General features: G+C 38.6%; 2 protein-coding genes and 1 long non-coding RNA gene across 7 annotated transcripts in view; 2 read left to right on the top strand and 1 right to left on the bottom strand.

Moving 5' to 3' along the window:
- LOC110916565 overlaps positions 1–4,808 on the top strand; it is a 10,590-nt gene extending 5,782 nt beyond the window's left edge. Inside the window, exon 2 of the mRNA XM_022161267.2 lies at positions 2,073–4,808. Within this exon, the coding sequence (XP_022016959.1) occupies positions 2,934–3,857 (924 nt within the window). The 5' untranslated portion in view covers positions 2,073–2,933 and the 3' untranslated portion in view covers positions 3,858–4,808. The remainder of the gene's footprint in view (positions 1–2,072) is intronic.
- Positions 4,809–21,271: 16,463 nt separating this feature from the next.
- On the bottom strand, positions 21,272–24,714 carry LOC110916568. The gene is made up of 3 exons (XR_002579849.2): positions 23,365–24,714; positions 22,915–23,031; positions 21,272–22,609 (listed from the first exon to the last, which is right to left on the bottom strand). It is a non-coding gene; the product is annotated as an uncharacterized LOC110916568 (long non-coding RNA).
- Positions 24,715–43,381: 18,667 nt separating this feature from the next.
- LOC110917022 lies at positions 43,382–49,843 on the top strand. 5 transcript variants are annotated; one of them, XR_002580241.2, is made up of 9 exons: positions 43,383–43,715; positions 43,913–44,280; positions 44,486–45,347; positions 45,653–45,715; positions 45,789–45,978; positions 46,068–46,197; positions 47,770–47,967; positions 48,230–48,424; positions 49,636–49,843. XR_002580241.2 is itself a non-coding variant. In XM_022161641.2 (4 exons), the coding sequence occupies exons 1-4, from the start codon at positions 47,682–47,684 to the stop codon at positions 49,669–49,671; spliced, it is 435 nt and encodes a 144-aa protein (XP_022017333.1). In that variant the 5' UTR covers positions 47,491–47,681; the 3' UTR covers positions 49,672–49,843. The 5 variants fall into 5 exon arrangements, 1 of the variants encoding a protein (XP_022017333.1); XR_002580240.2 differs by having other exon boundaries at positions 43,389–43,715; positions 44,486–44,627; positions 45,260–45,347; positions 45,789–46,197; XR_002580242.2 differs by having other exon boundaries at positions 43,389–43,715; positions 44,486–44,627; positions 45,260–45,347; positions 45,650–45,715; positions 45,789–46,197.
- Positions 49,844–72,089: the final 22,246 nt, after the last annotated feature.

Here is a 72,089-nt window from a genome sequence, read left to right as displayed (position 1 = left end):
ATCTTTTGAAACTAAATGGGATGAAGCTTTTGTCGTTATGGGGAGACACTATTGGCATTGATGCAAAATTCCAGTGAAGAGGACGTTGGGAAGCAATCTGCATTGGTTTGTCACATTTTTAAATGTTTTGGTCTTTAGGGGGAGAAAATGTTGTAGAAAATACAAAAACATTAAAAAATGTATAAATACAAAAACAGTAAAAAATGAAAAAAAAAATGTAAAAACATAGAAAAAGACAAAAAGATTTAGTGTAAAAAGAGGAAATGATAGTACATAAGCTTGACTGTCACGGTACGCTAAAGATTTGGAAAGTTAAAAGAGTTAAACGGTCTAACTAATGATGTGTCAGTAGCTTTTTATACATTTAGTAAACTGAATTTGGGATATAAACATAAAAACAATATCTTGCTTATCTCGTGGGGAACATCTCTCGGTTATATGGGTAACCCCCAAAATCTTGTTTGAAAGATTGCCTAATTCTGAGATACTAGGTTTTTATACTTAGTGATATCTGGGGTATTATACCTGGTCTTCTGATATTGCGGAAGCAATGGCCTATACCTCGTATAATACTTTACGTGCTTTAAATAAAGCTTTCCCTCAGCATAAAAATTGATAAAATATCGAAAGATACAAATCAAGTGCTGTTGTAAAGAAGATCCCTAAGTGGGACACACCTAAAGTCGAGCCATCATCTCTCTGACTGAACGGAAGTTCTAACCTGAGCTCTCATGGTCTCACACTACCCAGAGAACAGATATAATTATTGTATATTCACCTGTAAGACTGAATATGGGGAATCTGGATACGAGAGTATATTCTGAGATGGAACACGCGAATAAGTTAAGTGCTTAAAACATTAATCCCGTATCTTGAATCAGTTAAACTCTGTGTGAGAATTTAAGTGGATCAGTATACTGATAATCTAGGTGAATCGTTTAAAACTTAGTGTGTTATAAGCTCAACGGTGCTTGTGACCCGTCGGTAGCTGATATGATCCTCTAATACAACTCACAAAAATATGTTTGTAGCTAGTTTGTTATTCAGATTAAAACCCAAAAGTGTGTTTTAATATAAAGTTCTTAAAATACAAAAAGATTTTATTTCTGCGTTATTTTCGACAAACCGGTGTTGGAAAGCTGGTCTTTAGATTCTGAGATGCAGAGAGAGATTCTGAATAGACTGGATGGGAGCTAATATGGGAATGTTGGAAAATTGAAAAGCTGAACAAGTTTATTAACTTGAAACTTGTATTTTTGAAAAAGTTGAAAAATTTGATCAAAAATGTCAGATGGTTTGTAAATCGGGTCAACCAAGGTCATTAACTTGGACTTGGTCGACAAATCGAGTAACCAGCGTCATTAACTTGGACTTGGATACTTGAGTGGATGTGAAAATCTGATAAAATTTGAAAAAGTTTGATAAAAATTGAAAAGTTTTGAAATTGCAAAGTCCATCCGGACCAATGGACTTTGTCCATCCGGACGGATGGATAAAAAGTCCATCCGGAGAGTTTTTTCTCCATCCGGACGGATGGACTAGTGATATATATAGAGGCCATCCAGACAGGTTTGCTCATTTGAACCATTTTATCCATCCGGACAGACTCTTTTTCTCTTAAATTCTTTAGTCAATTTCTAGCCATTACGCTGCCGAAATTTCTTCATGAGGGTGTTGAATGCATTTTTAATGAAATTTATCTTGAAAATGTTAAAATCGGCACATTCTTTGAGAGAATACACCTTCAATTTCATGACATCTAACAAAAATTTGTTTGATTATGTTTGAATATTCATGTTAAGTTCATCCGGATGAAGCTCCGGATGAGCCCATCCGGACAGAAGTGGTGCTTTAATCTGAATAGTGACTTGTTTGTGTCCATCCGGATGGAATTTCCCATCTGGAGAATGTCCACCCGGACCATTTGTATTATGTGTTCATCCGGATCAAGTCTATCCGGATGGAATGAATGTTGTGATAAATTGAAATTTTTTCTAAGTGTTGTATAATGCTTTCAATGTACACTATTTGTCTCGATATACGTGCAATATCTGATGATGTTAGTTTTGCAGGCTAAGAGCTCGGATTTTCACAACAAGCACAATATCTGCTGCACGCTAGATAAAAAGTTGTCGAAGATGGGTCCGTTCGAAGAAATATTGAAGTTTATTGAAGATAGCAGAATTCATAAGGCATAGATGGATCAACATAAATGTTACGAATCGCATGTTAGAGCATTTTGGAGCAGTGCATACTACGAAGAAGATGATAAAGCTATTCACTCTGCAGTAAAGATGAAAGATGCGAACGGAAAAGACATTGATGTGGCGGTAAAATTCATAGTTGGCGATATTCGAAGAGTGTTGGATTAGAAAGATAAAGATGAAGATCCAATAATTGTCCCTGAAAGATTGTGCAAAGGTTTGTGGATGAGAATGGTTATACTGGATTTGTGAACGATCAAGCTTACACAAAGTCGAAGTTGTCGAAGCCTTATAAGTTTCTTATTCATTCAATTATACATGCACTAGGCCACAGGAAGGGTGCTTATGATGAATCTGTAGATTATATCATGAACATCGTCACGTGTTTAATTCTGAACAGGCCCTACAATATTTCACAAGTGATCTTCAATCACATGCACTAGGCCAAGGTTTGTGCAGATGTTATTAGACGATCAGATTCCAAACTTGCCGAAGGTTGATGGTGATGAGCTGAAGTTAATTCATATGGATAACGAGACCTTGAAGAGGTTAAATGTTTATAGAGGAGTTGAAAAGGGAAAGCAACCAAAGTTTAAAAAGAAGTTTGCCGCGATAGAGAAAGCAGATTATCAGGCCCCGGAAGATGACAAATGGAGGCACGATAACAGTGGTTCTGATGATGAAACAAAGAAGATGGAATAGTTTGTGCCTAAGAAGACTAGGTGGTGGATGAAGAAAGATGAGAAGCAGAAAAAGAAAACTACAACTCCACGTACACCAAAAGTTGCAACTCCTAAAGCTGCATCGAAAAGAGCTCCAAAAAAGCAGAAATCACCACCGCATTTGGTCGATGAACCAGATGATGATGTTACTCCTGAAAACATTGATATTACTATTGCAGGTGATCCAGTTGCAGATGAAATCACAGGTGATGATCATGAAATTTTCTCTGGTGAAATTGAAGCTATTATAGCTAATCAAGATGCTGCGAAAGCTGCTCAGAATGTTGAAGCTGCAGCTGGCGGTGAGAAAAGCGGCAAAAACATTAAGGCTATGAAAGAGACGTTAGTTGAAAGTGAGGTGCATTCAGATTCAAGTGAAACTGAAAGTGACATAGAGGTTACAAAGATGGCACCAACATCATATGTTAGCGGGAAATTCAGAATGAAAGGTCCTTCCAGAAAGAAGAAAGGTTCTGATAAAGAAGATGCTACTTACGAGCCTTCAGCTTCTGAGAAAGAAAAGTTAAAGAAGACTAAAGGTTTAAAGAAGCGTAAAGCTCAGCCAACAAGTGATGTTTCAAAAAAGCAGAAAGCCAGAAAGATTACAACTTCTATTCCTGAACAGATTCCGGAAGTTGAAACGGTTAAAAATGTTGAAGTGGAGATTCCTGTCAAAAGAGAATTCAGAATGGTTACACCTCCAGCTTCTCTAACACCTGAATCAATTCAAGTTCAAGAAGATGTTCATGTTACAACACCTGAGCAACCTGCAAAGATTGTTGAAGAACCAGGATCTACTATAAAGAAAATACCAACTCCCAGGAAAGAAGGTTCAAGTTCAGGTTTTCCTAAAGTTCCATCAAACCTTGATGCTGGTCCAACAGGTCTAGAAGATTTTAGAGACTTCTTTAATGATGCAAAAGTTAAATGAATTGTCAAAGAAAGTTGCAGTGTTGGAGAAATCAAAAGCATAAATTGAGGAGAAGTTGAAGCAGAAAATGTCGTTCTAAAGAATGAAATGATAGCTATGCAAGATCAGATTGAAGATGTCAAAGCAGGTAACAATGCATTGAATGAGGCAATTGATGAGCTGCTAGTTGAGAATTATGATTTGAATGAGGCAAACACGACAATAAGCAATGCTAATGAGATCTTGCAAAAGGAGATAGAAGATCTGAAAGTCAAAGATGAAAAGAAGTCGAAGCAGATAGAGATGTATACGTTGTGATAGAAGATCGACCTGGGATCAATGTTCAGGCGGCGTTCGATGAAATTGAAATCTGAAGAGCTAAGGCTCGGAGGATGGAGAAAGAACAGAAAAATGTTGAAGATGTCGCTGAAGCTTTAAAGGATAAAAGAAAGGGTGTTGTGGTTGATAATGAAGAAATTCGTGGATCATCCAGTCAACAAGAGCAGCAACAACCAGATGCTGAAGTTAATGTTGCAGATGCTGAAACTGAAAGAGCTATCGTTCTTGCACAACAGTTTATACGTGTAGGTGAGACGATAGATGTTCCTTACAGTGAAGAAGAGACAAAGAGGCGTGATGAGATAAAACGTCGAAAAGAAAAGAAAAATAATGTGAAAGTTGACAAAGAGGGTGAAGAAGATGATGAAAAGGATAAAGAGTTAGAAGATTGGTTTGATGATATTGATAATTATCATGGTGATGACGATAATGATGATGTTGATGATCTGGGAGGTAATGGAGGTGCACCGATTGTGAGACCACCTGGTGGGCATCAAGTTGATGATTACCTTGATGATACTCTAAACGAGGAAAGAGAGGAAGAACAGCCTCAGGGGGAGTCTACATCGGGCGCAAAGGAAGCTAATCTTCAAAAGGTATTCTCTAATACTCCAAAAGTTTTGTTGGATCTGAGTTTGTTTTTGATTGTATTTTATGTTTGAAACTAAGATGAAGATGGATGAGTGTGCAGCGGATATTATAATGAAAACAAACTTTGCATACAATCAAACGAGAGTAATACTTTCATCAAACATCTTTACACAAAGAACCGAAAGATTGAATTTATTTCAACTACGATTACAATGATTGATGTAAGAATGCAAACTCCCCCTCAGCCAAAGCTCAGTAGTTTGTTCGTGAAAAGAAGACGAATGATGCAAAGAGCTAATAGAACAGTACCAAGTACTGAACTATTTATAGGCACTTGCAAACTACTGAGCATCTTTGCTGACGTCACCATGAAAATGACATCTAACCTCCTAACAAACTCTAACCTCTGATCTATACAGACACTGCTTGTGTTAACTACTGCTAATACATTTTATTACAAAACAGACTTTAGAACAGTTGCTGCAACCTTCTACTGCTGTGAACCCAGCAGCACTTGTCCGGATCAGCAGTGCTTGACTCAAGGCAGTAGATTGAATCAGCAGGACTTTAGTCTTCTATCATATCTTTAGTTGAGCAGTAGTTATGGGTCAGCAGTTTAGCAAGATCAGCAGATAGGAGGTCATCAATAGTTGTAATCACTTTCAAGAGGAGAGATTTGTATATCAGCATCTGCTTATTCAGAATCCACTGCTCTGATCCAGTTTTGGCTTTAATTATCTGTTCCTCTGATAGGGTTCAATCCCAACAATTTCCCCCTGCAACAGATAATGCTAAAACCCTTCATTATTTGTGGACATTTTATTGCCTCATTAACAGCTCCCTTATCTGACCTTTAAATTGTAACTCAAAGTCAAGGGCATCTGTATCTTCATCATCCCTGCTAAGTGGAAGATCAAGGAGATCCTGCAAATCTTCAAGACTCAGGCCAAGAGCTTGCTCCCTTGATATTTTCTCCACTTCTCCACCAGACCTGAACAAAGTCAATACGCAGGTCTGTTTGTCAGTTGCCCACTTTTGTATTTTTGAGCCTGGTGGGTTTCTTGGGAGATGCTTATTTGCAGAAGTATTTGGTGAGGCTGGCCTGTTCATCACTGGCTGAGCAGTGGTAGCAGAGTTTTCCTGTTCAAGTTCTTCTTTTAACGTTCTTAACAAGCCTTCTTTTACAACAGCATTTCCAGTAAGAATTTCTTGAACAGTTTCAGCTCCTAACTGGCTTTGTTTCCTTCTTTTGTAGATGGCATTACCAGCTGGAGCAGTGGCTCTCCTGATGTGCAGCTTTGTTGGTCTTTTTGAAACTGCTGCTTCAGGATAGTCAGGTTTTTGAGGAATTTTTGGATCTTTCTTTCTTAATTCCTCCAACCTTTTGTAGGTTGACCTGACCACATCTTCTTTCCATCTAGCAATTTGTCTTTTTGTACCAAAATCAGCAACAACCAGTTCTTCTCTCATTCTCTTCAGTTCCATTTGCTTATCAGGTACATTCTTTCTGAACTTTGCCCAATCAGGAGGAGTGTGAGTGACTTTCCTTTCTATCATGTCTTGAATTCTTGCAGCTTCAACTTCAAGTTCAGGAACAGTCCACTCTTTGTACATGTGTCTCTCTCCTTTGTATCTTTTGTAAAACATAATGCTTTCAATGTAGTCTTTCTTCAAAGTTTAAGCTGCTCTTTCTGAAATTTGTTGACTGACATTCTTTGCAAAACGTTCTAGGGAACTGACTTGTGTGAGCAGATATTGGTAGTATCTTGATACTTCTTTGTCAGATTTCCCTTGTGTGTTTCTTTTCGAGATATCCTCTGCTTGCTTGGCCTTTATCTTCAAGTATTCTTCAATATTTTTGGGCCAGGGATATCCTTTGATTGAAGGCAAACTCCTTTTGGCAGGGTCATCCTCAGTATAAAAAGATTTTATTTCTTCTCTAACAGCTTCTAGTTCAAGAGGAAATTGAACACCTACAGGAGGTAAGGGCTTGTGCATTGGAACAGAAGAGAGTGGGACTGGTTTTGGTATATTGACAAGAGCTAAAGGTTTTGAAGATGTTTGGGATGGTGTAGTGACATCATCTTTAGGAATTAGCCTTCTCCTCTTTATTTGAGGAGGGACTGATGATGTTTTGGATGGAAGGGTGGTTGTAGTGGCAGTGGTTTGTGATAGACTAACAGCTGTTGAAACAACTGGTGTTCCAACCACTGTTGTCTTTACAGCAGAAGTTATAACAACTGCTGTCTTCTGCCTTTTGACAGGAGGTGATTTTGATTTTGGTGGTGATGGTGGTAAAGCAGTGGATGTGGTGTGTGTTGAAGTGGGAGCAGATGTTGAAACTACTGAAGTACCAGCAGCTGCTGATACAACAGGAGTTAAAACAGCTGTTTTAGGTGATGGTTTTTGAGCAGACTTTGAACGTCTGACCAGAATGGATTTGGGTAGCCTTACTTTTCTAGTAGGCTTCTTCTTTTCATCAATAAGATTTTCATCATCTCTTGACCCTGAAGTACCCTGATCCGGATAATCCACCATGGCTTTCTTTTTGGCCTCTCTATCCCTTTTCACACATGCAAGTGCTTCTGCAAGTGCATTTGTGGTCACATCAATTTTCTTACTCCCATCTGGCAAAGGAATCTTTTTGGTCATATTTGAATTTTCTGGTGCAAGGTAGAGACCATCTGTTATTCCTTTCCTTCTCCACTCCTGAATTTTCTCCCCCTTTTTGGCATTATCTTCAGGGAGTTGATCATTGAAGAATACTGGTGGAGGAGCAGTGCCAGAGTTGTGCAGGATCTGAGTTTTGAGAGCCTTTAGATCAGCCTGAGTGTCTTTGAACCTAGACTCCATAGCATTTCTCAGCTCTTGAACATGTTTTTCATGTTGCTGATCTGCTGCTTGTGCTTGATGATGGAGAAAAGGTTGAAAAAGATTCCAGAGCTCATTTGTAGCAGGTGCTTGAGGTGGAACAGCAGTGGATTGTACCTTTTGTACCTGTAACAACTGTTGGAGCATGTCTTTGAGCTCAGCAACAGAGTTATCAAGTTTTTCAACACGAGCCGTCAATTTCTGGTACTTTAAATCATCACCCAATTTATTGGGATCATCTGATTTCCCACTAACAGTGGTTTTATCAGTGGTTGAAGTAGGGAGTTTACTCCAAACATTAACCACTGATGCCCCTTTTTCTTGGTACTGAGGTCTTCTTCCTTCAACACTTGACAACCTTTTGATGTTGCCAGTAGGATAAATAAATCCACTGGTGGTTGGCAGAGGTGCTATAAAAGGAATTACCTCCAAGGAAGTCTTATTGATGTAACCACTGTCCAACTGTAACCAGTGGGTTCAACAGTTGTAGTGGCTGCTTCACTTGGATTACCACAAAGAGTTACTTGTAACTCAATGGGTGTAACCTCCTCTGGTTGTGTTGGTGGGTTAGCAAAGAATGATACAGCAGGCTCAGTCATTTGTTGAGGTATATTCTCATTGACAGGTGATTGAGAAGGACTGAGTAATGCCTGGTTCAATTCAATTGCATCCAACAGCAGTTGTGTTTTTGATGGAATTGAGGATGTGATGGTGGGTGTTGAAAGTGGATTTGCTCCGGGCATTGAGCTGTGGATGATGGAAACGAGTGTATCCAGAGCATCATAATGTGGTGGCCCTTTGTGTACAACCTGTTCTTTTTGTGAAGAAGCAGGAGGAGTTATGGTTATGGGTTGAGATATTTGTACCAACTGCTGTGAGGAAAAAGCAGCAGTGGTTTCGTGTGACATTTGTGTTGTCACAGGCATTAACTCTGGTATCTCATCCTCCAGAGTTGTCGTTTTGATTGGCTCGGGGGGTTTTTGATTTTTCTTTTTGTAAAGCTTTTTGGGTTTTGTAGGTGTAGGTTTCAAAACAGTTGGTCTGCTGCTTTGATCACCTAGAGCAGTAGGCTCAACAGCAGATACCTGAGGAGCAGTGGTAGCTGCTAAATTCTGCTCAGGTACCCCTGTTTGTGTTTTGCAAGGTGCTAACATTCGTGAAAAAGTTTCAGATGTTAGGCAGTTTATTACAGTTATTTCACCTTGGTTTATTAAAGCTAAATCATCCTTACAGAATTTCTTTTCAAAATAGTAACTTAAAAACCTTGGAAACAGTAAGAATGATTTGGTTTCAACATTATTAACCAAATCTTTAAAGATTTCCCGAAAATAGTTATAATTTTCTTCTTGAAGAATTGCATATCCCAGATTTTGAATCTTTATAGGGATCTCATTAAAAGAAGTGGTTTTGTTTGAAACACACAGTAGGAGGGTATGAAATAGGAATCTGGGTGCAGAAGGAAAATAACCCTTTTCTAAGGTTAGTTTCTTCATCATTGTGGCTTCATACCCTCGTTCAATGAAGTCAATGTGCAACTCGTTTTTAGTGAAGGAAGTTTTACCTGCCTGATCATCGAGTTGAAAGACTTCGGAGATGGATTGTGGCGAGATTTGGACAGTTTTACCCTTTATAGAAGAGTGAATGGTGGTTGCAATGTCTCCTTGTTTTTCAAGGGTTGCATTTTTCCAAAACTCCATTTGGGTCGCCAAATAGATTGGTGCATCGGCGGTGAGCAAAGTTTTGTACTTTGACTTTGCTATGATGGTAATAATGGAATCGAAAACATCTGTGGTTCCTAGTTTTATGAGAAGACCCAGGAGATTGTGAGATTTTTTGAATGGAATTTCAGTGGAGGTTGCCTTTTGAGAGGCTGTTTTCGATGATTTTGATGTGGGTTTTGCAGATGACTTCGATTTTGTCATTTTTGAAACGACCGATCGAAGGAATTTTGTGAGAGATAAGAAGAAAAACTGCTTTGAGAAGAGAATTTTTAAGAATTCAATTTGACAGTAAAACCCTGTTTTGGTGGTGAGTGGGGAATTTTATAGGAAAGAGAATGAATGCTGACGTGGCAACCGTTACAAAAGGTCTGACTGCTATGTACTGCCCACGTGACAACCACTGGTGAAAATGAAGGACAGTACTTTTGGTGAAAGCAACTGATGAAAGCAGTGGAAAGGGGGCAGTGGATGATTTTCACTATCAGTGGATAGCATATCAGTGGATAAGACACTGCTTTTGAACAACAGAGGTTATCAAGAAATGAGAGAATAGAGGTTGCCTTTCAGCAGTGGGAAGACTTTTTGAAGTAGAGCAGACATTTGAACAATCAGTGGTTATGGCAGACAATTAAGGATTTTAATGAAATTTCCATTTTTAGCTATTTTTAAGGATGGATTTTTGATTTTCTGAAAACATTTTGTTGCTTTTATTCATAGAAAAAACAAGATGTTGCTTGTTATTCCATGTTTAGCATCCCAATCCTAGAGACCAAGCTTTCAAAAGTGGCTGTATCAAGTGCTTTTGTGAGCACATCTTCCAGCTGATCTTTAGTTGGGACATGATGCAGAGAAATCAAACCTTTTTCAAAGCAATCCCTCACAAAGTGATGTCTGATGTCGATGTGCTTTGTGGTAGAGTGGGAAACTGGATTTTTTATGATATTTTCTGCTGCCTGGCTGTCCAACATGAGTGGTGTCTTTAAGGCAGTGATACCAAAATCCAGCAACTGATTTTGAAGCCACAGGAGTTGGGCTGTACAGCTTGCAGCAGCAATGTATTCAGCCTCAGCAGTGGATGTTGAAACTGCTGCTTGCTTTTTGCTTTGCCAAGAGACTAAGCAATCACCTAGAAACTGGCACCCTCCTGAAGTGGACTTCCTTGTGGTGTGACATCCAGCAAAGTCACTGTCTGAAAAACATGAAAGCTTGATATTCCCATTAGCTGGATACCAGATACCAAGTGTGGGAGCACCTTTTATGTATCTGAGAATCCTTTTTACAGCAATGAGATTTGATTTTCTGGGAGCTGATTGACTTCTTGCACAGACACATGTTGCAAACATGATGTCTGGTCTAGATGCAGTTAGGTACAATAAGGACCCAATCATGCTTCTATAAAGTGTTTGGTCAATCAGCTCATCCTTTTCATCAGACATGACCAGCTTATTTGTGGCCATGGGTGTGCTGCATGGTTTACAATCATTCATATCAAATTTGGTTAAAAGTTCTTTAGCATATTTGCTTTGATGAATGAAGGTTTCGTTTTGCAATTGCTGTGCTTGGAGACCAAGAAGGCATTGCAGCTCACCCATTGCACTCATTTCAAACTCATCTGTCATGAGTTCTCTAAACTCTTCACACATTTTGGTACATGTGCTTCCAAAAATAATGTCATCCACATAAATTTGGACAATCATTAAATCTTTCCCTCTCCATTTAAGAAACAGTGTTTTATCAATGGTACCTCTTTTGAAACCATTTGAGAGTAGAAAGTTGGAAAGAGTTTCATACCAGGCTCTTGGTGCTTGTTTCAGGCCATACAAGGCTTTCTTTAGCCTGTAGACATGATCAAGATAAAATGGATCCTCAAAGCCTGGAGGTTGACATACATACATACACCTCTTCTTGCAATGTACCATAGAGGAAAGCACTTTTGATATCCATCTGAAACACCTTCATGTTGTGGTTGACAGCAAAGGCCAGGAACAGTCTGATAGCTTCCAATCTTGCAACAGGGGCGAATGTTTCATCATAATCAATCCCCTCTTCCTGTCTATAACCTTGAACCACAAGTCTGGCTTTGTTCTTGACAACAATGCCCCTTTCATCTGTTTTGTTCTTGAAGACCCACTTTGTGCCAATGGGACTAACCTCTTTTGGAAGTGGTACAAGCCCCCATACTTATTGTCTTTTAAACTGTTGGAGCTCCTCTTGCATGGCTTCTACCCAGCTGTTGTCTTTTAGTGCCTCTTGGTACTTGACTGGCTGATGGAGTAATAGAAAGCCAGCAAAAAGACAAATGTTTTGGGTTTGGCTTCTTGTGAGCACCCCTTCATTGATGTTGCCAATGATTTGATCAGGTGGATGAGATCTCAAGAAGATTAAATCTCCTTGGTATGGTATGATGGCATTTGTTGGTGAAGGCTGCAAATGTGTATCATCTGAGCTAACCACTGCTGGTGACTTTGATGACCCAGCAGTGGCTTCAAAAGGTTGTGGAATGGGTGGTAATGGAGTGGACCACTGCTGACTTTTATCCACTGTTTGAGGACTTTTGTCAGCAGTGTTTGAGGATGTGGAAGCAGTGGTAGATGGGCTACTTTGGTCAACAACTGTTGAGGTAGCAGTGGTTGAGCTTTGGCAGCTGTTTTGAACAACTGATGCTTTTCCCTTTGTGGCAGACCTTTGAGGGATGATGATTTCATACCCATAGTCTGGTGATGTATCCTGTGATGGACCTGCACTGTTAGTCTTGATAGCAGTATTTTCAAAGGTGAATTTTTCAAGATCAAACAGATCAGCAGGATTTGCTGGGATTTTCATTGATGAAAGTTCATTGAACTTTACATCTAAAGTCTCCTCCACTACCTTGGTCCGTGCATTGAACACTTTGTAGGCCTTGGCTGTGGTTGAGTATCCCAGAAAACAACCACAATCAATTTTGGCTGCAAATTTTGAAATGGAATCTTTTAAGTTCAAAATAAAGCATGGGCAGCCAAACACTTTGAAGTATGAGATCAGTGGTTTGATTTTATACAGAATTTCATAGGCAGTCTTTTTGTGCCTGGGGTTTATTAAAACTCTGTTCTGGACATAGCAAGCAGTGTTTACTGCCTCTGCCCAGAAAGTTAATGGCAAACCTGAATCTGCAAGCATAGTTCTGGCAGCCTCAATCAAGGTTCTGTTCTTTCTTTCAACCACCCCATTTTGCTCTAGTGTTCTAGGGATGCTGTACTGCCTTACAATCCCTTTCTTCACACAGAAGGCATCCAACTCCTTATTTTTAAATTCTGTGCCATTGTCACTCCTAAAGCTTTTCACTGGAAGGTCAAATTGTAACCTGTGTCACAAAGTCTTGCAAAATGCCTGTAGTTTCATCTTTAGAGTGCAAAAAGAAAGTCCATGTAAACCTAGAAAAGTCATCAACTATAACCAAACAATATCTTTTCTTTTTGAGGCTCATGACTTGAACTGGGCCAAACAAATCCATGTGTAGCATTTGCAAACACTGGGTTGTTTTGGACTCTTCAATGGATTTGTAAGAACTTTTATGTTGTTTTCCTTTTAAACAGGAAATGCAATGTTCAGGACATGAAAACAATTTTTGTGGTAGGCCTCTCACCAAACCATTTTTTGAAATTTCAGTTATTGTCTTAAGATTTGTGTGCCCCAATCTTCTGTGCCAAAGTTCTGTCTCTTTGTTAGAGGCAGCTGAGAACAGACAGGCATCAGCTCTGGGAGACTGTTTTGACATGTCAACAACATAAACATTGCCACTTCTTTGAGCAACAAGTTTAGTTTGACCACTTTTGATTATTGCTTCAATCTTTTTGACCATTTCTGGTCCAACAATCCTACAACAATCTTTTGTGAAGAATGACCCAAACCCTTTGTCACTCATTTGAGATACACTCAGAAGGTTGAATTTCAGATTGTCTATTAGATTGACATTTTCAAATTTTACATTACCAGATTGCACTGTTCCAGACCCCAGAACTTTCCCTTTACTATTATTTCCAAAGGATATATCACCCCCTCCATGGATTTTAAAGTCTTTGAGGAGTGCTTTACATCCTGTCATGTGCCTGGAGCCTCCACTATCTACATACCACAGACTATCAAAGCATGCAGAAGCTCCCTGCACATGAAGTAAAAGGATTAGTTCATTAAGGACTCCAAAGCCAACAGGGCTTTGGATGGGGATTCAGCAGTGTCTGGTATGGATGCAGTGTGATGAGCAGTGGTTAAGTCAGGGGTTTGGAAAGTTTTAGTACTGTTTCTTGCTAACCACTGTTGAGGGTCTTGCCCAATCACCTGCTGATACCCAAAAGGATGCCTATTCACTCTGGGTTTTTAGGGCTTTTTGTAGACCTCATAAACGTGTGGAATCCTTTGGTAAGACTGTTTTTCCTTGCCTTTTCTGAACTGATTGGCAGGAGGTGCATCAGTAACCTGAACATCACTTTTGACAGATGTTTGGTTCAGCTGTTTTGTGACAGCTGTTTGAACTGGCACAAACAGTGGTTGTTTCTTTGTGAATTTGACCGATGGTGATGCTGATGGACTCAAGGATGTTTTAGCAAGGTACTCATTCTTTTTTATATCAAAGTTTTTGAGATACACACATGCTTGAGTTTTGTGGTTTGTTTTACCACAAACAATGCAGCTTTCAGCTGAAACTATGACACTTGTTTTGTTTATATCATAAGCTTTTAAGTGGAAACAATCTTTTGTTAGATGGTTCCTTTTCTCACAGAATTCACAAAACAAGTTATCATTTTTTTCTTTCTTCTTCCTCTTTTCAGACTCCTTTGCAGCAGAGGTTTTAACCACTGCTGGGATGTCCTTAAGAGGAATGACTTTAGCTTTTGGAGCTTTAACACCATCAGTTGATGTAAAGTTCATTGGCTTGAAATTTTCAAGAATATCACACTCATCAGACCATTTTGGTTTAAATTGATGATTTTCAATCTCCTCAAAAGCAGAGGGACCCATTGGTCTGTCAAGGGTGATTTTGTTACCAAGTTTGTCAGTGATTTTCACTTCTTGGCCATTCTTGTTTGTGGGGATGAACTCAGCAGTTACATCAGTGGTTGAAACAGATTTTTCAAAAGCAGTGTTTTCATCATCATATTTTCTATAACCAACCCCAAATTTCACATTGCTTTTTATCTGTTTCTCAAGCATAACTTCATACCCTTTGCATGATTCCACCCATCTCTCACATGTGATCTGGGTGGATTCTAACTCCTTTTTGCAACCTTGGTATTTTTCTACCAGGGTTTGAAGTTGGGTTTTGGTTATGCTTTGATCTTCTTTCATGCTGCAAATCTCTTTCTCTTTTTCAGCCAATTTGTTTTTAAGTTCTTTTAGAGACCTTTCAAATATGACTTCATCAGATAAGATTTTATCACGAAGGTTTTCATTCACCTCTTTGATGTTAGCAAAAGCAATAATGCAATTGTCAGAACACAGTTTTTCAAGAACTTGAGGTGATACCTTTGCAGCAGCCATCATTGCACAATCACATTTAGGATTTTCCTCATCTTCAGCTCTCTCTTCTGCCTCACCTGTCTTTTCTTCTTCGGACCATGGATCTGTCAGTGGTTCAATTAGAGTGTCTGAGCTTTCTTCCAACAGTACTTCATTTGCCACAGCAGTGACCACTTCTTCAATCACCTCATCCACTGTTTCAGAAGCCAGCTGTTCCTCTTCAGATTCAACCCCCTCCTGTATTGACTCTAATGCCATTAAACAAAATTCATCATGAGAAGAAACATTAGAAGCATAGAGTGCAAAATTTTCATCACTGAGGTCTTCAGGCATACTGCTCCAGTCAAAAAATTCTTGAGTAAAGAAACTTTGTTGATCTGGTTGTTTTGCTACTGGAGCAGTGGTTTGTGGTGCAGGTTGCACTTGTGCCTGGGGAGCAGGGGTTTGAACATATTGGATCTGTGGAGCAGCTGTTTGGACATAATGCACTGGCACAGGAGCAACAGCATAGTGAGCAGTGTTCACATGTGCTGCTGGGGCATATTGGTGCACAGTGTTTTGATTTTGAGGTCTAGGATTTGAACTAGGGTGAGTGATTATGGGACCAGTTGTTTGACTCCTACACTCTCTAGCAAAATGTCCTAACCTGTTACACTTATAACACTTGATTTTCGATTTATCCAACCCAACCCTTAGATTCCCATGCAACCCTGGGAATTTTCGCCCTGTTCTTTTATAAAACTTGCTAGTTCTAACACTTAGCAAGGCCAGTTGGTGCAGGATGTCCATTTCCTCTAGATCAGTGGGGTCGAAATGCTGTAGATCATTTAGTTCAAAGCTTAAATTGTCTGACATCTGGTTTTCATTTGCAGTGAATGCATAACCTGTAGAGTGAGGATCAGGGTTGTTTAAATTTGCACCAGCAGTTATGTCAATGAAGTGATCATAACCCTGATCCTTACCACTACCACCAGATTCTTCTTGACCCAGAAGAGCAGTGTTACCGAATGAATAATCATCAACGGTTTTCCCTGACTCTTGTAACTTCCTTTTCTGGTTCAACTCCCTTTCGTAGGTCAGGAGTCGACCATGGAGTTGGGTCAAGGTCAGATCCTTGAACTCAGGTGAATTTCGGGTGACAAAAGCTATTGTGTCCCATTTTTCTGGAAGTGACCTGAGGAACCTGCTGTTTTGAGTTGAGTTTGTAAAAGTGGTTTTAACAAGCCTCAGTTCACTGATGAGACAACTGAAACGCTCAAATTGTTGCGTCAGTGATTCACCTTTAACATGACAAAATGTTTCATACTGTTGGTTCAGGATTTCCCTATGTTTTCTATGACTTCTTCGGTACCTCCAAACTGTTCCTTAAGCGCGTCCCACAACTCTTTGGCATTGTCACAATGTAACAATCCAGCATATATTTCGTTGGGCAGCGCTGATGCTATGATACTAAACGCTTTAGCATCTAGTTCAAATTTTTGATAATCCGTTTTAGTATAATTTTCAACAGGTTTTGGAACTTGTTTTTTAGCATCTTCAGCGCTTGGCACTGTAGGAATATGAGGACCAAAGATGACAGACTTCCAACAACCTGTGCTTTGTTGAGCGAGGATGTGACCCATCCTCCTCTGCCAGATGTTGTACTCATTTCTTTTTAGCATAGGTGGTTTAAAAAGAGAACCAATGTTGTTTTTATCGTCCTGAGATTGTGACGTCATTCTTGTTGTTTTATAGGTACTGAGAAATCAACTTTAATGGTGATTAATCCTTACTCTGTTTTTCAACGACGAACAAACTATCAGTATCAACTGTTTTGAGCTGAACTATTTACGTCAAAATGATTGTTAAATCAAATTTGACTGTCCAAGCTCTGATACCAATTGTTGGATCTGAGTTTGTTTTTGATTGTATTTTATGTTTGAAACTAAGATGAAGATGGATGAGTGTGCAGCGGAAATTATAATGAAAACAAACTTTGCATACAATCAAATGAGAGTAATACTTTCATCAAACATCTTTACACAAAGAACCGAAAGATTGAATTTATTTCAACTACGATTACAATGATTGATGTAAGAATGCAAACTCCCCCTAAGCCAGAGCTCAGTAGTTTGTTCGTGCAAAGAAGACGAATGATGCAAAGAGCTAATAGAACAGTACCAAGTACTGAACTATTTGTAGGCACTTGCAAACTACTGAGCATCTTTGCTGACGTCACCATGAAAATGACATCTAACCTCCTAACAAACTCTAACCTATGATCTATACAGACACTGCTTGTGTTAACTACTGCTAATACATTTTATTACAAAACAGACTTTAGAACAGCTGCTGCAACCTTCTACTGCTGTGAACCCAGCAGGACTTGTCCGGATCAGCAGTGCTTGACTCAAGGCAGTAGATTGAATCAGCAGGACTTTAGTCTTCCATCAGATCTTTAGTTGAGCAGCAGTTATGGGTCAGCAGTTTAGCAAGATCAGCAGATAGGAGGTCATCAGTAGTTGTAATCACTTTCAAGGGGAGAGATTTGTATATCAGCATCTGCTTATTCAGAATCCACTGCTCTAATCCAGTTTTGGCTTTAATTATCTGTTCCTCTGATAGGGTTCAATCCCAACAAGTTTTTTATCTGATTCATGATGTTGAAGAAGGAGAACTTGTGGAGAATTGGACGAGGGAGTCTATGTTGGAGGCTTTGGGAATGAATGATGAAAACTTGAAGTTCGATATTGAAGAAGAGATTCCAACAGCTCCTGACAGTGAATATGTGTTCAAGTTTGTGGTGGATGCAGATGATTTTAATGATGTGGTTGTTGAAGATGATTCATCTGACTCTGATCAAGATGTTCCATTTCACTATGCCAATCAAGATGATAACTTTCGTACTTTTGTTGAGCTATTCCGTACTCATAATGAAGATGACCTAAGAAGGAAAGTTGCTGAAAAGATAAGCACAGAAGGTCCTCCAAAGTTGCTTACAAAAGAAGAACTTAGAAAAGAAAAGAAAAAGTGGTTTAGACAGCCAATGATCGAAGGAAGAAAGTTCAAGAGACCATTAAAGTTTTTCACTCGGCATCCAAACGAATCGCTTGGAGACATCTTCTCATGGGGTTATCTGGAAGACATGAAGGTATATGCCATTAAACGTGAATATGGTGTTCAATATTTCAAGTTCCTTAAAGATATATGAACACTACCTTGGTGGGATGTTGAAGATTTAGTGAAAACGAAGAATCTTCAACAATGTCTTCATGGTCCAGAGGTTAGATTTTACGAACAAAGATTGTGGAGATACATCAAGTACTAAGCTACATTGAACTTTCCAGATTGGAAGCCTCATAGACTGAAGAGCACAATTAAAGTTGATCCAGTTACAGGTGAGAAAGATATCACACTACATGTCAGATGACCACGTTGTATGAAAAACATGCCCTTAAAGGAGATGGAGCAAGATTTCTACAAAGATTTTAAAGGGTGGGTTTTCAATCCTAAGACATGTGAGGCGGTTATAACGTTGTTTGACGAAAAGACTTGGAGATACATTCACATTCTTGATCCTATGTGGCTTGTGAACTGCTCGAAGAAGGATATCGAATGCCTCTTCTTCAACAACATTCTGTACTAAGAAGCAGGTAAAGAGCAGGCATTAAGATATCAGAAGTTAGTGAAAGTTTGCTTTGAGAAAGATATCAATTCAGGGCTTTATTGGGAGTCAAAGTGGAGAGATCTAGAATTGGAAGAGTTTCTCAAGGAAGAGCACCATAATGAAAGAATGGAAAAGAAGATGGCTGAAGCAGCTAAGCGTGCTAGATGGAGACTAGGATTGGGGAGTTTTGAGACTGATCAAACTTCAGTAGAATCTGAAGAACGAAAAATTCCCAGATGGTCAAAGTCTATGGATGGAATCAAGGAAAAGCGTGAATGGTGGATAAATGAAGGGAGACACAAGAGAAAGAGAATGCTGGAAGAATGTGCAGAGGAGAGAATGAGAAAGTACAGGGAGCGAAGACGCAACAGGAAGGATTGATCAAGACTATACAGGAAGAAGACTACAGCTACATCCAAGGGGGAGTCTATGAATGCACTATGTTTGTAGCTTTCGTCTGTATCGAGTCTTTGTTTTACCTGTTTGATGTCTATGTAATGATTATAGTATGTTTAGTATGTATTCCGGGTCAAAACATAGGAATTATACATGTTGTAAGTCCATCCAGACGAATGGACACCCCTATCCGGACGGATGGGCAGTAGTAGTTGTTTCACCCGGATGGGCAGCCTCTATAAATAGAGGTGCTTGGGTCCTGATTTGAGACTGAACTCTTGGCACCCAAGGCGAAGCCCTGTCAAAATTCTCTCAGGCTATTATTATCAATGAGAATGATGTTAAACGTTGTCTACGGTGTTACTCTTACTCTTACTACTTTCTTGGATTCCGCACAAGTTTGTGGTTGTTAGATCCGGTCTGAGCGCGTTCGAAGACCCGAACTCACGGTTCTCACAGTTCCTTACTGGCTGGAACAACATTGTACTGTCAGATCCGGAGACTTAGGCGAGGGATACGAAAATATAAGAGGTTGTTGGAAAGGTAGAAGAGTTCTTTAAAAATGGAAAAATGAGATTTTTCCTTATTTACCTTTTCTGGGCTCTTGTTAAAGAAGGTGTGAGTCAATTCGCTCTTGTCCATGTTGTTGGTGTGATATTCACACTCGGTTAGGGGGCGTCATGGCTGAATCGATACAGGGACAACTATCGCTTTCATTTTCGCGGTCATCTATGATAGAGGTTTGGTTGACCTTGGTGTTGTCTTGTGTGCCTATGTTTCTCTCCATCGGTTCTCCATCGGATGGAATCTTTGATGAATCTCGCGCCTTCAAGTAAGATTCTATCTCTTGGATTTTTTGGATGATCCTTTTTTCTATTTCGCCTATAGGTTCTAGGTCGTCTAGAAAAGAGGATCGATGGGGTTCAGGCGTAGGGATTTCCTCGTTATTTCCACTCCCGCTTGTTTCGAGGGTTTCGTTACAAGAAAACTATGGGGCTAAATAGTGGGGAGTGAAGTTTAGAATGCCACATTCTGCTTCTTCATAATCCTCCCCACAAAAATCGCACCATAACCCGTAAGAGTGGCGGGGGTAGATATAATCAAAGAAATCCATATAAAAATTTTTTTACACCGTCGGGATCAGGCGGCCACTATTTTTCTTACAAACAGAGAGTTTGGCACGGCCCCGTGTCGGAGCAACATGGCCCCGTGCTGCATTCTGTATCTGGGAAAAAAAATAGTTTTAAGATCCTAGAGAGTTAACATGGCCTCGTGTTGGAGCAGCACGGCCCCATGTCAATTCTACAGAAAGAGGAAAAATAAAAGAAAACGAAGAAAAACCTAAAAAGAATAGGAAAAAAGATTAGGCCGTGAATTTTAAGCTTTCCTAAGATCCTTGTGTCCCCGGCAACGGCGCCAAAAACTTGACGTGCGTGCGGGTGTATATATTTTGTAGTTATATTTTTAGCTATTTTTAATCGCCGATTTCAAGTTTTAAATTTATAAAACACGATATTTTACTATCACTCTACACACACGCTAGGGAAAGTATACCCATCACGGACGTAGTATAATGATGGCAAGATACCGAGGTCGTCCAAGGACACAAGAGCTTTTAGTACCGGCTTATCGTTAACATATAATCGAACCAATTTTTTGAGAAAGGATTTTTAAGCAAATAAAAAGATAAAAACAGAAAATAAAAATAAAATAAAAATGATAGACAAGAAAGAATCACTTGGATCCAACTTATCTTTCATGTAACCTTCTAATGATTTCCGCACTTTGGGCATTTTAAGAGATTATCTTAGTTATAGTAGTAGGCCCCTCTTTTGGAGGCGACGTTACCCTCAACCTAGTGGTTTGAGTCAGCAAGGATACAATCCCACTAGGTCGGAATATTGAAAGATAATTAAGCTATTAATGCAAAATGTGGTGGACCCCTCGTAAAAAGCGGCGATCACCCTCAACCCGTTGGTCTGAGTCAGCAGGGATACAGTCCTCGCGGGGTTGGTTTAAAGTTTTAATAGTAGTTTAAGAATAGGGGATTCAAGCTTTTTGCACCTCTCCCGTGGTGGGTAATGCCCGCTCCGACTCGTGAGGTGTTACTAGGCTTGAACCAGGTTCTCGCAGGATCTATGCACTGAAGGAGACATAGAATTACCCAAACCATCCTTCTAATCTCCCTTTTGGGTTAACTAACATGCTTTATATAGACCGCAAAGACATGAACATGTTGAGTAAACGAACATATGAAGAGTATTTGGATAAATTCGCCTTCAATATAAAAAAACTAATTATTAAAGTCATTAATACATACCCAATTAAAAAGTAGCCAAAGATTGGAAATCATAAAAGAAATACATAAAAGAAAAGTCTTCACCAAGTGATGTAAGAATTTAGCCAAGCATGGCCTTTGTTTGACAAAGATTCTTATGATCAATCTTCGATCCCGAGTCTACACACACACTCTAAAGATGGAAAACGGATGATGGTGGTGGATGATGGTGTTGTAGTGGTGGTGGAGTGGTGGCAAGTGAGAGAGAAGTGGTTTGCCAAGGGATGAGTTGAAGTGGAACCAAGCACTTCTATATATAGCTGTAAACAGAAGCTTCAACACGACCCGTGCCCATCTTGCTCTCTCTCTCTCTCTCTCTCTCTCTCTCTCTCTTTCTTCCTCATTAATTGCTTGTCAGATGTTGTACTAACACGGCCCCGTGTGTCAACGGCATGGCCTGTGGCCAAAGTACTTGCTGTACTATCGTAGATTCTGCAAATCTTCGAGTTGACCACGCCCCGTGTTGGCCTAGCACGGCCCCGTGTTGGCTACCATTTTTGTCTTTTGCAGTTGTCTTTTTCTTCTGCCCAGTATCCATCCTTGGACACAGCCCGTGTCAGGTGGACACGGCCCCGTGTCAGCCTTCTGTTCTTGTTATTTTAAGGTTTGGATGTGAATCGGGGCTTGGCGAGCTGCAACAATTCCTTCTTCTTTACATTTATGTTGGATTTTGCTGTCTTTTTGCTCATTTTGCCAACTTAAGCTCTTTTATCCCTGAAAATATAAAAGGAACGAAAACACGAGCTTTTTCCAACCTTAGTACTAAAAAAGGGTTGCTTTTACGTCGTATTTGACATAATTTATATGTTGTATTTTAATCACATCAGTTTGTAAGTCTATTAAAGGAATCAGAATGTAGTGACAATGGTGGTAGAGGTGGTGGTCATGGAAGTATATGAAATGAGGTGTGGTTGTGGTTGTGGTGGTCGTTGTAAAAGTGGTGGTGACAGTAATATTGGTGGGGATAGTGAAGGATGGTGATAATTTATATTCTTTTGGTTAGCTGAGAGTAGTAATATTATATTGTATTGATTGTGTTGTTATTTTACGGTTACATGAGGTTTTGTATATAAAGGACAATATAGCAGTCTAACATTCTGATTATATTAAACTAGAAAAGCACCCGTCGCGTTGCGGGCGGGTACACAGTATTTTTAGGTAAGTTCTTTTTTCCTACAGTCACATCTACAAATCACATATTTAAAAAGCCCTAAATTTGACATATGAGCATTTAATCTCCGCTGCTACATAAAATACTTACTTACTCTTGAACTTCTTTTGTGATTCCAACTTCTTTATACACAAATTTATCCAAAACCTCACTCAACTTTTCATACACACCATGAAATCTACACATCAGTGCATCAGGTTCCTATGCCTGAAACAGAATCAACAAAAATAAAACATTTTATTGAAATCACAAAAATACCCTTTCAAGATCTTAAAATAAAACTAATAACCAACAACTCAAACATGAAGCAACTGACCAAAAAGATCTCGCTTCCAACTGACCAGAAACAAAATTAATAGTTGGTTTACCACCCGCGCGTTGCGGCATGGATCCGCATGTGCAAGACACGTGACGTCAACGATAGTTGATGGATTTAATTAATTAGGATTGAGATGAGCCCGCGCTTATGTAGATTAAAAAACACTCAACTAAAATAAACAAATTGATCTTACTTTTTGCAGCAAAGCCTATGTCGCACTCAGATCATCTTCCTCGTCACTACTCCGTTGCGCGTTGTCTCTTTGCGCCTATGTCAAGTCCTCGCTTGCGCCCTTCAGTGTCAAACAGAACTTGACAGTATGCAAAACTCAATCAACTCGGCTAGTGATCTTATTAAAATAAAAAATATAAAAAAGTGCAGTACGGTGCCGGTATTTAGAGGTAAAACACCAGTACGAACCGATATATTTGGTACCGGTACCGGTTCGGTACCAACGGGTACCATGCTCATCCCTACTTGGGTATTACAACCCAAAGTTACAGGTTGTCTAAAAACTATTATTTATTCCTTGGGTTAACTATATAGATATGAAAATTATATATATAGTTTTTTACTATTTACTTACAACTAAATTGATAATCTACACTAATGCAAGCATTTCAGATATGAAATTGTGGGTTACCTTCAATTTGAAGTAATCCATTCAGCAAACGGATACCAAAGTCGCAATCGGCCCTAGAATACCCTAAAATTAAAAGCAGAAGAGACTAAGTTAATATGTATCATCATTCAAATTGTGGTTTTTTTTTAGATTGTTTGAAATGTAACTACATCTTGCATCAGCACAATCAATGTGTTAACAACTGAAAACGTTTATCAAAAACAAAACTACCAATTTATATGATACGTGATAACAACTTGCAAACACCCACCAACCTAAGTTATCATCATCTCCCAACAACAATGCTGCAAAAACATACAAAATCTCAATAATAAGGCAAGCCAATGAAAATGTAATCTCACAAATACACTATAACACTATAACCATCTGTTTCCATGACATAACAATTCGCGATAACTTGAATATGACATTATGAATGCTATTTTCTATTGGCTCTGCTCATGTCCACTATCTGTTAGGCGAGTCAGCCAAGCAAAAGAACCCTTGCCATTTTACCAAACGCCATACACGTACTATTTCTACAATAAATGACTTTTACAATATAGGGGGCTTGGGTAACCATCACAACCCCTAAATCTCTGGCAACGGCTACCTCATAGAAATATGTCAGCACCAAACAATTTCAAAATTAACACAGTATGTGCCAAGTCTTAAATTTTCACGATAAGGTGGCTCAGATTTCTCATCATAGCCTTTGAATCTCGGATACCTCATGGCATTCAATGGAACAATTCCCAGGCCTCAAATCAACTAAAAAACGCTACAAACAACAATCGGTTCTCGCAACCCCTAAAATGAGGGTTTAAAACAACAACGGCGTAATCATCGAGAACAGAGTCTGCATAAGAAATAACAACTTTGATTCATCCCTAATCTCGTACAGATAGGCTCAGAGTTTGCGAAATTGGGAAACCACCATGGCTGCAGGGGAGGTTGCAGGTGTTCACCTACCATCCTGCAACCCTGCCACGCCATGGTGGGATCTTCAGTAATCTTTTCTCAGACCCTCAAACTCATAACAGCCCTTTCGTGGACCCTAATCGAGCAAAAGGGTTGCCATAGAAAAAAAAATTAGAGAAGTCAGGCACTAACAATCACACAGTAATCGACTGTAAGATGTATTTACCTACAGAACCGGATCGGTGACTGGAGAAGTCGCCTGAGCTTCACTAGTAATCGACTATAATCGAATGAGGGGGCGCTGCAACAACTCCGCCATGACTCCACCACAGCTCCGTCGTGACTCCACCACATCTCTGCCGTGACTCCATTACCGCTCTGTCGTGGCTCCACCACCGGAGAAGGTGGGCTAGCCACGCTGCCTCTCGGTTTCTACCATTTTCTCTCTCTACATGTGTGTGTTTGGCTTGGAATAAATGGTTATGTAAATGGATAATAGTTACAACAAAATTAGCATATCATACAACACCAAACTGCAGAGAACACAGTTTAAACTTAAAGTACAACCGCATATAGCCTAACTATGTTGTAAATTATACTATTATATAATATATCAAGTAAATTGCCAAAATCGTCCATGAGGTTTGGGCATTTTTATCATTTTCATCCAAAACAACTTTTTTGTACCATATAGTCCTTTACTTTTGGGATTTTTTACCATTTTCATCCAAATATCTAATTTGCTTTATTTTTTCTATCAAACATTTGGATGAAAATGGTAAAAAATCCCAAATCTCAGGGATGATTTTGGCAAAAAAAAATCGAACGTTTGGATGAAAATGGCAAAAAATCCCAAAAGTGAAGGACTATATGATACAAAAAAGTTGTTTTGGATGAAAATGACAAACATGCCCAAATCTTAAGAACGATTTTGATAATTTACTCTAATATATAATTATATAATTCTATTCTATTATTATATAAATATAAAAGGAACGTTGCACTTGTTTACTTGGGGTAACTATGAGAGATTTGTTCTTATTTAAAAAATTAGTTTACTTAGATTTGTTCTTATTATTAAAATTTGTTTATTCTTCGAACAAAGATGTGTTCTTATTTGAATTTTACTTTCTGATTTCAATAAACTAGTTGATTTTTCGCCCTCGCATTGCGGCGGGGACCCAATGAATGCAAAACGCGTCCTAAAAAAAAGCGTGAAAAGGATAGTCACTCCGTCCTAAAAAAAAGCGATTTTAAATAACCTAATATATAATAATAGGACCCACACGTCCTACACGTTGGAAATTCGGTTGTTTTCAGTTCAGTTATTACGGTGCTAACACGTTAAAATATGGATAAGCTCGGTACCGATAACGGCACCAAAAGTACCGATCTAGAAAACCATCGAAATTAGGTACCGGCACCAAAAATGCTCGGTACAATACGGTATGGTATTTGAAGGTAAAAATCAATAAATACAGGTATGGTGCTAGACCGGTGTCGAACCGAAAGTAACGATTCTGAAAATGCCAAAAGGTGGGTACCAAATTGGTACCGAAAATGATTGGGTATAGTAAATTTGGTACCGATACGATACCAGTTTGATTACAGGATTTGATACGATTTGCTCATCAATAATCTAAATATCCAATTTAATTTTACATGCTACAATTCATTCATTACAGAAAACGACAAAAAATAAAGCAAAATAAGTTGTTGTGTATATAAAACTTCATTCAAGCGAAATACAGTTTACTTACTGTGTGTATGAAAAGTAGTCTAAACGGTGCAATTACTTGCATTGCTACGTTGCTACAGGATTTGATGAGCTCGGTAACAACCAGTACCGAAAATACCGTTACCGAAATCCCCAAAAGTAGGTACCGGTACCGAATATACCAGGTACGGTACCGGTCATTACTGATACGGCACTGGTATTTGAGGGTAAAAAACGATGAATACCGGTACCAAACCAGTACTAAAAATACACGCAGTTTGGTAAATTTAATATCGGTACCGGTACCTGATACCATTCATGCAATTCTATTTTTATTACTATTCATTCCATTCTATTTTTAATATATAGGTAAATTGTAATCCAAACTTAAATTAAGATTTTAATAATGATTACATAAAAAAAAGAACTTTGGCATGCTAGGAAGGTAAGATTATATATTTCATAAACTTGTACAAATGATTATTTTACTCGTATAAATTATATTACTATATGGATATTCTATTGGCACATCGGCTTTGTCTATTCGCACATTTTACTTTTTCAATACGCATCGTATAGGCCTATACGTTGCGTATTGAATAAAGTAAAAGACATGGCAAACTGGCAGGTGCATGTGTTGTCTGATGGCTGACCTAATACGCATCGTATAGGCTTATACGATGCGTATTAAGGCACTGAATTTTTGAAGTTTATTTTTTGGTGTGTTGTATTTGGCCTAATACGCATCGTATAGGCCTATACGATGCATATTAAGGCACTGAATTTTTGAAGTTTATTTTTTGGTGTGTTATTTTTGGTGTTTTGGGTTTGTTATTATTGTTTATTATTGGTTATTTTTGCTTAATGAGTTTTAAAATCTTTATTATTTTTTTATCGTTAAATATCGTATTATAGCATATCGTCGTGTATCGTATTATTTTTAAAATTTTTGAAGTTTATTTTTTGGTGTATTGCGTCCAATGCAGGGATCTTCGAATGCGAGCCCGAGAAACGAAAGGGATTTCGAGCAGTTGGTCGATGACATGATAGATAAAGATCTTGCAATGAAAGCCAGTCAAAAAATGCGGAAATGTTGCAAAATTCATTTAGTTTCTATTCGGTCATCTTTCCAAACTGCAACACACGAATGTGTGGTTTCAATGAATTGGTGTGATTCGGTAGTTATATAACGATAAGTTTAAACTTTATATTAAATACAGGCCCGCAAAGCCCATCAACGACTGCGTGTCGTGGGCATTGAGACAACAACAGATAATGAACGAATTGTTGGACTTCTTGTTCCAAATGCAGTTGTAGGATCCGTACTTAAAGGTCTCTCTCTAAAAGATGCAACTTTACAGCACGCTTACCTTAATCACATCTTCCATGGAGTTACATATCCGACAATAGGGCCCACGGATCTTATGCCCACTCGAGACCGACCTCTGGATTACACGTTCTCTGAAATCCGTTTGGGTCACGTGTTGAATGATAATATTAAAAACCAACCATCTTTCACCAAGAAGGATAACGCAAACATGTTCACCACAGTTTGTCCAAATGAAATCCTGAAATCCACATCATCAATAATCGAGAGAAACTTCTTCGAGCTAACTGCCGATATCTCATCCTTCTTATCAATTCCGCCATTGTCAGTGTTCAGTGTTCTAATGAGCGCAAGGTAGAATTTGCTTCGAGTGTTTTCCAAAAGAGAGCACTTACGTGGTGGAATGGGATTATGAGAGATAGAGGTGTAGATGTTGTTATGGCACAAACGTGGGAAGAACTTAGAGCTCTAATGATGAAAGAATTCTACCCACAAAATGAATTAAGGGCAATCGAGAACGAATTCCACGATCTTAAGCAAGATAGTGGGGAACATCGTGCGTATAACCGACTGTTATGAAGAGTTAAGCTTACTCTGTCCCACCATGGTCATGCCTTTGGATAAGGCCACTGAGAAATACATTGATGGTCTACTTGATCCTGTTCAAGATATAGTCACTGGTAGCAAACCAGCTGTCACACCCCAATTTCCACGTGTATCACTGGTGGGCCCGGTGGGGGATTACCGTGACGTAGTTGGCAACAATATAGTCAAACCACACAATATATAAATGCACAGCGGAAGCATAAAGATAAATATATTTCAACTATTGAATGTAATATCCAAGTATCACAATCGTCGAAATATAATCCACAGGGGATCAAAATAAGATAGAAAAATAATTGTTCAACAGATATTGGCATCCCAAGCTTGCGAGACTCTAACGATGCTAAGGAGTGGCCAGCCTATTACGTCTAGAACCTGCATTAATCTTTTTGGGGAAAATACGTCAGTTTACACTGGTAAATACATTCAACCGACACTTTTCTAAAATGTTTAATAAAATTGATTTGAATGCACAAGGCACAAACTCTTTATAACTTGGGATAATTTATAAATTAAATCTTGTAAAAGAATTACATGTTCACTATGCGTTCGGTCGCCCGGGTCGTGCCGGGTTGAAGGTTAATAGACACACCACATAGCATAAAACCGCGGCGGGAAAACCAACGGCTATACCTTTATAATTATGGACACATTAACGGGTGTACGCCTACACCCGCGTGTCTAGGTCGTGGCCATTTCGTAAAATGCTGCCAGGGATATCCGGGACATGGTCATTAAGCTCCCAAAGGCGTAAAGCCAACAAAACGAATTTTTAAACGGGTCACATTGAAAACACCCAACTACTAATGAGTTGGGGTCAATTGCCCGACCAAACGGTATTTTAAATACCGTAACCCAAGCCCGTATAACGGAAAATAAGTTAAAAGTATTTACCTGAGCAAGTAATAATCCTTAATAAACAAATGCAAGTTTCTTTTACTGATCTCCTATTCTGGAACGAAGGTTTAAAATAACCTATTAGAATCCTAACGGGTCTTTAATTTAGCCTTAGCTTAGACCGGTCAGTTTCAAAGGATAATTACGGTTTAATCACGTGAAAGGCGAAAACCGGGAATGGAATATGGTTTGGACCCAACAAGTTTGAAGACTTGTTTTATATGGTTAATATAACCACACTCTGGATTTTGAGGTCAAAACAATAAGGTTTGACCCGTTTTGGCTAGTTTATGTGAACTAGTTACATAAACCGGACCGTGCGCGCAAAAGGCGTAACGGGTAACCGTAAGAGTTCTACACAAGTTTCCTAAGTCAATATGCTTTAAAGAGGTTGTGGTATCAGAAGGATACCTTCCATAATGCCCGTAACGAGTTTAAATCCATTATATGCCCCATAGGGGTATTTCGGTCATTTTAAAGATTATAAAAGGGGTTTCTGAGTTCTACAGGAAATCTGAGTTTTCCGAACAGTTTATAAAGTCCAAAATACTCTATTTATTATTTAAAATCAGTAGCAACTGGAATCGGGTCAAAATACCTTGTAGAACTCAAGTTATGTCCAAAAAGGGTATATTCGGTAATTACCGAACCGATGCCATAACCGCAGGTTATGAGCAGGTTAAAAATAGTTAAAAATCTTTAAAAATCTCAAAATATTATTTTACATCAATGTGTAAAAGGTTTGGTGTCGAAATTTGGGTTTAGATAGGCTTTATGCTAATTGCGCCGTTTAATTACTAAAGTTTCCGTAATTGCGCTATTTAGCATAACTCCCATTCTAGACCTCGGATTGATGTGAAATTTTAGGGACATGCTTAGAAATCAGTAACTAAGGTTATTGTCCTTTCACGTGTCCAAAATTCTCGTTTTAAAGTTAAAAGGGCGTTATGGTCAACTTTTAAGCATTTAACGGAAATGTGCTAAAGACTCGGACAAACAACGAACCGGTCACAAAGGGTTATACCATCTTGTAACCTGTTCCTAAGAGAGTCCTAAGGCATATCTAACTCATACCAAAACGGGTCAGAACTGAAGTCAAAACAAAAGTCAAAGTTTTGCGACTTTCGGTTCCGAACCGGGTCAAAACAGTAAATGGTCGGATCAAACAAGCTTAGACTAGTTAATATACTTATTATCATGTTATATGAGTGTTATAACAGGTTACACGCCTACTACATTACTGATTATGCATAAAATCGCAAAATAGCATTCTGTTGACTTTTTCTAAGCAAGTTTGACTCGACATTCGGACTAGTTAGAGTGGGAATCAGAGGGTGCCCTTTCAGGGGTTTAAAGCCCACATGATTACCAACATATAACTACCTTTGATTCGACAAACCACTGGACCATTTGTGATTTATCGTAAAGTCAATCGTTAATTACGACGGATTGACTTTTAAGCTAAAACTATGTAAAAACTAAACCACAAAGGGTTAGGCATACTTACAGAAGCTTGGTACACGACTAGAGATGATAGAAGAGTGTTCTTGAGCTCCAGAAGTGATCAAGAAAGCAGGTTTGAGGTGTGTTTACTAAGTGCACAACTCATGGCTTTTTATAGTGAAAATGGAAGCACAAGATCATCACAACTAAGGATATAAGGGTTCCTTGATCATCAACATGTGTCCCTGGGTGCTAGGGGTCGTTTAGGGGGCACCCATGCTCTCATAATGGCATTCTAAGGCGGTTAAAATAGCAAACAGTGAACCTGTCCCCGTATTCTGCATCTGGCAGTCTGACGCGGCCCGCGTTAAGGATCAGGCTACGCTTACGTGGGTCGCCTGAATCCTAATGTCAGGAACCGGATCTGCACTGCCCGCGCGGCCCGCGTAAGCTTCTTGGTTTCTTCGACGCGGCCCGCCTGAGGTCTTATTTTCAAGATTTTCAAATCTTTTGTAATCATTGACCTGGCCTTTCGGTTTCGAAGGGGTAACTTTGCGATTTGGGCCTCGATTATTTGCGTATAAGGGCCTCAGAACTTCTATCCAACATATTAACCCTTGGTTAATTTATTATTACCCGAAAAGTCTTATCTTTCAATGTTTGACGCTTTTAGCCCTTCTTAACGAATTCGATCATAACTTTCTCGATTTGAATCGGAACTTCGCGAAATTTATATCGCGCATTCTAGTGAGTATAATTTACCATTACAGAGCCTCGAGTATGCCCAAAGGTCACTCAGAGGTATAACTTAAACATGTTGACACATTTGGCCCTTGTAGTTTGTAATTCCTCACTTTCTTCCACAATTCGTTCCGTACGATCCATGATTCATTCGTTTGAAGGTACGATCATCATTTAGGGCTACTGTACAGTATATTTATCCCTCGTTGACATTTTTAACCCTCGAATTTACATACTTTCAATGTTTGTCAACTTTAGTCCTTTATTTAGTATTTAATACCACGTGTAAACTTATGACACGTGTCGATACATTATTGGACGCAAAATTTCTAGGTGTTACATCCTCACCCCCTTAAAAGAAATCTCGACCTCGAGATTTATTGGAATAAATGAGGGTACTTCTCCTTCATGGTGGACTCTACCTCCCACGTGTACTCGGGACCTCTACGGGCATCCCATTTCACCTTCACAATCGGTATGTACTTCCTGCGAAGTTTCTTAACCTGTCGATCCTCGATCGACACATGTTTCTCAACGAACTTTAAGCTCTCGTCGATATGTACATCTGTATGCGGTATAACTAGTGATTCATTAGCGAAATACTTCTTCAAGTTACAGATGTGAAACACATTGTGGATACCACTGAGCTCTTCCGGTAAGTTTAGTTTGTAGGCAACCGATCCGACACGTTCGATTACTTCGAAGGGTCCAATATATCTCGGGCTTAACTTGCCTTTCTTACCGAATCACATCACCCCCTTCCAGGGTGATACCTTAAGCAAAACCTTGTCGCCTACTTCGAAATTGAAAGGCTTACGCTTCAAATCTGCGTAGCTCTTCTGCCTGTCTCGGGCAGCTTTCAGTCGATCGCGAATTTGGACAATCTTGTCCGTTGTTTCGAATATTATATCAGGTCCTGTCATCTGGACATCTCCAACTTCTGCCCAACAAACGGGCGTTCTACATTTTCTACCATATAGAGCTTCAAAAGGTGCAGCCTTAATGCTCGTATGGTAGCTGTTGTTATAGGAGAACTCGACTAATGGTAGATGGTTATCCCAACTGCCACCTAAGTCGATCGCACATGCACGAAGCATGTCTTCCAACGTTTGAATTGTACGCTCACTCTGTCCATCTGTCTGAGGGTGGTAAGCCGTACTAAAGTTCAAACGTGTACCCAAAGATTGTTGGAAGCTTTTCCAAAAGTGTGACGTGTATCTGGTATCTCTATCAAAGATGATAGATACAGGCACGCCATGAAGGGCTACAATCTTATATACAAACAACTGGGCTAATATATCGGAGCTATGAGTCTCCTTTAGGGTAGGAAATGTGCTAACTTAGTCAGTCTATCGACTATTACCCATATTGTATCGTTTCCCTTCTTTGTCTTTGGCAACTTGGTGATGAAATCCATCGTCACCATTTCCCATTTCCACTCGGGAAGTTCAGGCTATTGTAGCAAGCCTGACGGCTTTTGATGCTCAGCTTTCACTTGCGCACAAGTCAAGCACTTTGCTACGTAGGTGGCTATAGATTTCTTCAAGCCTATCCACCAAAAGTTTGCCTTCAAATCCTGGTACATTTTGTCGGCGCCAGGATGAACTGAATATCGGGAACTGTGGGCTTCCTGAAGGATAACGTTACGAAGACCTCCATACACAGGAACCCATATCCTTCCTTTCAATCTCAGAATTCCGTCTTTGCCATAAGATAACTGCTCTTCAGTTACCCCTAACTTTTCGTTTGGATAGTTAGCTTCCAACACAACTTCTTTCTGTGCAGCTAACAATCGTTCATTCAGACTGTTCTTTATTTCAATGCTCTTGGCATTGATCCTTATTGGCTTCACTATTTCTTTCCTGCTCAAGGCATCTGCGACTACATTGGCCTTGCCTAGATGGTATCTTATTTCACAGTCATAGTCGTTCAGAGTTTCCATCCAACGTCGCTGCCTCATATTCAGATCTTTCTAATTGAACAGATGCTGAAGGCTTTTGTGATCAGAATAGATCACAAATTTAATGCCATACAAGTAATGCCTCCAAAGCTTTAGTGCAAATACAACGGCACCCAACTCCAAGTCATGGGTGGTGTAATTCTTTTCATGCACTTTCAATTATCGCGAAGCATAGGCAATCACCTTGCCCCTCTGCATAAGTACACAGCCCATACCGGTGTGCGATGCATCACAATATACGACAAATTCTTCCATTCCGTCCGGCGATGTCAACACTGGAGCATTGCTCAGCTTTTGTTTGAGGATATCAAAAGCTTCTTGCTGCCTAGGGCCCCAATTGAACTTTATACTCTTCCTAGTTAAGGAAGTTAGGGGTGCAGCAATTCTTGAGAAATTTTCGATGAAGCGTCTGTAGTATCCTGCTAGACCTAGGAAACTACGAATCTCCGTAGGTGTCTTCGGCTCCTGCCAATTCATGACGGCTTCAACTTTAGCGGGATCCACCTGGATACCGCGCTCGCTGACTACATGTCCAAGGAACTGGACTTCTCGTAGCCAAAAGTCACATTCAGAGAACTTGGCATAAAGCTTTTCTTGATGAAGCAGTTTAAGAATACATCGAAGATGCTTTTCGTGGTCAGCTTGACTCTTCGAGTAGATAAGGATGTCATCGATGAAGACAATGACAAATTTATCCAAATAAGGCTTGCAAACGCGATTCATGAGATCCATGAATGCGGCAGGTGCATTAGTGAGCTCGAAAGGCATCACTAGGAACTCGAAATGACCATAGCGAGTCCTAAACGCAGTTTTGTGCACATCCTCATCCTTGACCTTCAATTGATGGTACCCTGACCTCAGGTCAATCTTGGAAAAGTAGCTCGCTCCTTGCAACTGATCGAACAGATCGTCGATCCTGGGCAAAGGATACCTATTCTTGATTGTAACTTTATTTAGCTCACGGTAATCAATGCATAGACGCATCAAACCATCTTTCTTCTTGACGAACAGGATTGGTGCTCCCCAAGGAGATGAACTTGGTCTAACAAAACCTTTGGCTAGCAGATCGTCTAGCTGCGTCCTCAATTCTTTCATTTCCGTGGGTGCCAATCTATAAGGTGCTCTCGCAATAGTTGCGGCTCCTGGAATGATGTCGATACCGAATTCCACTTGCCTGTCTGGTGGCTGACCAGGCAGTTCTTCGGGGAAAACTTCAGGATAGTCGGAGATGACTGGAATGTCTTCAATCTTGGGTTTCTCCTCCCCAATGGTCACCTGTGCCATATAAATGACACATCCTTTCTTCAAACATCTGGATGCCTTTAGCATAGATACATGTGCAGGCAATCCATGTCGGGTATCTCCTTGGATGGTAAGTGGTTCTCCAAACGGAGTCTTGATTACCACTTGCTTCTGGTTGCACACGATTTGGGCTTGGTTATGCGATAACCAATCCATACCCAACACTACGTCGAAACCAGCGAGTTTAAAGGGTAACAGGGATAAAGGAAATGAGTGATTCCTAATGGATATAACACATCCATCTAAAACAGTTGAAACTGTCCCCATAGTCCCATCAGCTAGTTCTACTTCATACTTCACATTCAAGGCTTTAACAGGCAATTTTAATAACTCTCAGAACTTATCATCCACAAACGATTTATCTGCTCCAGAATCAAATAAGACTCTTGCGAATACATCATTGATAAGGAACGTACCGGTTATGACGTTGTCGTTCTGGATAGCCTCTTTAACATCCATCTGAAAGACCCTCGCATTGGTCTTTTTCCCTTCATCAGTCTTCTTCGCTATCTTCGGGCAGTTAGTCTTGATGTGCCCTTTCTCATTACAACTATAACAAGTTGCATCCTTGAGTTTCTTGCACTCAAGAGTCCTATGCTCTGAGGACTTGCATATCCCACAGGCCTTCGGCTGGGATTTCTGCTCATATCTGCACTTTCCGAAGTGGTGCTTCTTGCAAACATTGCACTTGGGCCTATCGCCCGACTGTCGGTCATTCTTCTTGTTCTCTGACCCCTTCTTGTGGTCACGATTGCCCCGATGCTTCTTGTTAGATCTACGTGAATCATCATCTTCACGTTTCCTCTTTTCGCTATCAGCATTTCTCAACGATCTCTGCCTCATTGCATCCAGCGTGAGAGACAGAGATATATCTGCCACGGATCTGAAGGTAGCAGGCCTAGAAGCCTTCACGCTAGCTTTTATTTCTGGGGCCAAACCCCCAATGAAGCGCGCGATCCGTTTGGGTTCCGGTGTAACAAGGTACGGAACCAATCTCGACAGAGTGTTGAAAGTCGTGAGATAAGCCTGGCAATCCAGGTTCTTCATGACCAGCGATAGGAAGTCAGATACGATATTTTCAACCTCGTGCTGAGGGCAGTAATTTTCCTTGATGAGAGCAATAAATTCCTCCCATGTCATGCTATACAAAACAGCCTTCCCAGAGGCTTGAACCAGAGATCTCCACCACGCTAGGGCTTCACCCTTAAACGACTCGGATACAAACTTCACCACGTCTCTCTCAGCACAACCACTGATGTCCACAACAGTGTCCATTTCGTCTAACCAGGTCATATAATCCACCGTGCCCTTCTCCCCAGTAAAATCTCTGGGCTTGCAGGAGACAAAGTACTTATACGTGCAACCCTTGGCGCGAGGTGGGTCATCGACCACTTTCTTCTTAGGGTGGACGCTATTCTCATTGGATGAGTGCCTATCGTCGTCCTTCTTAGGCTTAGACGGAGTCGAGGGTGGTTTGCTTTGAGATTTAGAGTGGGTTTTTGGCTTTGCGTGTGGTGTAGATAAGGTCCTGCTTCGAGATTCGCTGTACTCTTCATATTGACGATCTAAGGCCGTCTTCACAGCGTTGTCTACCAAAGCTTTTAATTCAGCGCCCGTTATATGAATCTGGGCGTTATAATTGTCATCCTCCTTTGATTGACTATTAACTCCACTTGGGTCAGCCATCGAGATCTTGATCTGCTACAGAAGATAATGACAATGTTTTATTTAGGAGTTTATTATAGAATTGTCTTTTATGGCAATTCATTAACCATGGTAAAAATAGACCATATTTGGTTAATTTGTTACTCACTTTTATTTAGGATTTGAATATAACTTATCCTAATTACAAATAATATTGTTAGTGGCACAAAAGCCTAGTCACAAGGACGTTTTATATTTTATAAGCCGGGATTTCAGAGAATCAAGGCATGAAGGTTTGAACTGTAGTCCTTTTACCTTTTCTGACAGGGAGTCATAGACTACAACCGCCTTTTGTCTTATATGACAATAAGTATGGCCCGTAGGCACTTCATCGCTAATGGATGTTTTAACCCAATGATTTATGAATCACTAATTTAGGTCTTGGAACCCTTTGCAAGATTCTTATAAAAATGACGCGTGTGATTTTAACGAATCACATCTGTTAACATGTTTACAGAGATTAACTGGAATCTGAATCCTTTAATTAAGTCTTACCATCTTGGCCAGGTCTTATAATGACACCAGGCTAGGTTTCACTATTAAGATTCTTTATTTAGGCAGATTAATTTAAAAAGGAATGATTTTTTATTCATTTTATATAACCATGTATATAATAAAAATGAAATTTATAACATATATTCCATTAATCATAATAACGATTACACACTGCCCTAAATGGGACTTTTAAATAAATAAATACCTACGCAGAGGTTTACAGAAAACAAGTCCACGCGGGGACCAAATACAAAGATAGATGTCTACACAGGGGCTAAAAGATAAGTCCACGCAGGGACTGAAATGCAATTGTCCACGCAGGGACTAAACACGATAAATGTCCACGCAGGGACTAAAATACTCAAAACAAATGTCCTCGCAGGGACTTGATTGTAATAGTAAATACTATAGTACATAAAGAGACTAATGATCTCGTTTCTTCCTTCCTTTTAGTAGGTTTGCTAGGCCTTTAAGGAATCCACGATTACTTTTACGTTCTTGCTCAAAGTCTCGTTCCACTCGGTTTAGACGGTGGAGGATTTCTTCTTGCTCCGGTGGAGAAAAACGTGGCTGCTGCGACGACTGCTGAACCGGAGGTCTAGGAGGTGTTGGATACCCATGAGCTGAGTAATCTAGTCCCCAAAGGTTTCCATAAGGTCTGTCGGGATGGAGGGCATTGTAATTAGCTGCTACCACGTATGGGTCGGCATCATAATTATAGTTGTAGTGCGTGTGAGCCGGCTGCTCAAATGGGTTGTACGCGGTGGAACCGGCGTACGCTGGTATAGGATTGTCATAGCCGAATGGTGGCGGAGGTGGTGCAACTGGTGCAGAATTCACCTCTGCAGGGTGACCCGAAGGTTCCCCTAACTGTGGTTCTTCAGGCACTGGCGGAAAGTGACTTGCACTCGAGTGGCGAGGGGTGCTAAAGTGGAATTCCCCTCCTCGAGTAGACATCCGCGCGCCTGATCCTACGCCTTGGCGGATCAGTAGGTGCTTACTGAACTGGTGGCGGAGGAGGTGGTGGCGTAACTGCCACGAAACGCGAATCCTCGGAAGGATCCTGCTACTGTTGCTGCTCATGAGGCGAGAAGTGGTGAGAAGGTGTGAAGTACCAATCACACTGGTTAAACCTCGCCTGGTAACTGTCGGGACCTTGATAGGGTGTTCCATGAAAGGATGGCCCATCAGAGATCTCGATAGGATGGTTGGGAGTACCTCTTGCCGGTTCTATGGGATCCGTGTCTTCATCCATATCAACCGCGTTATCTTCAAAGAAATGGTCTTCGGGTCCTAAAGGGTAATACCCTATTGGTTCTTGGACATAATCGGCCAGGTTGAACTGGCCCTGAAAGAAAGGAGTAGGATCTCCATAGGAACGGTGCGAAACAGAACGCTGGAGAGGTATAAACGAAGGTTGAGGGTTACTGGGATCGTTCTCCGAATTTAGCCCAAAAGAGTGACGGTATGAAGGTGTCGAACTGTGTGAGGTAGACCGTCTTGCGGGCTCAAAGAGGTTTCTTCTACGTCTCTGAGGTTCTTCGCTCCTCGTGCTGGAAGGAGCTTGCATGTTCGAAGGTCCGGCCTCGTGATCATTATGAGTAGTGATCGGCCCTTTGCCTCTTCCTCCTCTTCTAATTGCTGGTGGCATAATTCCTGCTTAACAGATCTTTAAATCACAATAAACAATAAAAGACAACTGGAATAACAATTCGAATTTGTCCTATGTTCTTGTCTAGACTCAAGTATGTGCAATTGTGTCATTGAGATTAAACACATAAGGATAGTGTTTAATTCACTCAACGTTGGCTCTGATACCAACCTGTCACACCCCAATTTCCACGTGTATCACCGGTGGGCCCGGTGGGGATTACCGTGACGTAGTTGGCAACAATATAGTCAAACCACACAATATATAAATGCACAGCGGAAGCATAAAGATAAATATATTTCAACTATTGAATGTAATATCCAAGTATCACAATCGTCGAAATATAATCCACAGGGGATCAAAATAAGATAGAAAAATAATTGTTCAACAAATATTGGCATCCCAAGCTTGTAAGACTCTAACGATGCTAAGGAGTGGCCAGCCTATAACGTGTAGAACCTGCATTAATCTTTTTGGGGAAAATACGTCAGTTTACAATGGTAAATACATTCAACCGACACTTTTGTAAAATGTTTAATAAAATTGATTTGAATGCACAAGGCACAAACTCTTTATAACTTGGGATAATTTATAAATTAAATCTTGTAAAAGAATTACATGTTCACTACGCGTTCGGTCACCCGGGTCGTGCCGGGTTTAAGGTTAATAGACACACCACATAGCATAAAACCGCGGCGGGAAAACCAACGGCTATACCTTTATAATTATGGACACATTAACGGATGTACGCCTACACCCGCGTGTCTAGGTCGTGGCCATTTCGTAAAATGCTGCCAGGGATATCCGGGACATGGTTATTAAGCTCCCAAAGGCGTAAAGCCAACAAAACCAATTTATAAACGGGTCACATTGAAAACACCCAACTACTAATGAGTTGGGGTCAATTGTCCGACCAAGCGGTATTTTAAATACCGTAACCCAAGCCCGTATAACGGAAAATAAGTTAAAAGTATTTACCTGAGCAAGTAATAATCCTTAATAAACAAATGCAAGTTTCTTTTACTGATCTCCTATTCTGGAACGAAGGTTTAAAATAACCTATTAGAATCCTAACAGGTCTTTAATTTAGCCTTAGCTTAGACCGGTCAGTTTCAAAGGATAATTACGGTCTAATCGCGTGAAAGGCGAAAACCGGGAATGGAATGTGGTTTGGATCCAACAAGTTTGAAGACTTGTTTTAGATGGGTAATATAACCACACTCTGGATTTTGAGGTCAAAACAATAAGGTTTGACCCGTTTTGGCTAGTTTATGTGAATTAGTTACATAAACCGGACCGTGCGTGCAAAAGGCGTAACGGGTAACCGTAAGAGTTCTACACAAGTTTCCTAAGTCAATATGCTTTAAAGAGGTTGTGGTATCAGTAGGATACCTTACATAATGCCCGTAACGAGTTTAAATCCATTATATGCCCCATAGGGGTATTTCGGCCATTTTAAAGATTATAAAAGGGGTTTCTAAGTTCTACAGGAAATCTGAGTTTTCTGAAAAGTTTATAAAGTCCAAAATACTCTATTTGTTATTTAAAATCAGTAGCAACTGGAATCGGGTCAAAATACCTTGTAGAACTCAAGTTATGTCCAAAAAGGGTATATTCGGTAATTACCGAACCGATGCCATAACCGCAGGTTATGAGTAGGTTAAAAATAGTTAAAAATCTTTAAAAATCTCAAAATATTATTTTACATCAATGTGTAAAAGGTTTGGTGTCGAAATTTGGGTTTAGATAGGCTTTATGCTAATTGCGCCGTTTAATTACTAAACTTTCCGTAATTGCGCTATTTAGCATAACTCCCATTCTAGACCTCGGATTGACGTGAAATTTTAGGGACATGCTTAGAAATCAGTAAATAAGGTTCTGAACCGGGTCAAAACAGTAAATGGTTGGATCAAACAAGCTTAGACTAGTTAATATACTTATTATCATGTTATATGAGTGTTAAAACAGGTTACACGCCTACTACATTACTGATTATGCATAAAATCGCAAAATAGCATTCTGTTGACTTTTTCTAAGCAAGTTTGACTCGACATTCGGACTAGTTAGAGTGGGAATAAGAGGGTGCCCTTTCAGGGGTTTAAAGCCCACATGATTACCAACATATAACTACCTTTGATTCGACAAACCACTGGACCATTTGTGATTTATCGTAAAGTCAATCGTTAATTACGACGGATTGACTTTTAAGCTAAAACTATGTAAAAACTAAACCACAAAGGGTTAGGCATACTTACAGAAGCTTGGTACACGACTAGAGATGATAGAAGAGTGTTCTTGAGCTCCAGAAGTGATCAAGAAAGCAGGTTTGAGGTGTGTTTACTAAGTGCACAACTCATGGCCTTTTATAGTGAAAATGGAAGCACAAGATCATCACAACTAAGGCTATAAGGGTTCCTTGATCATCAACATGTGTCCCTGGGTGCTAGGGGTCGTTTAGGGGGCACCCATGCTCTCATAATGGCATTCTAAGGCGGTTAAAATAGCAAACAGTGAACCTGTCCCCGTATTCTGCATCTGGCGGTCTGACGCGGCCCGCGTTAAGGATCAGGCTACCCTTACGTGGGTCGCCTGAATCCAAATGTCAGGAACTGGATCTGCACTACCCGCGCGGCCCGCGTAAGCTTCTTGTTTTCTTCGACGCGGCCCGCCTGAGGTCTTATTTTCAAGATTTTCAAATCTTTTGTAATCATTGACCTGGCCTTTCGGTTTCGAAGTGGTAACTTTGCGATTTGGGCCTCGATTATTTGCGTATAAGGGCCTCGGAACTTCTACCCAACATATTAACCCTTGGTTAATTTATTATTACCCGAAAAGTCTTATCTTTCAATGTTTGACGCTTTTAACCCTTCTTAACGAATTCGATCATAACTTTCTCGTTTTGAATCGGAACTTCGCGAAATTTATATCGCGCATTCTAGTGAGTATAATTTACCATTACAGAGCCTCAGGTATGCCCAAAGGTCAATCAGAGGTATAACTTAAACATGTTGACACATTTGGCCCCTGTAGTTTGTAATTCCTCACTTTCTTCCACAATTCGTTCCGTACGATCCATGATTCATTCGTTTGAAGGTACGAGCATCATTTAGGGCTACTGTACAGTATATTTATCCCTCGTTGACATTTTTAACCCTCGAATTTACATACTTTCAATGTTTGTCAACTTTAGTCCTTTATTTAGTATTTAATACCACGTGTAAACTTATGACACGTGTCGATACATTATTGGACGCAAAATTTCGAGGTGTTACATCCTCACCCCCTTAAAAGAAATCTCGACCTCGAGATTTATTGGAATAGATGAGGGTACTTCTCCTTCATCGTGGACTCTACCTCCCACGTGTACTCGGGACCTCTACGGGCATCCCATTTCACCTTCACAACCGGTATGTACTTCCTGCGAAGTTTCTTAACCTGTCGATCCTCAATCGACACAGGTTTCTCAACGAACTTTAAGCTCTCGTCGATATGTACATCTGTATGCGGTATAACTAGTGATTCATTAGCGAAACACTTCTTCAAGTTACAGATGTGAAACACATTGTGGATACCACTGAGCTCTTCCGGTAAGTTTAGTTTGTAGGCAACATATCCGACACGTTCGATTACTTCGAAGGGTCCAATATATCTCGGGCTTAACTTGCCTGTCTTACCGAATCGCATCACCCCCTTCCAGGGTGATACCTTAAGCAAAACCTTGTCGCCTACTTCGAAATTGAAAGGCTTACGCTTCAAATCTGCGTAGCTCTTCTGCCTGTCTCGGGCAGCTTTCAGTCGATCGCGAATTTGGACAAACTTGTCCGTTGTTTCGAATATTATATCAGGTCCTGTCATCTGGACATCTCCAACTTCTGCCCAACAAACGGGCGTTCTACATTTTCTACCATATAGAGCTTCAAAAGGTGCAGCCTTAATGCTCGTATGGTAGCTGTTGTTATAGGAGAACTCGACTAATGGTAGATGGTTATCCCAACTGCCACCTAAGTCGATCGCACATGCACGAAGCATGTCTTCCAACGTTTGAATTGTACGCTCACTCTGTCCATCTGTCTGAGGGTGGTAAGCCGTACTAAAGTTCAAACGTGTACCCAAAGATTGTTGGAAGCTTTTCCAAAAGTGTGACGTGTATCTGGTATCTCTATCAGAGATGATAGACACAGGCACGCCATGAAGGGCTACAATCTTATCTACAAACAACTGGGCTAATATATCGGAGCTATGAGTCTCCTTTATGGGTAGGAAATGTGCTGACTTAGTCAGTCTATCGACTATTACCCATATTGTATCGTTTCCCTTCTTTGTCTTTGGCAACTTGATGATGAAATCCATCGTCACCATTTCCCATTTCCACTCGGGAAGTTCAGGCTGTTGTAGCAAGCCTGACGGCTTTTGATGCTCAGCTTTCACTTGCGCACAAGTCAAGCACTTTGCTACGTAGGTGGCTATAGATTTCTTCAAGCCTATCCACCAAAAGTTTGCCTTCAAATCCTGGTACATTTTGTCGGCACCAGGATGAACGGAATATCGGGAACTGTGGGCTTCCTGAAGGATAACGTTACGAAGACCTCCATACACAGGAACCCATATCCTTCCTTTCAATCTCAGAATTCCGTCTTTGCCATAAGATAACTGCTCTTCAGTTACCCCTAGCTTTTCGTTTGGATAGTTAGCTTCCAACACAGCTTCTTTCTATGCAGCTAACAATCGTTCATTCAGACTGTTCTTTATTTCAATGCTCTTGGCATTGATCCTTATTGGCTTCACTCTTTCTTTCCTGCTCAAAGGAAACCAAAACTGAACCCTCCAAAAATTCAAGGAAGCGTAAGGTTTCCAAGAATTTTGCAGTTGTTACCCCAGCTCCCGTCAATCAAATTGCTCACAACCAACCAACTCAACTTCATGCTAAGAAACCCTATGCTGGCACTGCACCATTATGCAATCGTTGCAACCGTCACCACCTTCGTGCTAAGTAAATATCGACCGCACCCTTTGAATTTTTTTTTTAAATACAACCTAATTAACATTTCCACTTAACTGATTAAGTTTTACTTAACCCAATTATCTTTCTCTTAACCTTTAGCCTAATAAACACTCCATAACCCAAGCACAACCTAATTATCTAATATAACATTTTGGGTCGACTCTTAAGAACAGTTCCAGTTTTCCAGGTTCCTTGACCTACATCTGTCGGTCATATCTTTTTGGCATTCTCACATTTTTTTGAGAGAAGTGAGATGCCATAGTACAGAAAGCCGATGGTAGAGAGAAGCGAGAGGCTAGAAGGAGAGAGAGAGAGAGAGAGAGAGAGAGAGAGAGAGAGAGAGAGCAGACAACCGTTGTCGCCGGCGGTCTGTTGGTTTATGGCTAGAGAGCCGCCGTCACCGGCGGTGTTCGTCGGTCCAAGAGTGCCTATGGCTTTCATCTGAACCCACGATTGTGGCATCGCATCTGGATTTTGATGCAACGCCGTTCGTCGGAACCCTAAATAACACAGGCTTAATACTGGTCCATGTTTTTTCTGCCACTAAACCTCACTCCGCTCCTGCCGTCTAGCCCTTCATGCCGCTTCAACCTCTGCTTCACCAGGGTAAGACAAGAACTTTTAAGCCTCTCTTGCCACGTTCTCTCTTCCTTTACGCCAATTTTATAACTTGCAAATTTTACCTGTACTAAATTTTCCCCAATTTCATTGTTATATTATTATTGAATGGTTAATTATCAACTTCGATTTAGGGATTTAGAGTGAAATTGGTGATTGATTTTGATATTTTTGTTGATTTATAGGAGCATCATGCGTTGATGGTGGTCTTACAATAGCAACTACCGGTTTTCTTTGATCTCAATTACTTATTATTGTGAATGGGTCCTCTTTGAACCTCTTGAATACTTATTTGATGCTAACGAGTGGCGATTGAACATAGGCTTAAGTTACATTGAAGGCGGAAAAAGTGGATAAGTCTATTGAAAAAAAGTTAAGCAATGTTTGTAAAGGGACAAAACATTGTATGTGGTAGCACGTTTAAGGGATAGGTGCATGCGTCTCTGAGGCACATGTTAGCACAGCATCAAACTGGCACATGTTACCATAACATCACCAATGGTATCCCCTAAAGCCTAGGATGGTGGGCAAAGTGGCTATAGGAATTTGCATCGTGAGTAATCCCATTTCAAATACCAATTGCTCATATTCTTAGTCACATAAGTTGTAAATTCAGCACTGTAATTAGCTATTAAGGCCAGTCTTTTGCACAGCTAATATATGTTGCTATAACCAAAAGAAGTAGCCAGGCCAAGCAGCCGCATAGTCGCTATAATTAGGAATGGTAATCTTGAGTTTTTTTTTTATTGCTTTTGCAGCTAAAGATGGGATACTGGATGGCAATGGTGCTGCCACGGTTGCGATGGTGGATGGCAGCGGTGCTGCAAGCAGCCTCATAGTCAATAAGAAGTTTTTTTATTGCTTTTGAGACAAACTTAAAAAACCATTGCAAATCAAATGGTAATGTTGAATTTTTTTAAAGCTTTTGTAGATTACAAGAAGATAATCAGACTTTATTTTTCTTCTAGCACATCTCCTTTGTCCGATCGATGCTATCGTCTTTAACAATGCAAAATTCACATTAACCAAACTTTAAATAAACTAAAGAGGAGGTTTTAGTAGCTCTGAAATTATAAATTTTAGGTTTACATACTACTCCTATGAAGCATAACTCCCATGAGCAATGTTAAAATGTATTACATGAACTTAACATTCTATGCTTTGCTCACTCTTTGGATATATTTTGTTAACTGGTATATGTAATTTGGTTGCCTTCTTGCAACGGTGGTTTTCCACCAGCATGAATTAATGGAGTGAAAAACGAAATGATCTCAGCAAGATCCTTTTCTTTTAAAAATGTGAAGTGGGGATCCATAAGAAAATCAAGATCTTTCTCCCTCTCTCATGGTCAAAATATTATAGTAGCAGTTACACTATGAAGATTTGAGAATTTCTTCAATATGCTAAGTAGTATATAGTTTCCAATGTTGAACATTGAGTTACTTGCTTCATATTAGTAAACCTTATATGGATCTATTTATACCAAATATTTTGAGCTCTTGGTGTCTAAATAATAATCTACTAGAATGCAGGAGACTAACGACATTTAATTCGAGCGACTTGACAAAGAGATCTGTGAAAGATTTGTTTAGGATGTTGAACGGATTCATTGCTAATCTGGTATGATATTCTCAAATTCTAATTAATAATTCTGATACATATTTTGTATGGAAGATACATGTTTGCATGACGGGTCAAAACTTCACATCCAGACTGTTTTCTTGCTGAATTGTCGAAACAAATATTTGCAAAATCACAGGTCTTTTTGCAAACAAGTATCAAGTGATTTTGACATCATCTTTGCTAAAATAATAGGTTTCGAACCTTTTGAACATGTCTCCTTAGAAGGATGATTCTGTCACTATACTTTGCCTACATGTTATTTCATTCCTCTTTTATCTTGTATTTGTTTTCCTTTCTAGAAGAATCCTTGCAAGAGTGCCAATGCATTGCAGTCACTTCCTAAAATGCTAACTTTATTGATAGAGGTGGCACATCTTTTTATCTTCCTTTATGTCTTGCTACAAATGTGATTTATATCTAACCTATATCCTTTGATAGATGGCTGAATGCATAATATCTATATGTGGAAGAAACCAAAGCGACTGGGAAAATTTGGCGAGTTGGATCATGAATCATAATTGCAGGTGGTGGGATTGGATTTGGTGGATGATGAAAGCAAGCCAGAACCAACAACTACCCAATGGACAAATATAAAGTCCCACGCCGCAACGCGGCGGGGTTCCATCTAGTTAATAATATAATTTGAACTAAAATATAATAAACCAACCCACCGCCCTTTCCCCTTCTCTCATCCTGCTCTTTGTTTTGTGATCCCAGAGCCACGACACCAACAACAACGCACAACAGGTCTTCATCAGGTAGCAGCAACAGCTTCGGATTCCGCCGAAGAATAGTAAATTATGGCCACCAAACTCACGCAAAACAACATCTTCATCACTCCTTCCGGGTATGGTTCGATTATTTTGTGGTTTTCTTGTTTTATTTGGATTTTTAGGATAAATAAAATTGTTAAAAACGTTTGAAATTTTAGTTGTTTTGTTGTTTTTTGAAACTTTAGTTGGCTGATTTTGTTGTTTTAGTTAAAGTTTAGTGTGTTTAAATGGTTAGTTACAACTTACAAGGAATCAACAATTCAAACTAGGGCTTGATTTTAAAGTTAAAAATTATGAAGTATGTTGATGATTGTTTAAGTGTTTAGTGTTAAAAAATAATTGTATATGTTATATAGAGAAAAACTTGCTTAGAAAAGTAGCTCTAAATGATGTTTGTGTAGATTTTAAAAAATAAAAAACCGTAGGGCGACATTTTAAATATGTTTGTAACGACGTTTGACGTGTTTTAGATGATTATATAAATTTTAGCTTGATATTATTTTGTTTTACATGACCCGATCCGAACCGACACGGTCCGATATGAACCGAAATTTTTTTCACATACCTAAGAGCCTGGAATCTTTAAAAATATTCCACACTCCCATAAAAAAAACCCTAAGTCAATTCCTAAAATTTTAAATCAATATACAAGTATCAAACTTTGTTAAAAGAAAGGTTTGAAATCCGTCTTGGAACCAGATGCAGGTATGGTAAATGACATTTTACATATTTTGTTTTCTTCCTTTTTTCTAATTGTAAAGTTATAATGGGATGCAGGGATGGTATGAAAGTTCTTCAACTATTTAATTTGTGCATTTAAAGGTTGGAATTAGATTAATCAACTTCTAAGTATCTGTGTTGGGCTTTAGTTTATCCTTCGAATACATTTGTATTATCTAAATATATGACTATGAATTTGATATTCTTTATTTATTTTTATGGAAGTTAGTCAACATTTTTTATTTATTTAGATAAACAATTAAAATAAATAAATACACCCAAATCACACTATAAAAACTGACCCCACAATCAATTCTAGCAGCTTTAAAGAGCACCAATACATGAAATCATTAATACAATACTTTTTTTAAACAGTAAATTTGAATCAATAACAAAATATTAGAGTATTATCGTGTTACTAGCGGTGACCACCCAATTAAATCTATCTCTATCTCTAATAGGTTATAATGTGTATATGCCCAAATATATAATTTTTACAAAATAGAAACTAATATGTAATATTATAAAAACTAAACTCAATTTAAAGTTACCAGTACATACTATTTTTTTACAACTCATTACATTTTGCACAATTAAACACCAGAAAACCGTGTCATGTATATTAATTGTTTATAACCTCGATACAATGTGGATCTGTGTTGGTTATGTGAAGAAGACAATGTGTATGATTCAAGTCAAATATACCACATTATATACTAAAGTCTCCTGTCCCCACTGGATCTTCATCTGTATCTCAATCACTGTATATAGTTCGTTTCTCCATTAAAATCACAACCCCACTACACATCTTGCTCCCTGCCCACTTCTTCAATTCTCCATGAATGTAACCTCCTAATTTGTTCTTCCCAATATTAATTAGTTACTTGAGTTGATCTATTTAATTATGTTAATTGTTTGATCTGCAGCATTACAGAAGAAACCATATTCCTGCCTTTGGTAGCTGGGATTGCAACGATGATCTACCCTTCACACAATGCTTCGAATCTGCCCGACAAGCCGGTTTGATCCGATACTCCGGGGGAGATCGTGATCTGTATGTTGCCGGAGATTTGTACGAGAATAACATCGTTACTCCCGCCATTATCGTCGCTCCTCGCCGGAGAGTACGTATTCATATTCGTTTTTTTTACCGTCGGATTCATGGTTAACAAAAAAGATACGGAAAAAAATGTGAAATGACTTTTCACTTACTTTGGACACAAATAATTATATTTCATGTTATTAATATAATTTTTAATTTATTGTTTTGCGTGCTACTATGTATAAGGTTGAAAACAAATCAAAACAGAGCTAAAAGATGCTCGAACTTTTGTGTTTTTTTATTTATGTACAAAGTAGTAAAAACTCATTTTCTATGTACGACAGGGGTATCCGAAGAAACCCAAAAAGGAGGTGTGGGTGGAGTATGACGACTGTGAGACGAAGGAACCACCGAGTCCTGTCAGTGTAGCCCCGGAACAACCGTCGTCACCACCAGCTGTCAAGCGTGTTAAGCCGAAACCGGTGGATGAGGATCTGTACAAGATCTCACCGGAGCTCCTCCGTGAGAAGCCCAAAAGAGTAAGTTATTTTCCTGAAATCATGGTGAACAAAATGATCACAATTCACGAGCCCACATAGCACTTGATCCCATGCTAAAGTCAACACTCTTACTTATTGTCACCTAATGATTTTTTACTTTTTAGAGTAACGTTTTTCCAACACGTATAAAAAGCTTTTTTTTTTTTATTTTAAATTTATTTTTCATTTAGTAAAAGAATATGAAGTGTAAAACTAAATTTTTTTATTACTTTTCTGAATGTTTTACAAAATCATTTTGTGTTTATGGTTACCAGAAAATAAGAATCAATTTTATAAAACAAGTGTATTTTATAAAACTATTTTGATTTGTGATAAAGAAAACATAGAATTAAATAGAGTTAAATGTCATTTTAGTCCATGTGGTTTAGACCATTTTACCAGTTTAGTCCAAATGTTTCATTTTTCGTCTATGGATCCAAAAAGGTTTTAGTGTTGTCATTTTAGTTCACTGGGTTAACTTCATCCATTTTTTTCTATTAACGAGAAAGACAATTTGGTCATTTTATATGTAATTCTCTTAACTAGAATGGCAATTCGTCCATATAAAATGACCAAATTGCCCTTCTCGTTAACAGAAAAAATAGATGAAGTTAACCAGTAGACTAAAATGGCAATGGTGAAACCTTTTCGGACCCTCCAGGTGAAAAATGAAACATTTGCACTAAAATGATAAAATGACCCAAACCACAATGACTAAAATAACATTTAACTCAATTAAAAAAGAAAATATTTTTTAAAAAACATAAGAGACAGAAAATGGGCCTGGGCCCAGCAGGTAGTATGACTGTGGGCTGTGGCTTTGGCCAGGTACGGATTTACGATCAGCCATTTTGTCGGATAAATAATATTACCGAACCAACTTTTTAATTTAAACTTTTGTATAAAATTTAAAGCATTTAGAGAAAAAAAAAACATTATTTTATAAAAGAGAACAACGTTTATTAGTGAACAAAGTTTAGTAAAAACAATTAATAATAAACCCCATACATATAATAAAATGAAACTAACACAGTAAAACATAATCATCATACTTTGTCTCATGGTAAAACCTTTTCCAAAGTTGAAAGAAAATCATTTTTTCATATTATTACCATATTTTGTCTCATTTAAACTCGACACATGAATATTTAAAAAAAACATTTTATTATATTTATTTATTTATCTGAGTTTCTATCTATTTTGTTTTACAGAAGAAGTGGGGATTATTCTCAAGCTGCGTCATGTGAATCAAAACACATATATGGAAGTATTGATCACGTGTTATATTTAGCGTGCCGGTTGATTATAATATATACTAAATGTAGACTAGTGACACCAATCTTTATATTTGTTATATGTTTTTTATTATATGTAACAGTCGTTGTTATATACTATTTATTAATATTAATATTCAGAAAAGAGATGTGCTGGAAAAAAACCACATAAAGATAATAATGATGTTGAGTGGGAGTGGCAGACAGTTACTAGAACAAACTTCAGAAAACAATGTACATAGTATATTTCTATCAGGGAAAAGTATACTCATGGTTCCAAAAAGAGAACCTTTTTCTATTTTATGCAACAAAGAGAACAATCTTACTTACAAATTATATATATATATATATATATATATATATATATATATATATATGGGGACCGCTAAAATGAGAACCATCTCGAGTTGTAAGAACCGTGAGAACTACACCGTACGGGGCGAGGTGGACCAAATTTTTTTTCATAAACGTAGATGCGTGTATTATAAACACATTTGTAAAAAAAATTCAAAAAAAAAATGTCGTGTGTGTAGTTTTGAGCACCACAAGTTTGTGTTTACGGGTACCGTAAATCTAACCGGAAAATTTACGGTACCCGTAAACACAAACTTGTGGTGCTCAAAACTACACACACGACATTTTTTTTTGAATTTTTTTTTACAAATGTGTTTATAATACACGCATTTACATTTATGAAAAAAAAAATTGGTCCACCTCGCCCCGGATTAAAAAATTCTCACGGTTCTTACAACTCGAGTTGGTTCTTATTTTAGCGCATTTATATATATATATATATATATATATATATATATATATATATATATATATATAGGACAAAGATCCGTTAGGAACCATCTTTTATTGCGAGAACCAATGTGAACACAACTAAAAATGTCTAAAAATAGCTAAAAAACACACAATTTTTTTTAATATTTTTTAATAAGAAAATCGCTACTTTAGTAGCCAAAAAAAATTAATTTTTAGTAGCTAAAAAACACACAATTTTAGATTTTTTTTAGGTTTTTTGGGGGTTTAGTTTTTAGCATTTTAGCTTTGGAGGGGGGGGGGGGAGGGGGTGGGGGTTAGGTATTTTTAGGGTTTTTTTTAAGTATTTTTAGGTTGTGTTCACATTGGTTCTCGTGGTTCTCGCAATAAAGGTGGTTCTCGCATAAACCTTACCCTATATATATATATATATATGGGTAAGGTTCATGCGAGAACCACCTTTATTGCGAGAACCGCGAGAACCAATGTGAACACAAGCTAAAAAAACCCTAAAAAAAACCTAACCCCCACCCCCCCACCCCCCAAAAACCTAAACCCTCCCCCCCCCCCCAAAAAAAAAAAAAACCTAACCTCCCCCCCCCCCCAAAGCTAAATGCTAAAAATTAAAACCCTCAAAAAACCTAAAAAAAACCTAACCCCCCCACGCCCCCCCCCCCCCAAAAAAAAACCTAAACCCCCCTCCCCCACCCCCAAAAACCTAAACCCCCACCCCCCCCCCCCACCCCCCAAGCTAAAATGCTAAAAACTAAACTCCCCAAAAAACCTAAAAAATCTAAAAAAATCAAAAAAAAAATCTAAAATTTTTTTTTATATTTTTTTACTATTTTTTATGTTCAAATCGCTACTTTTAGTAGCAAAAAAAATTTTTTTTTTTTTTTTTTTAAAAAAATTTTTTTTTTGGATACTAAAAGTAGCGATTTTTATATAAAAAATAGTAAAAAAAATATAAAAAAAATTTTTTGAGTGTTTTTTAGATTTTTTTAGGTATTACTGTTTGTGTTCACACTGGTTCTCGCAATAAAGGGTGGTTCCTAACGGATCTTTGTCCTATATATATATATATATATGGAGCCGCTAGAATGAAAACCACCTCGAGTTGTAAGAACCGCGAGAACTACACCCCACGGGTGGGCGTTCACCACGATTTCTTTTACAACTAGATGTGTAAATTATAAACACAGTCGTAAAAAAAAAATTTAAACGTCGCGGCCGGGGGGTAGTTTTTTACACCACAAGTTTGGTGAAAAAAAAAAGAAAAAAGAAAAAAAATTAAAAATACCAAACTTGTGGTGTAAAAACTACCCCCTCGGCCGCGGCGTTTAAATTTTTTTTTTATGGCTGTGTTTATAATTTACACATCTAGTTGTAAAAAAAAATCGTGGTGAACGCCCACCCGTGGGGTGTAGTTCTCGCGGTTCTTACAACTCGAGGTGGTTCTCATTCTAGCAGCCCCCTATTTATATATATATATACTGAAAGGTGTGAATTATTCACGAATGTCGGGAGATCTTGCATACGTTGTCTTAACCGGGTTCACGCTAGAGAGCCCCTTCACACAATAGATCCCCCAATTTAAACCTTTCAATTAGAAACCTCTATCACCCAGATTCGAACTTGAGACCTGCAGAGGAAAACTCACCAAGGCCTACCATAGGTGGAACTTAAATACCCATGGCCACCACTAGAGCACTAGTGATGGTTCTTACAAATTATATATGGTTGTAAGTTTTAATCAGTTCAGCTCAACCCCTTTTTAGACATAAACTAGAGTAAACTGCAATTTTACCCCCTGAGGTTAGGGGTCATTGGCACCCTTACCCCCCTAAGGAAATATTTGCAATTTTACCCCCCACTGTTAACAGTTATGTCGCAATCTTACCCCCCGGCCTCAGTCAACGGTAGTTTGACCCTTATAGGTAAGGGTATTTTGGTAATCTTACCCTATATTTATTATTATATTATTATTTTTATTATTATTGTTATTATATATATATATATATATATAAAATACATAGTTCTTCACCCGGTCCTGTTTTTTGATTTGGTGTTAATGATGCACTATTCAAAATGCTTCTTTTTTATTTTTATCAGGGTGGTGATTTAATCAAATGGAACAAGGCAAAAATTGGATACTATGTCGGAATTGACATTGCAGAGGGATGAGTAAATTGCTCCAAATATATATTTCTTCAGTTGGATATTGAAAGTTACAAGCGTAAGACAATAATTCAGCGGAGGTGGCAGTGGCGGTGGAATTGGTGGTTGTGGTGGTGGCTGGAGGTGGCAGTGGTGGTGGCTGGAGGTGGAAGTGGTGGCAGTCGTTGGAGAAGATGACCAGAGTTGCAGGTTTCCGGTGACGATGGTGATTGTTGAAGATGAAGGAGGGTGGTGGGTTTTTTTAGAGAGAGAGGGGGGGGAGGAAGAAGATGGCAGTCGTGGTTGTGGTGGTGAATGGCGGTGGCAGTGGTGGTTGAGGGTGGTGGCTGGAGGTGGCAGTGGTGGTTGTGGTGGTGAATGGCGGTGGCAGTGGTGGCAGGGGGTAATATTACAGAGTAAACAAAACACAGGGGGGGTAAAATAAAAGGGTAAAATGGTTATTTCACCACCAAGTCAACAGATCAGTCAACAAAATTGAGCTTAGGGGGTAAGGTTGCGACATAACAGCAAACAGTGGGGGGTAAAATTGCAATTATTTCCTTAAGAGGGGGGGTAAGGGTGCCAATGACCCCTAACCCCAGGGGGTAAAATTGCAGTTTACTCCATATACTAATAAAAACGAAATGAAATGTCGAGACACTTTTTCGAGATTTGTTGTTTTAAACCTTCATCCTTTATATCACATTCTTGCTTTTGATGGCTGATATTGAAGACACGACGATTGCACAAAAAGATTTGTACAAGATCTCGTCGGAGCTCCTCCACGTGAAAGCCGGCCGGAAGTACGAAGTAAATTGAATTACCTAAAATCATGGTTGAATCAAATGATCACTGATCCCATGCTAAAGTTAACACTCCTAGTATTTTCGACTCATGATTTTAACATTTTGGAGTAAAGATGTTCTAGTTGAATAAAAAACTTCTTTTTTTTATTTTATTTATTAAACAAAAAAATTTAAAATTAAATATACAATTATAGTTTTATTTTTATTCTAAAGAAATATTATAAAAAAAAGTTTTGTTTCTTCATTAGCAAAAACTAAAGAGCTAAAAAGAGAAATTAATTTTATTATAAGAATAATTATATAAATTTATTCTAACTTTATAATCACCAATAAGGCAATAAGTAAACAAAACTATAAGGGGCTATTTGGTAGCCTCTGAATGGTCATTAAGAGGCTACCTCTTAATGGAACCATTAAGAATTTTACTAATGAGATGGTAGAAGAATGTGACATGTGATGATTTAACATTCAGAGGTTACCTCTTAACCATTCAGACTTGAGGTTACCTCTTATTCATTCAGAGGTTTTAAACCATTAAGAGGTAGCATCTGAATGGTCATTAAGAGGCTACCAAACAGCCCCATTGTTTCTTCATTGTCTCCCTACGGTTTGGGACACTTTTCAATTTGCCTCCCTTCAATAAAGATTTTTTGTGCTGGATACACAAACTTCCAGTTTATTACGGTTTGCCTCCCTAACGTTACATTTCAATTAGTTTTGAGTTAAAAACTTGTGAAAAGTCCATTATACCCTTTTCCCATTTCCCTATGATTCCATGTAGTTTTATAAACCCTTCATCTTTCCCCCCAACAATCTTTTATTATGAACTAGTTTTTTACTATCGTCGCGTTGCGGCGTACGTCTTTTGTTGTTTAGTCTGTGTTTACATGTATTTTGAAATCACTATAATCGCGTTGCGTACAGAACCACTGACAAGAATAAAAATAAAATATAGAAAAAAGCACTAAAAGATAACCCACAGAAAATCAACCAAAAAGTTGTATGGTATTGATGTTGTTTGTATGAAACCTGCGGTCAGAGATGAGCAAAAGATACTGGTACCGGTACCGAATTTCCCGAACCGAAAGATCTTAAGTACCAATTTGGTATGACTTTTGGCGTTCCTGGTACCGGTTCGCTACCGGGTTTTACCTTAATATACCGGTACCGTAACTGGTATTTTCAGTACAAGTACCGATTCGATATTGGTTGGCACCGAGCTCATCCCTATCCCTGAAACTAAAAAAAGAAATCATTAGAAATCGAAGAAAATCAACAAAAAAAAGTTGTACGATACCGTTGTTGTTCGTACGGTACCCGTGATCAGGGACGAGCAAATGGTAACGGGTAGAAGTACCGAATTTCCCGAACTAAAATATTTTCAAAATCAATTCGATACCGACTTTTGGCGTTTCCTGTACCAGGCTGGTGTCGGTTTTTACCCTCATGTACCGATAATTGTACCGGTATTTTCGATATCAGTACCGGTTGACACAAGCTTATCCAACTTAAAAGTAAAGAAGATAATAATAAAAGTAATAAAAAAAATGATATATATTATTATAATATTCAAAACACTATTCATTAGATTCAATTTGAATATATGTATAATATAATTTTCGATACCAGTAGCGGTTGACACAAGCTTATCCAACTTAAAAATAAAGAAGATAATAATAAAAGTAATAAAAAAATGATATATATTATTATAATATTCAAAACACTATTCATTAGATTCAATTTTAAATATATGTATAATATAATGTATAATTTTAAATATATGTATAATGTATAATATAATGTATAATTTTTTATACCAGTAGCGGTTGACACAAGCTTATCCAACTTAAAAATAAAAAAGATAATAATAAAAGTAATAAAAAATGATATATATTATTATAATATTCAAAACACTATTCATTAGATTCAATTTTAAATATATATGTATAATGTATAATGTATAATGTATAATATGTATAATGTATAATATAATATAATGTATAATATAATATAATATAATATAATGTATAATATAATATAATATAATTTTAAATATATGTATAATATAATATAATGTATAATATAATGTATAATGTATAATTTTGAATATATGTATAATATAATATAATGTATAATATAATTTCCCACCAAAATATCAATTTGACTATTAAATTCAATTGAAACAACTTATCTCAATTTCCCACCTATTTTATTATTATTTTCTTAAAACTTTTAGTTTCACCGCTTATGTTATATATAATACACAATTTTGATCCATTTAATTTGTATTTTCTTCAAAAATTTCCGTTCATTAACTTAAAAAAAACAACAGAATACACGGTTGTGATCATTTTTTCTCGAGGTTACGGTATAAAAAACAGAGTGTTTTTTTATCGTAGGCTATAGTTCCACGACCGTGCCAATCCCTAGCGAAATGGACAAGACCAAATAACATCGACACCAGTATTCGCTTTTATGATTTTCGATCGATGTAAAACACGTCTTGATATCTTTTTAGCATATCACGACATTCAATTTTCATGGTATTATTTTTGGTTGCTATAGCCAGTGCGGGTACCGTAACGATATTGACCAAGTTCCCACCACGTAGCATGGGGATCCCACTAGTTTTGAATAGTAAATCAGAAACTGGGCCTGGGCTTGGCTTGGGAAAGAGTGAGCTGGGCCCGACAGGTGAGATGGCTCATGGCTGTGGGGCGTTATCCAGGTGTGAATTTACGATCGTGCCATTTCGTCAGGGAACTATATTAAAACTATCTATATATAACATTACTCATATAACATTACTCATATGATAATTTAGCATTTTTAAAATTTGTAAATCACATTTATATGATACAAAATCACATTTATATGATACAAAAGTCAAAAGGACAAAAATGTATATGCGAAAAAGGTTCGGCCAAGTAAAAAAGAAAAACAAGACATGTAAAAGAAAATTTAAAACATAATCAATATACTTATGATTAAAGTTATTAAAACCAAACCAACAACATCATTACATAAAGTATTTAGCTTTTACAAATTTTAGGATAAAATACATTTCTCATTTAAAACTCAAAATGAATGTTTTTTTCTCTAGAAATTATTGATATGATTTTAGAGATTGCAATAGATATCAATATAAGATACAATTAGACCTGTTTACTGAAAAGGTACAAACGTGATTTTTTTACTTTTTAAAACTAAATATAATTATGAGGTTAGCATCCATCATTTCTTCTTCTTGGTACATAAAACGTAAAATTGTTTTATAAACATAAGATATAAAGTAGTTAAACGAGTTATATTCATGTTTAATACCTGTGTTATACGCCTCGTTAGAGACCTTTTAAACCCGACAAGACACGATTTGCTAGCCCTTGATTTAACAATACTAAATGAAGGGGTATGGCCCCAAAAAAGCCGCGTAAACCTTCATCAAGGCTGCGCAAAGGGCCATACTCCTTAGTCAGCATTTTCTCTTGCTAAGGCAATCTCGCGCGATTACCGCCACATCCCATGAAGAGGCGCGAAGGCCAGTCAGAAGAGAACAATTACGATACTTAGCAATCTGATAAGAACCTTCATTACCTGTAAACCCGCGCAACTCACAGAAAGGTTGCGGCGTGAGACCAGGGTAGGAAGGTACAAAAGGTACAAGTGGCAGAGAAAAGGAGCCAATGAACATCCAACAGGCTCTGTTCAATCGTGCGCCACGATCGTCTGACGTGCAGAGAACGAGAAGTACTTAAGGACGCCTACGTGGCACCAATTAGAGGACGGAGACATCTGTCCCACGATCTCCACTTGTCTGCTGATGACAGAAAGACGACAGGGCCGACAACAATGACACGTGGCTCCAATCAGGGCGCGCCAGCGCCGGAGAACTTCTAGAGGCCACTAACGATCGACACCAGTGAGACAAAGAGCATATCCATTACATTGTCGATTACCGGCCCAAGGCCCATCAGCCCATATCCTACACCTTTCCGGCTATAAATAGAGACCTCACTCCACAGGTTAAATGGTCCATTCCCTCTACTCTCACTCTTAATACTTAATATCCTCCCAAAGCAGTCGCTTATTCTCACGCCGGAGCCCGGTTAAGAGAGAAACCCCCATATTCCCCTCTTAACGAATAATGGTGTTCTGTTTTGCAGGATTAGTGGTTCAAGAAGAAGCTCAGAAAAGTCGTTAGAAGATTAACCATCATGATAGAAACATAAACCAAACTAATCATCCTCGTAATTAGTTCAGTGTTTCTTCATTGGCGCCCACCGGTTTTTCTACAACCATTTTCATCTTCTTTTTCTGAGTGTTCGACACCTTTTCCTCATTCGATCATGGCTGGTCAAGGAATCATTCCCGAGTTTGGTTTCGGAGCAAACTCCAATGCGGTGTTGGGCGAGGGAAATCCGAACATCCAAGCCCAACACATCGAAGAAATCGGTGAAATCGAAGTAACCAACACCGGGGGCCTGCGCGGGAGCATCACCCGCATCACTCAGACGGTCACCCCAGGAAACAACGGCGAGGGACCTTCAAACCCAACCCCGCCTCAGAACGTTTCGGCAACACTAGGGCTACCAGAGGGCGAGACTCCAGCCTCATGGTACGCCAAGAATATTGCCACAATTAACGCAGCGTAACAATCTTTGATCGCGCAAGAGGCGGTCCTAGCGGCAGAACCGTCCTTGGTCACTCCTCGAGCACAAAGTCAGGGGGCACGCCAGATACCCCCACCGTTGAATCTCTAAGGCAGAATCAATAGGCCACCCCCTACCAGGCGACTAAGCGTACATGATACGCGCGACACAAGGGGAGAAACGGAAAGTTATTACGACTATCCGTCAAACCTTCAAAGAGGTCCTGTTCATAGCCGGCTTACGCCGCTCAACATGAACAACGAATGGGAGGAGACAGACCCGAATGATCCAACTTGGGAAGATGACGAGGGCTCGTCAGTCTTCAATCGCTTGCAGAAGAACCATGAATACTTCAAACACGACAGCATGTCGGGTACACTGAAGAAGCGGAAAGAGACTTCCGCCTGGCCTACCGGCCAGCAAAAGTCGCGGAACATTCAAAGTTCATCCCAAAAATCGCGCTTGCACCGCTTTCAAGAGAGAAGTTACCTCCGACAGTTGGGAAGTTCAACGGATTGACTGATCCTGACGATCACGTCAGAACTTTCACAAGCGTAGGTTGCATGGGAGGTTGGAACATGCCTATGTGGTGTCACTTGTTTATCCAAACTCTTACCGGGGCTGCTCGCGCCTGGTTCGACAGCCTTCCTCCGGGAAAGATTAAGTCATGGGTAGATTTCAAGACTCAGTTCTTGAGTTACTTCAGCCAACAACGACGATACCAGCGCGACACAGCTGAAGTGGAAGACATCTGGCGAAGAGACGGCGAGGGTTTGGAAGATTCCATCACACGCTTTAACAAAGAATGTTTCGAGATCGGTGGCGTAAGCGAGCAGCTCATGCGCTGTCATTTTAAGAAAGCCATTCGATGTGATAGCCTGATCAGGACTATCACTGGAAAAGACGGAATGCCCAAAGAATGGGATAAACTCATGGAAGCCGCGAAGATAGTCGCGCAAACGGAAGAATCGCTCGCTGGAAACAAGAGTTATTACTCTGAAGATCGATTTGCTAGAGGGAACACGCGCGATCACAACAAGCGCAACAAATACAAAGATAATGATTGGAAGTCCGGAAGATCAAGGGGTCACAATGAAAGACCGCGCTACAGAGAAGACGCGCGTGACACAATTGATAGAATCGGTTACCGAAAAGCAGTCAAGGATGATAATCGAGACAAGCACTGGACTCCGCTCATAAAAACACCAAAAGAGGTGTTGATGACGGAGAACCATGATTTCAAGGCTCCCAGGCCTATGACAAACAAGAAGGGGCAAGACCCCAACTTGTACTGTGATTTTCATAAAGACACAGGACACTTGACTGATGACTGCTATAGTCTGCGTCAAGAGATCGAGAAAGCACTAAAAAGTGGAAAGCTAAGTCACTTGGTGAAAAACGTGCGAAAAGAAACTCGACAGCTTCAACGCCAGGATGAAGGAAATCACAAGAAAGTCCGGCGCCTAGAGACCCATATGGTAAACGGAACAAGATACAGTGCAAAAGAAAAAGGCAAACGCCCCTATGAGCCTTCCTGGCAGGAGCAACAGGTCATTTTCCCGGTAGTACGCGGCGGTCCTCGCGCCACTCGACCCGTCGTCATTACCGGAATTATCGGCCATTATGAAATGGAATATGTCTTTATTGACCCAGGAAGTACAGCTGACATCATCTATGAAAGGTGTTTTAACCAGTTTGATGAAGATGACAAAGCGAGACTCGACCCAGTTGATTATCCATTGTCCGGATTTTGCAATGAAATGGTTTTTCCACTAGGCCAAATCAGTTTCCCTGTCACGCTATCTGACGGGAAGCATTCAAGAACAGCGAACTTAAACTTCATGGTAATGCCCGTCAAATCGAGGCATGATGTGTTGATTAGGAGAGAAACCCAAGGCGAACTAAACATGGTGACTTCCACTCCCCACTCAGCAATAGGATTCCCAACCAAGACGAGAGTGGCAATCATCTACGCCAAAAAAGAAGTAATGTCAACAGAAGAGTTGCGCCCAACAAAAGCGGCAAAGGTTTCAACAACTGAGCCAGAGAAGTGGGTGTTAAACCGCAAGTACCTAGAGCAAACGGTAACAATAGGCCACGCCATTTCGTCAGATATCAGAACACACCTGAAGCAACTACTGTTCAGGAATATGGATATATTCGCCTGGACCCCGGCAGACATGACCGGGGTCCCGCGCGATATTACCGAGCATTGCTTAAACACCTACCCCTCTGTTGAACCAAAAGTCCAAAGACGGCGCAGCTTAGGGGCAGACAAAACAAAAGCAATGAATGAGCAAGTATGTGAACTACTCAAAGCTGGAATCTTGCGAGAAGTACGTTATCAAAGTTGGGTCGCGAACCCAGTAATGGTGGAAAAGGCGAACGGAGGATGGCGAATATGCGTTGACTACACTGATTTCAACAAGGCATGTCCTAAAGATTGTTACTCTCTGCCTGAGATCGACTAAAAAATAGACTCCCTCACGCCATACAGATGGAAATGCTTCTTAGATTGTTACAAGGGGTACCGTCAGGTCCAAATGAAGCTCGAAGACGAAGACAGGACAACTTTCAGAACCGATCTCGGGATCTTCTGTTATACAAAGATGCCATTCGGTCTTAAAAATGCTGGTGCCACGTACCAGCGCTTGATGGACAAGACCTTCGCTGGAGATATCGGGAAGCACATTGAAGTTTACATCGATGACCTGGTAGTAAAAAGTCCCGAAGAAGACCAAATGTTGAAGGACATCGAGAAAACCTTTAACTCACTGGGAAGCGTGAACATGAAATTGAATCCAGCCAAGTGTTCGTTTGGTATGGAGGAAGGGAAATTCTTGGGCTTCATAGTCACCAATGGCGGATTTAAGGTGAATCCAAAAAAAGTCCAAGCAATAGAGCGCATGCCATCCCCCAAAACAATCAAAGAAATGCATAGGCTAGCCGGCCGCTTGGCTGCGCTTAACCGCTTCCTGTCAAACCACGCCGCAAAGTCGTATCCTTTCATAACTACTTTGCGCAACTGTGTAAAGAAGCAGGAATTCAGATGGACCCCTGAAGCAGAAAGCGCTTTACAGCAAATGAAGGAATGTTTGATCGAACTCCCAACATTAACCGCGCCGTTCGAAAAAGAGCCGCTCATCTTGTACTTGTCATCATCAGACAAGGCAGTGGGTTCAGTGTTGCTTGTAGAAAGAAACGGGGTCCAGACTCCAATCTACCATGTCAGCAGAATGCTTACAGACCCAGAAACAAGATACTCCACGATGGAGAATGTAACAGCCTAGTTACCATTAAGCGATTTTATATGTAATACCAACAATTAGATGTGTAGTTAAGACTACACATACTACAAAAACACGGGTTTATTAAAACTTTTACAAATCATAAGTTATTCTACATAACGTGATCGGGTTCGTCATTAAAAATTTACAGCGAGGCAATGTGCGGAAGCATGTGTCTTTATCGTGTTCGGTTCTTCATTGAGCTTGATCGTCTTCCGGCATCCAAGGTGTACCTACATTTCATAAACATGAAATGCTTTAATCATACAGGGCTTAAAACATATCTAAACGAGTCCGAGAAACAATTGATAAGAAAAACAAAAATTTCAACCTGGCCTCCACCGTAACTTACGGTGGCACCGTAAGTTACGGTGGCCTCTGAATGTTAATTCCCCCACCGTAAAACAGGGGGAAACTACCGTAGCTTTTTCATCTCCACCGTAACTTACGGTGGCACCGTAAGTTACGGTGGTCTCTGCATTCCAGCTTTCCATTTTACCGTATTTGGCACGAAATATTTCGTATCTTTCAAATCGCTTATCCGTTTGACCTACCGTTTCTTCCTACATGATTGTAATTTAATTCTCCACCATATGGAGTTAAAATCCGACATCCGGCTTGAATAAAATTTAAGACTTTTAAGTCTTCGGCTTATTACTCTTTTACCCAAAATTTGACCCGTTCGTGATTTTATCAAACATACAAGTTTGTTTGACCCTTAATTCTCATAAATCTATTAAATTCAATGATGTCTAACATATTAGGTTCCAATTATAGAATTATATAACTTCTTTAACCCATTTTCACCCATATGCTTATTTTGACCCGTTTGAGGTATTTAAGCATATTTTAAGCACCAATTGCTTTCCTTCATTTCCAAATACATATGTCCACATTTCTTATCAAAGGATCTTCCACCACAACTATATTTGTGGTGGATTCAATGTGGTGATTTATATATATCAAAATTTACCCTTCAAATCGTTATTTTACGGCAAAGACTCAAATAGAGCCATTTGACTAACGTTTTACATCCTTCAATTTCTATACTCATCCTAAGTAATTATTTAATTGTAAAACTCGTTTCCAAACAACCTTTAAGGGTTGTTTGTTCGATTTAGCCTACAAGGGCGTTTTGGTCAACATTAGTCCTTCATTTACGACGAATGACTTTTAGTTACTTGTTTAACCCAAACTCCGATCTTTTAACTATGATTTTATTTGAAAGGGCACTAGGCCTTTCAAATATAATGACCATCGTCCGTAACATTTGGTTTACCTATTAGGGTAATCAAAAACTTATTCTAGACTTCGTTTAACTCTCATTAGTTTTACATTTAAATGAGAGTTATCTTATTATGCGTACCTGGCTCGGATCATTACATTGACCCATTTAAGTACCTTCCCTCGATATCTACTAAGTAATAGTGATGTAAATATCCACTCGATATTTATTTCTGAAATCAAACAACTCATCAAACCATTAGTCGATATTGTCAAAAAGTGATATTTTCACCTTTTGACCCGTTGGTCTAAATGACCGATGATATTGGCGAGATAAAGCTTATTGCCATCTCGTCACTCGTTCCAATTTACACCGCACGGTCGTTTTAACTATAATTCACCTCTTAACGCTTTTTGGCCTATAAAGGCTTACGAATATGTATCTTTCAAAACCGATAATTATTGTCAACAAGTGTCCAAATTTCAATTTTTTACCCTTATTGGTTATCTTGTTCCGTACGACTACACGCCGGGAACACCATATCTCAATTTCCCATTTGTCTTGTTCGAAATCAAAACAACAAAAGGACATTCTAAACTATATGACTAGTGTAAGCTATACTTACCTTGCATCCGAATTGTGCTTTTCCCGTCATTCTTGCTTCGTTTGACCCGCTTTGTTCCCAAGCTCTCACCTAGCTTGTTGATCGTCAAACTATCATTGTAATTGTAAGATGGTTAGGTTAGTCATAATCATTTACGACTATTCCATCCTACTCTTCTTATATCGAATTTACCATCCGATCATACACTTGGTCGATTTGACTTTTTAAAGTCAATCGACTTATCAACTTATTCATTGCACATTTTCACTCTAATTTCAAACACCTTAGTTTTCATTTAGGCATTTTAACAAACACCTAATGTGCATACATTGTTTTTACACATTTTACAACTAGGTAACATGATTTCAAGCATCTATATCACGATCTTAACATCAATTCCTCTATATCATATAACAACCCATTTCATGGTAAATATGATTTATGTACCCAAACACCTAAATGGTTCAAGTACTTTGTCTTACTAACTAATATGATGATTCTAATCACAAGTTTGACACTAACATCATCATATCATAAAAACCCATCTCAAGTCATGTATGTTAAACACTCAAACTTGCAAATTGTTCAAGTATCTTGTTTCTACTAGCAACTATGATGATTTTAAACATGTGTAAACCATAATCTTCACTACATAATCAAAACCCACTTAGCACAAAATAGGTTAATTATCAAATCCCTAGTTTTGACAACAATTCATCAAGCTTTCTACTAGGGTTTGTTTCTAGACTAAGATATAATCACAACAACACTCATGGATTCAACATTCATTCCAGAATTTCGATTTTGATTATTCATCATAATCTCAAAGTGTCACCAAATCGTAAAATTCGACATACCTTGTAATCCCCATGACTAGGTGATCATGAATTCGTGTTCATGCATCTGATTTGAGCTAGTTCTGCCCTTCAATTTGGTGATTCTTGGCACTTTAGGGTTTTGAGCAAGAGAGCCTTCCTGGCTCTGGTTAAAATCGCAGACATACACACACGTATGTGTGTGTTTTATTTATTTATTTTGTTTTGATAAAAGCTTATCTCATTTGCCCAGGTTTAGTCCCTCAATTTACCCAAGTTATTTAAAGGGTTATCTATTTCTTGTTTCTTTTATTGTTTTAACAACACTTAACCAACTAGGTTGATATCCCTAGTTACTTAATGGGTTTGGGGAAGTCATAACCCGTAGTATTTCTAAGTCCCGTTAACCCGTAGGGCTTTATATACGCTTTGTTTTCTCGAAGCGTTTATTCTCTTTCTAATTTTATTAACATAAAATTATTTATTAAAATCCTAATTTTTCACCGGGTTAGTTTTACCACTAACGGTATTTTACCCGTTCCTAGTATTAACGGGGTTTAATTACCAAACCCGTTTTCGGGGTGTTACAAGTCTACCCCCCTTAAAGAAGTTTCGTCCTCGAAACCTTTTATGGTATAATTCATTGAGTTTGCACTCAATGTATTTAAGCCGAGAATTCCTTTAAACATTACTTATACTTTTAACCAATTGTTAGTATTACCAGAAAAGTATGGTAACATCTTTTTGGCTAATAATTGTGTACGTATCTTACATGACATAATGCGACTTGAATAACGTAATCTCGTTATTTCCACTAGTTTAATCAACTTAGCGATATTCATCTCTTTCATATATCATTGAATTCTTTTTGAATCCGTTACTTTAACCCGTTTAAAGGTCTTTAGTGAAATCTTTCACTTTTAGCAACAATTCCTTTTATTTTCAAATTTATTTATTCGGTTTAGTTATACCGAATTTACTGCTTACAAGCAAACCAAATTTCTTAACTTAAATTGCTGACCTTAACCGGTTTCACTAACTAGACTTATTAGTCCGGTTTCTTTTTGCCGCTCGCTTGGTGATAATGTGATTACACTTCACATTGCATTTCTTGACCGTGATCGTGTCACGTCATGTTTAACTTATATCAACCTTTCATTTTCGAAAATACCACTTTTTCGAATATATCGTCTTGCACCTATCGATGTTAAGACCCATACTCTTTGATATTTGTTATTTCCAAATTCGTCTTATAGTATTCATGTTTGTTAAAACGTTGTTTCTTACTAAAACTGAATTTTAGTTTAACGTTTTTTCCTTTTTAACTATGTCAATTACTCATATTAAGGAAATTGACAATCCATAATTTATTCTTTTCCGTTCTCATTTTACGCGGGGAATCATAACTTGTTCCCTTGCTTTACACTATTGACCCGTAGGTTCTTTTTGGTCCCGTAGACCTTAACACTATGTTTAATCCCGTAGGTTATGATGATCCCGTGGATCATCTTTTATTCTTGTCTATATTCAAATGTATATATACATATATAGCTTCAAGGCATCTCTTATTATGTTTGGAATCGTTTATTTTCGCTCTTGAACTTCAATTGACCTTGACCGTAGTCTAAGGTTTCATTTTTATATTCCGACTTTATCCTTAAGTTTGACGTTTTACAAAAACGACCCGTTAAGGGACATATTTGCATTTTCCGGGTTCGAGTGTAAGTACACCCCCTCCCAATGCATATCTAAATCATTTTATATGCTTGCGTTTTCTGGGTTCGAGTGTGAGTACACTCCTTCCCAATACTCGTCTAAATCGTTTTACATGCTTGCGTTTTCTGGGTTCGAGTGTAAGTACACTCCTTCCCAATACTCGTCTAAATCATTTTACATGCTTGCGTTTTCTGGGTTCGAGTGTAAGTACACTCCTTCCCAATACTCGTCTAAATCATTTTACATGCTTCTTTGTCCCTTCACCCGGGCTCATTATCCTAATGTAATACGCTCCCGTCACTTGGTTGTGCGTTTACATTATTATCAAATATTTTGCTTATCTGATTCATTTGGGTACTTTTTAATTAGTCCCATTCACCCTGCCCTTACTACATCGGATGTAAACGTGTCCGCCATAAGAAGTTCATGGTATCATATGCCACTACTTACTTGGCCAGAGTAAGCGATTAACATATGACACACATGACCTTTTTATAGTTTTCACATCACGCCCTATGTAAGTAACGCCTCTATTTTTTCTCTTGGAAACAATATCCCGAATACATTTTCTATTCGGGTTTTTCCAAGTTTTTTATCTACATATGCAACTTTCAATTTCTACTCGTTTGTTGCATATTGCTATTTGTGCGATTATATTTAAAAACACGCACCTGGTAATGCTTGCCCCGACGGGCGTTTCTTGCCATTAACCTTGTCCGCGGTCGTTACGCGATTTAGTCCTTAGTGAGCATGCTCCTATCGTCATACTTCTGACCGTTCCTCTATCATATCCTTAATTTGTTCAACTCTTGTCATCTTTAAATGCAAGTGTCCTTCAATCAAGATATTCACAAAAGTTAGTAATATCAACTTCAATAATCGCCTGTATTATAGTACAAGGCTTTTTCTACTATACACGTCAACGCGCGTATTTTTGTCAACTATATCAATCATTTAATTGGGGTAACGTGTTTTACACGGTAACCCTATGTGTTGTCTACAACACTTTAATACGCTAGACCATTAGCATACATGCACTTACCGGATTTGCGATCAAGCCTCGAACCGAACACACCTTACTCTTTAACCATGAGCTCTGATTACCAACTTGTAACAGCCTAGTTACTATTAAGCGATTTTATATGTAATACCAACAATTAGATGTGTAGTTAAGACTACACATACTACAAAAACACGGGTTTATTAAAACTTTTACAAATCATAAGTTATTCTACATAACGTGATCGGGTTCGTCATTAAAAATTTACAGCGAGGCAATGTGCGGAAGCATGTGTCTTTATCGTGTTCGGTTCTTCATTGAGCTTGATCGTCTTCCGGCATCCAAGGTGTACCTACATTTCATAAACATGAAATGCTTTAGTCATACAGGGCTTAAAACATGTCTAAACGAGTCCGAGAAACAATTGATAAGAAAAACAAAAATTTCAACCTGGCCTCCACCGTAAGTTACGGTGGCACCGTAAGTTACGGTGGCCTCTGAATGTTAATTCCCCCACCGTAAAACAGGGGGAAACTACCGTAGCTTTTTCATCTCCACCGTAACTTACGGTGGCACCGTAAGTTACGGTGGTCTCTGCATTCTAGCTTTCCATTTTACCGTATTTGGCACGAAATATTTCGTATCTTTCAAACCGCTTATCCGTTTGACCTACCGTTTCTTCCTACATGATTTTAATTTAATTCTCCACCATATGGAGTTAAAATCCGACATCCGGCTTGAATAAAATTTAAGACTTTTAAGTCTTCGGCTTATTACTCTTTTACCCAAAATTTGACCCGTTCGTGATTTTATCAAACATACAAGTTTGTTTGACCCTTAATTCTCATAAATCTATTAAATTCAATGATGTCTAACATATTAGGTTCCAATTATAGAATTATATAACTTCTTTAACCCATTTTCACCCATATGCTTATTTTGACCCGTTTGAGGTATTTAAGCATATTTTAAGCACCAATTGCTTTCCTTCATTTCCAAATACATATGTCCACATTTCTTATCAAAGGATCTTCCACCACAACTATATTTATGGTGGATTCAATGTGGTGATTTATATATATCAAAATTTACCCTTCAAATCGTTATTTTACGGCAAAGACTCAAATAGAGCCATTTGACTAACGTTTTACATCCTTCAATTTCTATACTCATCCTAAGTAATTATTTAATTGTAAAAATCGTTTCCAAACAACCTTTAAGGGTTGTTTGTTCGATTTAGCCTACAAGGGCGTTTTGGTCAACATTAGTCCTTCATTTACGACGAATGACTTTTAGTTACTTGTTTAACCCAAACTCCGATCTTTTAACTATGATTTTATTTGAAAGGGCACTAGGCCTTTCAAATATAATGACCATCGTCCGTAACATTTGGTTTACCTATTAGGGTAATCAAAAACTTATTCTAGACTTCGTTTAACTCTCATTAGTTTTACATTTAAATGAGAGTTATCTTATTATGCGTACCTGGCTCGGATCATTACATTGACCCATTTAAGTACCTTCCCTCGATATCTACTAAGTAATAGTGATGTAAATATCCACTCGATATTTATTTCTGAAATCAAACAACTCATCAAACCATTAGTCGATATTGTCAAAAAGTGATATTTTCACCTTTTGACCCGTTGGTCTAAATGACCGATGATATTGGCGAGATAAAGCTTATTGCCATCTCGTCACTCGTTCCAATTTACACCGCACGGTCGTTTTAACTATAATTCACCTCTTAACGCTTTTTGGCCTATAAAGGCTTACGAAATATGTATCTTTCAAAACCGATAATTATTGTCAACAAGTGTCCAAATTTCAATTTTTTACCCTTATTGGTTATCTTGTTCCGTACGACTACACGCCGGGAACACCATATCTCAATTTCCCATTTGTCTTGTTCGAAATCAAAACAACAAAAGGACATTCTAAACTATATGACTAGTGTAAGCTATACTTACCTTGCATCCGAATTGTGCTTTTCCCGTCATTCTTGCTTCGTTTGACCCGCTTTGTTCCCAAGCTCTCACCTAGCTTGTTGATCGTCAAACTATCATTGTAATTGTAAGATGGTTAGGTTAGTCATAATCATTTACGACTATTCCATCCTACTCTTCTTATATCGAATTTACCATCCGATCATACACTTGGTCGATTTGACTTTTTAAAGTCAATCGACTTATCAACTTATTCATTGCACATTTTCACTCTAATTTCAAACACCTTAGTTTTCATTTAGGCATTTTAACAAACACCTAATGTGCATACATTGTTTTTACACATTTTACAACTAGGTAACATGATTTCAAGCATCTATATCACGATCTTAACATCAATTCCTCTATATCATATAACAACCCATTTCATGGTAAATATGATTTATGTACCCAAACACCTAAATGGTTCAAGTACTTTGTCTTACTAACTAATATGATGATTCTAATCACAAGTTTGACACTAACATCATCATATCATAAAAACCCATCTCAAGTCATGTATGTTAAACACTCAAACTTGCAAATTGTTCAAGTATCTTGTTTCTACTAGCAACTATGATGATTTTAAACATGTGTAAACCATAATCTTCACTACATAATCAAAACCCACTTAGCACAAAATAGGTTAATTATCAAATCCCTAGTTTTGACAACAATTCATCAAGCTTTCTACTAGGGTTTGTTTCTAGACTAAGATATAATCACAACAACACTCATGGATTCAACATTCATTCCAGAATTTCGATTTTGATTATTCATCATAATCTCAAAGTGTCACCAAATCGTAAAATTCGACATACCTTGTAATCCCCATGACTAGGTGATCATGAATTCGTGTTCATGCATCTGATTTGAGCTAGTTCTGCCCTTCAATTTGGTGATTCTTGGCACTTTAGGGTTTTGAGCAAGAGAGCCTTCCTGGCTCTGGTTAAAATCGCAGACATACACACACGTATGTGTGTGTTTTATTTATTTATTTTGTTTTGATAAAAGCTTATCTCATTTGCCCAGGTTTAGTCCCTCAATTTACCCAAGTTATTTAAAGGGTTATCTATTTCTTGTTTCTTTTATTGTTTTAACAACACTTAACCAACTAGGTTGATATCCCTAGTTACTTAATGGGTTTGGGGAAGTCATAACCCGTAGTATTTCTAAGTCCCGTTAACCCGTAGGGCTTTATATACGCTTTGTTTTCTCGAAGCGTTTATTCTCTTTCTAATTTTATTAACATAAAATTATTTATTAAAATCCTAATTTTTCACCGGGTTAGTTTTACCACTAACGGTATTTTACCCGTTCCTAGTATTAACGGGGTTTAATTACCAAACCCGTTTTCGGGGTGTTACAAGTCTACCCCCCTTAAAGAAGTTTCGTCCTCGAAACCTTTTATGGTATAATTCATTGAGTTTGCACTCAATGTATTTAAGCCGAGAATTCCTTTAAACATTACTTATACTTTTAACCAATTGTTAGTATTACCAGAAAAGTATGGTAACATCTTTTTGGCTAATAATTGTGTACGTATCTTACATGACATAATGCGACTTGAATAACGTAATCTCGTTATTTCCACTAGTTTAATCAACTTAGCGATATTCATCTCTTTCATATATCATTGAATTCTTTTTGAATCCGTTACTTTAACCCGTTTAAAGGTCTTTAGTGAAATCTTTCACTTTTAGCAACAATTCCTTTTATTTTCAAATTTATTTATTCGGTTTAGTTATACCGAATTTACTGCTTACAAGCAAACCAAATTTCTTAACTTAAATTGCTGACCTTAACCGGTTTCACTAACTAGACTTATTAGTCCGGTTTCTTTTTGCCGCTCGCTTGGTGATAATGTGATTACACTTCACATTGCATTTCTTGACCGTGATCGTGTCACGTCATGTTTAACTTATATCAACCTTTCATTTTCGAAAATACCACTTTTTCGAATATATCGTCTTGCACCTATCGATGTTAAGACCCATACTCTTTGATATTTGTTATTTCCAAATTCGTCTTATAGTATTCATGTTTGTTAAAACGTTGTTTCTTACTAAAACTGAATTTTAGTTTAACGTTTTTTCCTTTTTAACTATGTCAATTACTCATATTAAGGAAATTGACAATCCATAATTTATTCTTTTCCGTTCTCATTTTACGCGGGGAATCATAACTTGTTCCCTTGCTTTACACTATTGACCCGTAGGTTCTTTTTGGTCCCGTAGACCTTAACACTATGTTTAATCCCGTAGGTTATGATGATCCCGTAGATCATCTTTTATTCTTGTCTATATTCAAATGTATATATACATATATAGCTTCAAGGCATCTCTTATTATGTTTGGAATCGTTTATTTTCGCTCTTGAACTTCAATTGACCTTGACCGTAGTCTAAGGTTTCATTTTTATATTCCGACTTTGTCCTTAAGTTTGACGTTTTACAAAAACGACCCGTTAAGGGACATATTTGCATTTTCCGGGTTCGAGTGTAAGTACACCCCCTCCCAATGCATATCTAAATCATTTTATATGCTTGCGTTTTCTGGGTTCGAGTGTGAGTACACTCCTTCCCAATACTCGTCTAAATCATTTTACATGCTTGCGTTTTCTGGGTTCGAGTGTAAGTACACTCCTTCCCAATACTCGTCTAAATCATTTTACATGCTTGCGTTTTCTGGGTTCGAGTGTAAGTACACTCCTTCCCAATACTTGTCTAAATCATTTTACATGCTTCTTTGTCCCTTCACCCGGGCTCATTATCCTAATGTAATACGCTCCCGTCACTTGGTTGTGCGTTTACATTATTATCAAATATTTTGCTTATCTGATTCATTTGGGTACTTTTTAATTAGTCCCATTCACCCTGCCCTTACTACATCGGATGTAAACGTGTCCGCCATAAGAAGTTCATGGTATCATATGCCACTACTTACTTGGCCAGAGTAAGCGATTAACATATGACACACATGACCTTTTTATAGTTTTCACATCACGCCCTATTTAAGTAACGCCTCTATTTTTTTCTCTTGGAAACAATATCCCGAATACATTTTCTATTCGGGGTTTTCCAAGTTTTTTATCTACATATGCAACTTTCAATTTCTACTCGTTTGTTGCATATTGCTATTTGTGCGATTATATTTAAAAACACGCACCTGGTAATGCTTGCCCCGACGGGCGTTTCTTGCCATTAACCTTGTCCGCGGTCGTTACGCGATTTAGTCCTTAGTGAGCATGCTCCTAGCGTCATACTTCTGACCGTTCCTCTATCATATCCTTAATTTGTTCAACTCTTGTCATCTTTAAATGCAAGTGTCCTTCAATCAAGATATTCACAAAAGTTAGTAATATCAACTTCAATAATCGCCTG

Source organism: Helianthus annuus, chromosome 16, assembly GCF_002127325.2.
Source record: "Helianthus annuus cultivar XRQ/B chromosome 16, HanXRQr2.0-SUNRISE, whole genome shotgun sequence".
Classification (NCBI taxonomy): Eukaryota; Viridiplantae; Streptophyta; class Magnoliopsida; order Asterales; family Asteraceae; genus Helianthus; species Helianthus annuus.
The sequence above is the reverse complement of the archived record's forward strand: the minus strand, read 5'-3'. Positions and strand labels throughout refer to the sequence as shown.

Excerpts from the sequence above, each read along its gene's own strand:
- LOC110917022 (XM_022161641.2), top strand. Across the intron at positions 47,968-48,229 it reads TCGTCGCTCCTCGCCGGAGA|GGGTATCCGAAGAAACCCAA; the intron begins GTACGTATTCAT and ends TATGTACGACAG. Across the intron at positions 48,425-49,635 it reads TCCGTGAGAAGCCCAAAAGA|AAGAAGTGGGGATTATTCTC; the intron begins GTAAGTTATTTT and ends TTTGTTTTACAG.